Source organism: Mustelus asterias, unplaced genomic scaffold (assembly GCF_964213995.1).
Source record: "Mustelus asterias unplaced genomic scaffold, sMusAst1.hap1.1 HAP1_SCAFFOLD_87, whole genome shotgun sequence".
NCBI lineage: Eukaryota > Metazoa > Chordata > Chondrichthyes > Carcharhiniformes > Triakidae > Mustelus > Mustelus asterias.
In genome coordinates this window covers 496143-568231 of record NW_027590140.1, presented here as the reverse complement: position 1 = coordinate 568231, position 72089 = coordinate 496143, and the positions used below count along the sequence as shown (strand labels likewise).

The window sequence follows — 72089 nt, the reverse complement described above, 5'->3', positions numbered from 1 at the left end:
GATGAAAAAGGAAATGGAGAAAGAATAAGAACGAATGAGAAGAATTTTAAATTGTGTGCAAATATTAATAGTGGATGAAAGAACAAGTAAAAAAAAACACAAGAAAGATAACGGTTGGTGTTTGCGGTTCCGAGCCGTTGTTTCTTGCATTGTTTCACATCTATTCCCTAAAACGGCGAGTGCTCAGTGCAAGTTCTTGGTTCATACTGAGAAGGTGGTGATGAGCAGCCTTCTTCAACAACAGCAGCCCAGGTACTGAAGGTTCATCGGCAGAGTTAGCTCGGGTGTTACAACATTAGACCCCTGGGATTCTAAAGGGCCGGCAATGGATGTACAGACCGGAATGTCTTGGATAAGAAAGCGGATGTTGCCCATACACCCACTGCCCGTCTGAGTGATTCAGAGCATGGTAATGGAAGATAAATTCAAAGAGGGCCTGGCGTTTTGCTACAGTTCATCTAATGGGTTTCACACAACACAGCCAGCATTAGAGATCACCACAGAATATTCAGCCTCTGACGTGCTTCTACAACTAAGGGGCTCAGTTCAGCATATTGACGACGGAGAATACATTGTGCATAGTGTCTTAGAATCTTAGAAACCCTACAGTACAGAAAGAGGCCATTCGGCCCATCGAGTCTGCACCGACCACAATCCCACCCAGGCCCTACCCCCATATCCCTACATATTTTACCCACTAATCCCTCTAACCTACGCATCTCAGGACACTAAGGGGCAATTTTAGCGTGGGCAGTCAACCTAACCCACACAGCTTTGGACTGTGGGAGGAAACCGGAGGAAACCCACGCAGACACGAGGAGAATGTGCAAACTCCACACAGACAGTGACCCAAGCTGGGAATCGAACCCAGGTCCCTGGAGCTGTGAAGCAGCAGTGCTAACCACTGTGCTACCGTGCCGCCCGTGTCATTGAACATTAAGGGAAGGTGGCTGTGCTGCTTCGAAATGAGAATAATCAATGTCTTCATCGATACATTTTAGTGAATTGTTGATTAATGGAATGAGTCGATGGGTCAGGCAAACTAATATTTTATCCAGGACAACAGTTCTGCACATTAATACTGAGTTCCAGTATGTGCAGCCGATTTTCTCTGATAAATTCGCACTAGAATTATGTTATTTATTGGTCTGGATCATCTCTTTGACATTATTACTTTGAACCATGATCATATTTTAAAAGACTACTTATTACTGCATTTGACCACTTGAACCCATTAAACGTTATTTCATGTTGCAGTCATCACTGTGTTTGAATATCCGACGATGTTTCTAAGACTAGACTCTTTTTCCATCCAAATAATATCTGCAGCCTCTCTCTGTTTCATTTTTCTTTCCAATAATCCCATAACTGGTGTACAATTTACAGTTTTGGTCTTCCCCATGGAAGGGAGCCGATAGAGGATTCAATGAAGACTGAATAAATGTGTCGTGGATAAGTGTGTAGTGATTGTAATCCAGCTTGTGGTTTTTCTATTTATTAATAGCTGGCACACCATTTGCCAATCTCACAGCACCACGTGTGACACCAGGTAGTGAGTTAAGAGCTGGATTTAGATCGGGTGTTTTCAAATATCAAACTGCACTTTTAAAGAGCGGACAGTGGCAATGTGGTTACTCAGCTTCCGGGTTATGTGGGGAGCATTTCTGGCAGGTAACTGTTCGAAGGAACAATTTCATCTTTTCTTTAGCTTTGTTGTTTACATATTTGCACACTTTTAGTCTCATCTGTTGCTGTGTGATTTTTTTTAGACCTGACACATGGAAATTCTGTCGCGCAGCGACTCTCCACAGAAATGGGGACAGAAGGAGAAGCAGTGACATTCACCTTTACATATGATTCTACAGAGAGCAGCTATCATTTGTACTGTTACCGACAGCACCCAGCTACACAACCTGAGTTTATACGGTGGAAAGAATCCTGGGGTTCTGAAGATAAAACAAATGTTGCAAAAATGCGTTTCTCTACAGAGCTCGAGGGAATAACGTCAGCAGATTAACTATGTCGAGTCTGCAGCTGACTGACGCTACCGTCAATTTCTGCGCTTTTAGTCTCACAATGATAGAAAGCAGTGTTACCGCCATACAGAAACTCTATATAGGAGCTCCTGTCTGTGCGTGCCTGTGTATACTCGCTGGAGAATGCAACAATGAACAGTGCGGAGTCAGACACTCAAATACACATCAAGAAATCAAATTAACCTCGGACCAAACCGCCACTCAAACGCTACCAGGAGCGACAGCGAAAATAAGTTGCTCTTTTATTAGAGACAGGAGCTCCGGATGAAAATCCGGTCTGTTAATTACCACTAGCAATCTGATATTCTGGAAAAATTAAACATTCAAGCATTGGGAAGACGTGCTGAAGCACAGTACACATGTGGAGAGGGGCACTTTTTCTGTTTGCTTCAATGATCATTTCTTTTGAAATCTGTCGATTATCTTTGAACTGCCTCTTACCCAGCAGCACACTCTGGCCAAACACATATTCTGTAAACATAGATCGGGAAGGTGACGGGGGAGATGGCTAAAGGACAGGTCATTACTGCAGCCAAGCTTAATTGCAAAATATCCCTCACTCTCTCTTAAAAAAAGACCAAAAAGACTCCAAGATAAGGAGTAAACATTTTACAACTGTGGTGTGGAGAAATTCCTTCACCCAGAGAGTGAAGAATGTGTGGAATTCACGACCACGGAAAGTAGTTGAAACCAAAACGTTGTATTATTTCAAGAAGAAATTATATGTAGCTCTTGGGGCTAAAGGGATCAAGGCATATGGGAGGTGGGAGGGGGAGGCAGCATCAAGATATTGAATTCGATTTTCAGCCATGATCATAATAAACGGCAGATCAGGCTTGAAGGGCCAAATGGCCTACTTCTGTTTCTTTGTTTCTGTGATAATTGTGCTACATACTTGAATTTATGAGGTTCAGTATTATCAATGCACTGAAATCCGGAGTTGATTCTCATTTTCTTTTATTTTTCTTTTTCTTTTTAAGGATATTTTTGGAATGTCGCTTTGACGCTCGAGGTGTCATTTCAATTATCGCTGCCGTTTAGCACTCTTAGCGCCCTCTGGTGAGAACTAACTGGGTATCTCTATCTAGGATTTTCTATGGATTTTCTTTTTTCCCTATATTTGTGGCAGCGAAATACGCAGCGGTGTCGGACAGAAGCACAAAAGTGACGTTTAAATGAATAATTTCCTTTAATCGTTTACTCAATTACTAAAGCTGTGCACTGTTCTCCAGCTGAGATATCGCCAACAATCAGTGCAATTGCAACAGTATTTAACTTAATTTCTCTTGAACATCGTCAGCTTTGGAATAAAGGGCAACATCCAAATCACCCTTCCCAATTGATGGCTCCATCTTTAGATTAAATGTCTGTGTTTTGCGTGCAAGAACATACAAATCGCTCTGCACACCAGAAAGAAATAATTTCTCACTAATTACAATGTTTTATATTTCCTTTCTCTTCCCTGCAAATTGAATAGCATATTTTTCTATTCATGTCCCCAGTTGACGCGTCACATAAACTCCACATAACCCTTGGCAGGACTTTCTATCTCTCTCTACAGCTGACTATGTAACGTCACTTTGTATTATCCGAAAACTTCGATAAATTACACCTGCCCTCTCTGCATGTTAATAAAGTCCAGGTGAATAGCAGTGCTTCAGGGAGGCGGCTCACCAACACCTTTCCCGAGGATATCAAAGATGAAGAAATAAGCACTGGTCTTACCAGTGACGCTGGAATTAAGTGAAAAAATTAAATGCTTAACTGAACGTAATTCAATTGGATTCACGGTTACCACTGTTCCAATGGTAAAGCTATCAGAATTATTGAGAAAATGTGGTCAAACTCATTAATTTGTGCTAGTTTCCGCTCATCATAAGGCAACACTGGCAAATTACTGGGGGCGGGGTTTAGAATAGATTCTGTCAAATACCCAACTCCTTTAACAGCGCGGAAAGAGGCAGCACGGCTGCTCAGCATCTGGGGAGCATTCTTGGCTGGTAAATGGGAATAAATACATTTCATCTTTTCTCTGACTTATCAAGCATGGTTCAAATATTTCCATATTTCTGGCCTGACCAGTTTTTGTTTGATTATGTTTCTTTGTTTTTTCAGATGTGACTAATGGAGATTCTGTCACTCAGCGGTTCCCCTCAGATTATAAAACAGAAGGAGAAGCGGTGACATTGACCTGTACCTATGATGCCACAGCCACCAATTATTACTTACATTGGTATCGACAGCGCCCAGAGAAACAACCGGAATTTATAGTGATGAAAAGCTCTTTGGACACTGAGGATACAGCAAGTTTTGCTCCAATCCGATTCTCTGCTGAGCTCCAGATCGAGAATAAAGTCACCAGTTTAACCATCTCGGGCCTGCAGGTGACTGACGCTGGCGGCTATTACTGAGCTTTCAGTCACTCAGTGATAGAAAACATTATCGCCGCCGTACAAAAGCTCTAGACAGGAGCTGCTGTCTGCTGCGGATTGTTTACAATCGCGGGCAGATTCAGTCACAATGAACATCGGCGCTGTCAGCTGCTCAAACACAGCGAAGCGAAACCAGAATAACCTCGGATTAAACATTCACCCAATAGTTTCCAGGACCAACAGAGAGCCGACAGTTCAGTTCAACCCGTTCCCTTTCCCGAAACCGCACTCGCTCAGGGTGGGAACTCTGATCCTCACACTGAACGGCTGTGAACACAAATGTCAATTAACCAAAGCACATTATTAATAAATTACTAAAACGTGGCATTTGATTAGAAAAATACAATCACACAGTATCAGCAGGATCAGAGCCTCAGCTGCAAACGGGGGGTGGGGGGGGGGGGGGGAGCTGGTGGATGGACAGTGGAGCCTCCCTTTCTCCTCATTCTGTGGGACACTGGTGGATGACATTCTGACTAATCAGATTATTCTTGGATGTTGTCAGTCGCCGTCATTCAGAGTCCCATTTGGGAATACGCTCTGTTTAAACAAATAAGTTCAGGACACTCATTAGGATTTTGTGCGTGTGTGCAACAATTGATTAAATGTTTCAGGAATATTTGATCTCTTTATTACTTTTAGCTCCAATAGTCACCTTCGGTTTAGAATCATGCAATGATGATAGGGGCAGCACGGTGGCGCAGTGGTTAGCGCTGCTACTTCACAGCGCCAGGGACCTGGGTTCAATTGCCGGCTTGGGTCATTGTTTGCGTGGAGTCTGCACGCTCTCCCCGTGTCTGCGTGGCTTTCCTTCGGGTGCTCCGGTTTCTTCCCACAGTCCAAAGACGTGCTGCGTAGGTTCACTGCCCGTGCTAAATTCTCCCTCAGTGTACCCGAACAGGCGCCGAAGTGTGGCGACAAGGGGATTTTCACATTAAATTCATTGCAGTGTTAATGTAAGCCTATTTGTGACTAATAAAGTAACTTTACTTTTACTTACTGGTCAGGGTAATGTGTTTATTCCTCATTCTCTGTACTGCAACCTACAAATCCTCTTGCTCCTTCACCTTTAAACGCTTATTCAGTTCCTATTTCTAATACCTTACTCGTCAATTTATATGTGCCGTGCCATCTTCATGGTCTCCGGTCACCATGGTTTTATTGAATGAAACAGAAAGGATATTTACTGATTGTCGGGCGTCAATGTCAAAACACCGCAATAATGGTCACGTCGTCTGGTGGCGGTTTCGAGTGACGGCATGTTTTTTGAATTGGTAAAAATGTATTCACTGCCTTGAACTATTTGTATTCACTTCGAGCCATTTTAAAGCGGTGAGGAAATTTCCTAAATGAATGGATGTCTGGTCATAGAGACAGAGTACGTGACAAAGAGAACGAGAGATCAGAAAAGTGACCAAGAGAAAGATAACTAATCAGAAAAAAATTTCTGTAGCTCTCATTTATTGGTGGGTAATAATCAGCAGTTCTGGCAGAAAAGCCAATCCTGTTCCTGGAAAAACGACAGTTTCTCAATAAGTGAAGCCAGATTCCAAAGTGGGTCGGACTTTATGTCAGGCTGCAACATTCAACATAATTGGAGCATTTTGTTACTTTCTGTCGAATTCTAAAGCAGACAGCATTGTCTCTCTGCGAGGTCAGTATATTTTTAAATGGTCAGCGTGACATCCAGGTGTTACATTTAGTCCCTGAAGCATTCCGTATTTGTGTTACAGGAATGAATGACTATGAATCAGTGTCCAATAGAAACATAGAAAATAGGAGCATGAGAAGGCCTTTCAGCCCTTCGAGCCGACTCCATCCTCCTTATGTTCATGGTTGATCATCGAACTCAGTAATCTATTCCTTCTTGTCACCATTTAGCCACGAGAACTGCATTTATCTACTTCTTGATAAAATGCAATATTCTGCCCAGATTTGCTTTCTATAGTAGTGAATTCTATCGGCTTATCACTCTGTGAGTATATAAATTTCCCTCTAAAAGGGAAATAAAGAGATGTTCAGTGCTTATGTAGTGTTTTGAATATCTATAACGAATCAGTTGGACGAAATATCTCGTGTAAAAGTTTCTCTCGGGGCCTCGTCAGTGGATACCCTAGTCTGAGTGACAACAGAGTGTTGTTCAACATTACAGGCAGACCCGCAGAAGGCAGCAAAGGACAAATGGGGACTTCAGTTTGAGTAACGTCACGCAAACATGGTGGATGCCGATCTGCTGTCTGTGCGATTCTTGCCGGTCATTATTGTGTAATATTTGGTTTATAACATGCCGGATGTTAAAAGAATGCACAATTCACCAGTAGCAGAAAGGACTGTTTTGCTGAAATATTGATTTTATAATGGATCTGTCGGCTTAATTCGATTCTGTTGTTTTTCCGTTCTTGGCCCCTCCTGGGAACATCTGCGTGACAGTTTGATCCGAGGTTAATGCGGTTTCCTATCAGTTTGTGTTTGAGTGCCTGACGGCGACGCTGCTCATTGCGGCTGCATCTGTCCACGATTCAACACAGCAGAGAGGAGATCTCACTTATATTGCTGAGACAGTTTTTGTGCAGGAGGCAGATTGCTTTCTATCACTGTGCGTCCCAGAAAGCGCAGTAATACACGGCAGCGTCAGCAGCTGCAGATCCGAGATAGTCAAACTGGTGTTAATTCGAGTTCTGGAAATCAGTCGAGAAACGGATTTTAGCAAAATCTGCTTTAACTCCACCACCTCCTGCGTAGACCCTCAGTATATACTCGGGATGGGAGTCTGGATGTTTTCGGTACCAGAGTAAATAATAGTCACTCCATGCAGTATCTCAAAAACAGTACAAAATCACCGCTTCACCTTCCGTCTCAACATCTGAGGACAGCGGCTGTGACAGAATCTTCATGACTCAGATCTGGAAAAGATGTTCAAATAGATAAATATTGGACTGACGTGTGCTCAAATTTCAGATTCAACATAAGTTTTCTTTAATGAGAAAACAAACGAGATGTCCACAAATGCCTGTCAGAAATGCTTCCCACACAACCCAGATGTTGAGTATCCGCATTGTCTCTGTCCCCTCTGTAAAAGGGAGATCGGATATTTGAAGGCACCCGTTCTGGTCCCGACATTCAATACTCTGATGACTTGCCTCCGAATGCTCACACCGTCAGTTCCGTGTCTCGCCAGTGATACCGTGAAATTGGTTATTGCTTAGCTGACTGTCACTGAATGGAAGCTCCAAAATCTGTACTCCAGTCGGTGTCTTTATAGGACACATTTTTCTGCCATAGAAATGGGATGTGACTGAAACTTTCATTTGGTTATTATTCGGTGTGGCTTCTCGTTCTTAGTCGCAGTTTTCATGCAGCGATGATTTCAGAAGGAAGTTAAGGATTAAACATATTGATGTGGGTCTGGAGCGAGGCTGGATAAGGATGGCAGATTCCCTTCTTTCCACAACATTGTTAATTCAATTGGGAATTTATCCTAATCCCACGGTGCCAATGTCACCACTTATTCCAGCTTTAATTTCAGATGTTGATTTGATTAATTAAATTCAATTGCCCCTGCGACAGTGAACGGAGTCCAAATCATGTAGGCGGATTATTAATCATTTTCTCCTGGATTCCTGTTCCGTAAAATGTCAAAATTAATCCAGCAATTAATCCAGTTTTTTCTGGATTACTGCTCTGTAACATATCACTGTGTAATCCAACAAATAATCCAGTTCTCCTGGATTCCTGATCTGTAACATATCACTGTATAATCCAACAATTAATTCAGTTCTCCTGGATTCCTGATCTGTAACATATCCCAGTGTAATCCAACGATTAATCCAGTTCTCCTGGATCACTGTTCTGTGACATATCACTGTATAATTCAACACTGAATCCAGTTCTCCTCGAATTCTGCTCTGTAACATTTCACTGTGTAATCCAACAATGAATCCAGTCCTCCTCGAATTCTGCTCTGTAACGTCTATTCATTTATTTGATTTTACTATCCTAGAACAGCCCGTTAAATTATGCCTGTGTTACACAATTTGGCACTAGAAGAATACTTACAGAATGAGGAGTCTTAAATGTTCACGCAAACAAAGGATGCAAATATAACTCTATTTTCACGTTGATCTGATATACTGCGGGGGTTCAATGTACGTGCTCCATTTTTTTTAAATCTCAGATTTGTGTCTGTGTATATTGTGCGCGATAACTGCTCCCAATAATGGGACGCTTTGTTTGGGGAGCTTGTTGAAATGGGAGACTGGGAAAATGTGCATGTTCCATATCCTGCACTTTCCTGGAACACAGCTGAAGGAGGGACAGGTTCAGAGACACACAGAAAGGTGGCTGACACAGAGGGAGAGAGAGAGACCAAACGATCGAAGGAGACAAACAGACACAGAGAAGGTCAGAAGATCCGTGGATGCAGAAAAAGACAGACAGAGGGAGATAGAGAAACAGTCAGGTAAAGTAAGTGGGCTACAGCCAATACTGATTGGTGCCCAATTGCTGACAGCACTGAGAGACCAGCCAATTCTGTCCTTGGTGAGCGCCCATCAATTTCTCAATAAATGAAACTTATCTATGATATGAAATTACTTCTTCATGTCAGATTGGAAGTGTTGATATACTTTAAAAATTCTGCTCTTTTGTACAATTCTATAGTAGCAAGCAAGTTGTCCCGATGTTTCTTTACTAATCTTGTTGTCCAGTGATTCTGTGTTCAAATCGTCACTGTCTGTTCCCAACGTTCACTACCAGATATTTAATCAATCCTATATTTTGTTGCAAGAAACAATGGCAAAGATAAACTGTCCCAGGATCTTTCTGAATTTAGGGTTCAGCAAGGACACACAATAAGACTGGATTGCAGTTACTCGACAGCTGGTCGAATTCTGTTATGGTACATCCAGTCTGCCGGGGAAGGCTCAATGTATCTGTTGACGTTATACAGCACGGAAACGTACTTTTCAAGTTTTCTATAGAGATTTCCTGCTGGTGTGAGCAAGAAACACAAAATAGTTTCTTTAACTATCGCTGGGATGCTCTTCTCCGACAGCGCAGTGTACTTATGTGCCGTGCAGCCCACACTGCTGCAGAGATCGAGAGGATTCCGGACAATAACTGCAGACTGGAAGTTCCAGTTATTGATCAGCGGAGGGCGCGCTTCCTGAGGGTGGTCACAGAGCCATTAATAAAATATCAACACAGAACACAACACCGAACAAGAGGAGGAACAACAACTGAGGAATTATGTTAGTTGTTTCTAACTAACCTAACTAACACGTGAGTGGCATGTTGGCACAGCTGCCTCACAGTGCCAGGGACGCTGTTTCGATTCCCGGCTTGGGTCACTGTCTGAACATGGAACATAGAACATAGAACATTACAGCGCAGTGCAGGCCCTTCGGCCCTCGATGATGTGCCGACCAGTGAAACCAATCTAAAGCTCATCTCCCTACACCATTCCAACATCATCCATATGTTTATCCAATGACCATTTAAATGCCTTAATGTTGGCGAGTCCATTACTGCTGCAGGCAGGGCATTCCAAGCCCTTACCACTCTCTGAGTGAAGAACCTACCTCTGACATCTGCTCTATATCTGTCACCCCTCAATTTAAAGATATGTCGCCTCGTGCTAGCTATCACCATCCGAGGAAAAATGGTCTCACTATCCACCCTACCTAATCCTCTGATCACCTTGTATGCCTCTATTAAGTCACCACTTAACCTTCTTCTCTCTACCAAAAAAACCTCAAGTCCCTCAGCCTTTCCTCATAAGACCTTCCCACCATACCAGGCAACATCCTAGTAAATCTCCTCTGCATCCTTTCCAATGCATCCACATCATTCCTATAATGCGGTGACCAGAACTGGACACAATGCTCCAATGCGGCCGCACCAAAGTTTTGTACAGCTGCAACATGACCTCCTGGCTCTGAAACTCAATCCCTCTACCAATAAAAGCTAACACTCCGTACGCCTTCTTAACAACCCTATCAACATGGATGACAACTTTCAGGGATCTGCGCAGATGGACACCGAGATCTCTCTGTTCATCCATACTACCAAGTATCTTACCATTAGCGACGTACTCTGTAATCATGTTACTCCTTCCAAAGTGAATCACCGCACACTTTTCCGCATTGAACTCCATTTGCCACCTCTCAGCCCAGCACTGCAGCTTATCTATGTCCCTCTGTAACCTGCAACAAACTTTCGCACTGTCCACAACTCCACCGACTTTATTGTCATCCACAAATGTACTAACCCATCCTTCTACGCCCTCATCCAGGTCATTTATAAAAATGACAAACAGCAGTAGCCCCAAAACAGATCCTTGCGGTACACCGCTAGTAACTCAACTCCATGATGAACATTTCCCATGAACCACCACCCTCTGTCTTCTTACAGCTAGCCAATTCCTGGTCCAAACCGCTAAATCACTCTCAATCCCATGCCTCCATATCTTCCGCAATAGCTTACCGTGGGGTACCTTACCAAACGCTTTACTGAAATCCATAGACACCACATCAAGTGCTTTACCCTCATCCACCTCTTTGGTCACCTTCTCAAAGAACTCAATAACGTTTGTGAGGCACGACCTACCCTTCACAAAACCGTGCTGACTATCGCTATTCAAATTATTCCTCTCTAGATGATTATAAATCCTATCTCTTATAATCCTTTCCAAAACTTTGCCCACAACAGAAGTAAGGCTCACTGGTCTATAATTACCAGGGTTGTCTCTACTTCCCTTCTTGAACAACGGGACAACATTTGCTATCCTCCAGTCTTCTGGCACTATTCCTGTAGAAAATGATGACCGGCACGGTAGCACAGTGGTTAGCACTGCTGCTTCACAGCTCCAGGGTCCCGGGTTCGATTCCCAGCTCGGGTCACTGTCTGTGTGGAGTTTGCACATTCTCCTCGTGTCTGCGTGGGTTTCCTCCGGGTGCTCCGGTTTCCTCCCACAGTCCAAAGATGTGCGGGTTAGGTTGATTGGCCAGGTTAAAAAATTGCCCCTTAGAGTCCTGGGATGTGTAGGTTAGAGGGATTAGCGGGTAAAATATGTGGGGGACGGGCCTGGGTGGGATTGTGGTCGGTGCAGACTCGATGGGCCGAATGGCCTCCTTCTGCACTGTAGGGTTTCTATGATTCTATGAAAGATCAAAGCCAAAGGCTCTGCAATCTCCTCCCTAGCCTCCCAGAGAATCCTGAGATAAATCCCATCCGGCCCAGGGGACTTATCTATTTTCACACTTTCCAGAACTGCTAACACCTCCTCCTTATTAATGTCAATCCCGTCTAGTCCAATAGCCTGTATCTCAGTATTCTCCTCGACAACATTGTCTTTTTCCTGCGTGAATACTGTCGAAAAATATTCATTTAGCGCCTCTCCTACCTCTTCAGGCTCCACGCACAAGGTCCCACTACTGTCCTTGACTAGCCCTAATCTCACCCCAGTCATTCTTTTATTCCTGACATACCGATAGCAAGCTTTAGGGTTTTCCTTGACCCTACCTGCCAAAGACTTCTCATGTCCCCTCCTGGCTCTTCTTAACTCTCTCTTTAGGTCCTTCCTGGCTAACTTGTCACTCTCAAGCGCCCTAAATGAGGCACCACGTCTCATGTTTGCAGAAGTCTCCTTCTTCCTCTTCACAAGAGGACTGTGTGGAGTTTACACATTCTTCCCGTGTCTGCGTCGGTTTCTTCATTTGCTCGGTTTCCTCCTGCATTCTGAAAGATGTGCTGGATAGGTGCATTGACCCAAGCAGGCGCCGGAATATCGCGATGAAGGGAATTTCACAGTAACTTCACTGCAGTGCTAATATAAGCCTTACTTGTGACTGATAAATAATAATAAAAAATTACATCTGTACTCAAAACTAATTTCACAAATCAATGTGTGATGGTCTCACACCCATTTTATCTTTTCATGATATATCCACGTCTGTATTAATTAAAAGTTTAAGTGCAAGTTTATTTATGAGTTTCACAAGTAGGTTTACATTAACACTGCAATGATGTAACTGTGATAAACCTGAATTAATGTATAATCCTCCTTTCAACTCCACTCTCCGTTTTTGGGCATCAGTTGATATGGTCACAGTATGTTACTGGTTTAGACAAAGTTTGCAGAAAATGAGCACATTTCCCAAGTTGCAGGGAAGGACATTCCAGCATCTAGAAATTTTAAATAATTTTGCAGCATCAGAACGTTGGAAAAATTGTTAATTTTTCAATGCGGCAATATCCAACAGCCAGTTATCAGGAAACTGTATCAGAAAATTTAACTGTCTAACTCTAAACAAAGTACGAATTTTGATAAAGCATTTAAATGCAACTTTTTTGGGGATTATTTTCATTTATAACTTGACCTATTTTTTAACCTCTCTGTCTGACGCTGGTCATTTTAGACATTATTCCATTTATTTTTCCATAGTTCACGAATGTTTTGTCCTTTGCTCGTCATGATTACTGCATTTTTCCGCTGTTCCTTTTTCTGTTTGCTTTTTATTTCTCTGTGTTTATGTTTCCAAAGTTCTTCATTTCTGATCCGCTTTAGTTCTTTCTCTGTTAGATGCACTTGCTTTCTTGCACAATCCTCCAGCCCTTATTATTACCACGCCACTTGCAACGCCGATCCCCCAAACACAGTAGAGCTCAGTTGCCACTCGGTGTCGGTTTCTGTACGAGCTCTCGATACATTTGTTACACTGTGCCTCACGGCGCAGAGATAGGCGACAGTGTCTGTTAGCTGGGTCTCTCTCACAGTCAGGACACTGAGTTTGTTGTCTCCCCCGACTGTGGCAGTCATCCTCCCGTGTTGATTGGTTTCTCTTATGACCATCACCAGATGTTGAGGTGGTTGATTTGGGAACTGTCTGTACCAATGCACCATGTTCATCACCCTGGCGCTGGTACAATTCATGGTTACGATTCCCTCTTCACTAACTTCCATCCACTGAGGGAGCTGCAGCAACTCATGTTCAACAGTCACCGCAGTGCAGATCAGAGTGAAAAACAGCAAAAAGAATTTATAAACCCAAAGGACTATCATATCACTTGATTAAATTTTAATTAATCGTCAGCGATCCTGCTTCAACCTTTGTTGCAACAACCGACTCATGAGAGATAGAAACTGCACCACTGATACCTGCAAAAATAGAAATAAGAGCTTTAGCGTTGTCATTTTCACTTTACTAGAAACAATGTGATCAAGGTAATTAAATAATTGCAAATAAAGGAAACAATGTTAAAGGGAAGATCGCTGTGTCAGTATCGTCCGCGAACTGTGCAACTTGGGAACTTACCAGTTGAGAGACCTGCAGCTGTAAGAATAAGTAAAGAACCAAAGCCACAAAGTTCACAGAGCTGGTGTTGGATCTGAACTCAGTGAGTTAAAGTTCAATTGTTTTAGTTCAGAGTTCAGAAGATTTTGTGTATTATCCGTCCTCACGGCGATTGGTTCATTCCTGACAGAGCCAGCAGGAGACACCCAATCAGCTCACAGCTCCATTGTCCTATATTTAATCCAATCAGCTCGGAGTGACTTTGTTCTCCAATCCATGACGTCAGAGAGAGGAGCAGGAACCATTTAAATATTTTTTTCAGAACAATGAACTGGGCAGAAGATCTTCAGAGAATAGGGAACCGGAGCTGGAATGGACCATTTGATCCTTCATTGGTGCCAGCTACCGCCGTTTCGTAAGATCATTGTTGATTTAGCTCACAACCAGATTCCTGCACAATCTCATATCCCTTATTTCCCTGAATATCCATGCATCTATCAACTGCCCCGAATAAATTAAACGACCGAATAACTATCGTTCTCCATGGCGCAGAGAGTGCGTTAAAACGAATGTTGGTGCTCTTAAGGAGTTAATCTTTGAGATAGAACAATGATGGATATTGGTCAAAACTTTGATACCAAACCCAGAGTTTTCCATTGAGGGAGTCGTGTGTAAATGGCGCGGCGTCGTGGCATAGTAGTTAGCACTGATACAAAACAGCGCCAGGGGCAAGGGTTTGATTCCCGGCTTGGGTCACTGTCTGTGTGGAGTTTGCACATATTTTCCATGTCTTCATGGGTTTACTCCGGGTGCTCCCGTTTCCTCGCACAGTCCAAAGATGTGCGGGTTTGGTGGATTGGCCATGATAAATTGCCTCTTATTGTCAGGTGGTGGGGTAAATGCATGCAAATATGGGGATAGGGCCTGGATGTGGTTGTGGTTTGTGCAAATGGTCTCTTTCTGCACTGTGAAAACTTATATGAAGAGGAATTTCTCATCAATTAACACACGCTCAGCACCACAGAAAGAGAGCGTTCGCCACAACTGTTCCTTATAATGTTGCTTTGTTCATATTAAGAGTTCACAATCCAGGTCACAGACCTGATTCAATGATAGGAGGTGAGAGTGCCTTTGCTGATTTTTGTACGGGCTGACTGTGCCTCTGTAACAGTGTGAGGTTCAGCGCACAGTGATACCGACACAGTCAGAGATAGGGACACCGGTGATTTAAAGGAAATGCTTTCTTGCCTTGGTCTAAATCAGCAGAGAACCTGTCAGGGAAACCTGCAGACTTTTCTCGCTGCCATGTGCTGTATTTCTTCAGTAAATATCTCAGAGCTCCCCTGGATATTGAGTGTACCAGAAGAGAGTCCCGCCAGTGTATCTTGTTGTGTAATTGCAATTCAATATTACTGTATTTCCGTCCTGGACCGTTAATTCGGGCATTTCCTTCCTGGAAAACTGAATCTTGGCCATTAGTTCCTGTAACAACATATATAACGTGTGAGAAATCTGTGCGTGAATATAACCCATGAAGCACACACTTGAGATTTGAGCTCAGACTCACCGGGCAGCATGACCATTATTATCAGTAAAGCACACAGGGAACACATGGTTCCTGATTGGACAGTAAACAGCGACACTGTTTAAAATATGTTGTTGTTTCCAGTCTTATGTCACAGAGTCAACTCAGATCAGAGGCAACTGCAATTGTTGGGCGTTTCTTAGTTTTGTGATTGGCTAACCTCCCTGAGGTGACGTTAGCTTTGGACCAATCACTGTTTGCTGACGACGAAGGGCAGTTGGCTTTCTCCAATCAAATTGTAGCCCAGGCTGTGTGCGTCTTTCTCACCCTCTTGCTCTCAGTCATTCTGTCTCTTTCTCGGTTTAACTCGCTTTCTTTCGAACTCAATGTCGGTATATTTCTTGAGGCAAATCTTTTCAATCAAGGTGAAAAATGAAACAGATAATTTGAAATCTGTCTGATGCACAGTTATTTAGTGTCCAGTGTATGAGGATAATTAATAGATACCGTTCTAAGTACACCGGGATAAAGTAATCACCCAACTCCGCATGAAGAACATAAGAACATAAGAAATAGGAGCAGGAGTAGGCCATCTGGCCCTTCGAGCCTGCCCCGCCATTCAACAAGATCATGGCTGATCTGAAGCGAATCAGTTCCACTTACCCGCCTGCTCCCCATATTCCCTAATTCCCTTATCGATCAGAAAACTATCTACCCGTGATTTAAACATATTCAACGAGGAAGCCTCCACCACTTCAATGGGCAGAGAATTCCAGAGATTCACTACCCTCTGAGAGAAGAAGTTCCCCCTCAACTCTGTTCTGAACCGGCCCCCCTTATTTTGAGGCTGTGCCCTCTAGTTCTGGTTTCCCTTCTAAGTGGAAAGAATCTCTCCACCTCTACCCTATCCAGCCCCTTCATTATCTTATATGTCTCTATAAGATCACCCCTCATCCTTCTAAACTCCAACGAGTACAGACACAATCTGTTTAATCTCTCCTCATAAGCTACACCCCTCATCTCCGGTATCAACCTGGTGAACCTTCTCTGCACTCCCTCCAAGGCCAATATATCCTTTCGCAAATAAGGGGACCAAAACTGCACACAATACTCCAGTTGCGGCCTCACCAGTGCCTTGTACAGTTGCAGCAAGACCTCCCTGCTTATATATTCTATACCCCTCGCGATAAAGGCCAACATTCCATTCGCCTTCTTGATCACCTGCTGCACCTGCAGACTGAGTTTTTGCGATTCGTTGCAGACTGAGCTTTTGCGATTCGTTGAGATGCGGTTCCACTGGGGAAGCATTGATTTCAGTCAGTCATTATTTTGAACCCAGCAACTTCAACATGTGACAACTCTAATTCTGCCTTTGGATATTTGATCGCTTTTGAAAGGTGTGGTCTGCCTGACAGTTAACTGATCTGGAACATTTAAAGTATAGATTGATGACGTTGTTCACCTGGAAGATCGGCAGACTTGTGTGAATGGGATCGGGCAACGATTGGAATTGATCTGGTATAATATGAGTAAATATATGTCAAATTTCCCAACAGTGACAATCATTTACCTCAGTGAGCGAAAACATTCAGATGGGGCTGTATTGTCAGGTACTGTGGGCACATTTTCTCTGATTTTTAATCCCATGTGTTCTCCTGACAATTAACCATTGATTTTCGATCTGCGCCAGTTTTTGCATGAGGCCGGCGGGAACCTCATTCACTCCAGGTCTCAGTGCACAGTAATACACGGCGCTGTCTGTCGTCTTCAAATCGTCCATTGACAAGTGAAGAGTGTTTTGTTTCAGATTGAGATTCCCGCTGAAATGTTCAAATCGAGGAGCCGTCTCGATAAATACATAACTAGCAGCTCTGAGCAGATACTGAGGAGTTCGGAGTGTATACTGGCGATACCAGAACAGGTAATGTTGTGCAGCTGAACTCGGTACCGAGTAACTGCAGGGTATTGCTGAATCTTCACCCTCTTCTGCTTCAACTCCTGGTTCTGACTGGGATACTGAGTCTCCGTTACTCATGTCTGAAAATCGGCAACAGAAACGCAGCGCGTTAGAAGGAGTAACAACAACGGAATAAACGCCTCGAGGTGGAAATGGGGAATGAATATGGTGATTGAGGATTTCACGCAGAAGTTCAAAATGACAGACCTGCAATCAGGACAACAATCGGAGTCAGACAGAGTTTCACCCCATGCTTCGCGTCTGAACACCAGAAAAAGAGAGAGTGACCGCTGTCTGCATCAGACCTGCAATTGGAGGAGTTAAAACAGTCAAGGGGATGTGAGGAGGTCGAAGGTGACTCCCTCTCTCCGTCCATTTTTGCATCTTCAAACAGACGCTTCCTTGAGAAGAGGATCGTGATCTTTTATAAGTGATCAGAGAGCGCCCTCCCGTGGACAGCACAGCCGCATATCGGAAGCAGGTTCACACAAGGCCAACTGCAAAGACACATATAGAGATCAGAGAATCATAGAACCGCTACAGAAGGAAGCCATTCGGCCCAGCGAGTCTGTACCGGCTACAATTCCACCGAGGCCCTATTCCCGTAACCGCACAAATTTACCCTGCTAATCTCCGACGCTCGGGGTCAATTTAGCATGGCCAATCCACCTAATCCGCACATCTTTGGACAGTCGGAGGAAAGCACAGCACCCGAGGAAACACAGCAGACATGGGCAGAACAAATACACACACGGCCACGTGCAAAGACAAACACGAATAAAGATATATAACCATATAGATATATGCCCAGTGACATCAATTCTAACGTCCCTCATTATAAATCCAGAATTATTCTGCAGATTTCTGACACCTATTAGTTTGCGTTGCTTACCATGTAATTCATAAATAACTCCTCCTCTGTGTTCACTGGAAGCCTCGTATACTACACAGAATCAACACCAGCATAAACACATAGGCAAGTAAATGCAGTGATAGATTCCCAAACCAATCGACTCAAACATAGGCGCACGGAGAATCACGAAGGAAGGTAAAGAATCATTAGCACAGCCATTGACACACAAAAGAGGAATGAACCCATTGACAACCTCAAAAACCCACTGGCTCCAGAGTAAACTTCCTGAGCTGGAATTCCCTGGTGTCGTGTCAGTGAGGCAATATTGTTTCAGATATTCTTTGCGATGGAACAGAACATTTTAACAACAGGAACAGCCGGAAATCTATTTCTCATCAATGGTGATTATTGATTGACGACTCGATAGATTTTTCTCTCTGCTGTTGAAACTGGCACCAGTATCACTCATGTTTTTGATCAGGAAGTAATTCCATCTCCACCTAAACCATGTGCTACAAGAAGGCAATAAATCTTCATCCCCTGAGCCGGAATCGAACCGCTGCGATAAAAGCACCAAATCCTAACCACTACAACATCAGGGAGATTGCCTGCAAGGATTTTAATCTAACCTACCCATGATAATTTGGCGCTTTGTTTCTATTTCAGCATTTTTTTTGTATATCAGGGACAAGTCTGTCTGACAAGTGCCTCTTCAAATATACAAATTTACTGCTGGAATGCGAACAAGAATCATAGAAACCCTACAGTGCAGAAGGAGGTCATTCGGCCCATCGAGTCTGCACCGACCACAATCCCACCCAGGCCCTACCCCCACATATTTACCCGCTAATCCCTCTAACCGACGCATTTTAGGATTCTAAGGGGCAATTTTTAACCTGGCCAATCAACCTAACCCGCACATCTTTGGGAGGAAACCCACGCAGACACGAGAAGAACGTGCAAACTCCACACAGACAGTGACCCGAGCCGGGAATCGAACCCGGCACCCTGGAGCTGTGAAGCAGCAGTGCTAACCACTGCGCTACCGTGCCGCAGAACAGAAAACGCTGGAAAATCTCAACAGGTCTGAAAGCACCTGTGAAGAGAGAATAGAGCGAATGCTCAAAGTCTGGATGACCCTTCGTCAGAGCTGAAGACAAATAAGTTTGGACGAGGTTTATCCTGAAATGGCGAGGGATATGGTTGTGGTATGGGTGACAGTGGTGTCACATATAAAAAACAAACAAACAAAGGGAATGTAATTGGTTGTGATCATGGCTAAGAAGGCTGCCCATTAAGAGATCAGAATGTGTAAATGGCAGGAAAAAGGAAATGTAAGAGACGGCCCGAGTGGGGTGGAGGGAGAGGGGTCAACAAAATGGAAAGTGAGATTTTAAATAAAAAATGCAAAACATGGAAATTAAACAATAAGTATATATATAAAAGAAGATATAAAATAATAAAAATAATTAAATAAGATAAAATGAAATAAAACAAAATAAATGGAAATGGGGTGAAGATGGAAGAGAGGAGGCGCTCACAAGTTGTTGAACTCAATGTTAAGTCTGGTTTGCACTAAGCGCCGAATCGGGAGATAGGGCAATGTTCCTCCAGTTTGCATTGGAATGCCTCCTTATACCATCGTTTATTGCTACTTCCATCACATTACTGATGATCAAGAATAGATTGGTGGTAATTGGAGGTGTTGGATTTGACCTGATTTTTGTTAGCGGGACAATCTTGGACAAATTGTCGCATTGGCGGTTGATGCCAGTGTTGTAGTTTAGGAACAGCTTAGCTAAGGCTATGGCAAATTCTGAAGATCAATTCTTCAGCACCATTACCAGAATATTTTTCAGGGACAGAGCATTTTCTCTTTCCAATGTCTTCAAGTTTTTGTTTCTTGAAATCACATGGAACAGTGAAGGGCATCTGTTCCGTTCAGCGTCTACCCCCACTCTGGCTCTTTCTTTTCTCTCTCTGTAGATTGCCTCAGTCCCCTCCCTCTCTCAGTCCGACTATCCATTCCCCTCTTTTGATTTTGTTCCTTCTATTCTCTCCCTGTCTGGGTGGTACCAAATTTAATTGAATTGATTCCTGAAATGAGGCAGTTGTTGACCTGGGGTTTGATTGAAAGTGGGAGGAGACTCAATGGGACATGTGATCTAATCCAACTCCATTGTGTGTCTCTCTCTTTGCGTGTGTGTGTGTCTCTCTCTGTGTGTGTGTCTTTCTCGCTCTCTCTCTGTGCTTCTGTCTCTCTCTCGCTCTGTGCGTGTGTGTGTGTGTCTCTCTCTGTGTACGTCTCTCTCTCTCTCTCTCTCTCTCTGTGCGTATGTGTCTCTCTCTCGCTGTGCGTGTGTGTGTCTCTCTCTCTCTGTGCGTGTGTGTGTCTCTCTCTCTCTGTGCGTCTCTCTCTCTCTGTGCGTGTGTGTGACTCTCTGTGTGCGTGTGTGTGTGTCTCTCTCTGCGCGTGTGTGTATCGCTCTCTCTGTGCGTCTGTGTTACTCTCTCTATGCGTTTGTGTGTCTCTCTGTGCGTGTGTCTCTCTCTCTCTGTCTGTGTGCGTGTGTGTCTGTGTGTGTGTGTGTGTCGCTCTCTCTCTCTCTCTCTGTTCGTGGGTGTCTCTCTCTCTCTGTGCGTGTGTGTCACTCTCTCTCTCTCTCTCTCTCTCTGTCTCTCTCTCTCTCTCTGTGGTTCTCTCTGTGTGTGTATGTGTGTGTCTCTCTCTGTGCGTGTGTCTGTGTGTCTCTCTCTGTGCGTGTGTGTCTCTCTCTCTGTGTGCGTGTGTGTCTCTCTGTGCCTGTCTCTCTTTCTCTCTCTCTGTGCGTGTGTCTCTGTGTGTGTGTGTGTGTCTGTCTCTCTCTGTCTCTGTCTCACTTTCTCTGTCTCTCTCTCTCTGTGCGTGTGTGTCTGTGTGTGTGTGTGTCGCTCTCTCTCTCTCTCTGTTCGTCGGTCTCTCTCTCTCTCTGTGCGTGTGTGTCGCTCTCTCTCTCTGTCTCTCTGTGGTTCTCTCTGTGTGTGTATGTGTGTGTGTCTCTCTCTCTGTGCGTGTGTGTGTGTCTCTCTCTGTGCGTGTGTGTGTGTCTCTCTCTGTGCGTGTGTGTGTCTCTCTCTCTCTGCGTGTGTATCTGTGTGTGTCTGTGCGTGTGTGTGTCTGTCTCTCTCTGTGTCTCACTCTCACTTTCTCTGTCTCTCCCTCTGTGTGTGTGTGTCTCTCTCTCTCTCTGCGTCTCTCTCTCTCTCTGTGCGTGTGTCTCTCTTTCTCTCTCTGTGCGTATGTGTGTCTCTCTGTGCGTGTGTGTCTCTCTCTGTGTATGTGTGTATGTGTCTCTCTGTGCGTGTGTGTGTGTGTCTCTCTCTGTGCGTGTATCTCTCTCTCTCTCTCTCTCTGTCTGTGTGTGTGTGTCTCTCTCTCTCTCTGTTGGTTCATTGCCAATACCAGCTCTCACAGCAATGACTTCTGCTGGTGTCGTTGATGGGAAGTCTCAGACACTAAATTTAGGATAAACATGTTTATGAAGGAGAGGGATCAAATTCTCCCACTGTCCGATTTTCACTTAAACTACTATAAACGTTATGATCAGCTTTGGTCAAACATGTGATTACTAAAATTGAATACAGTGGTATGTATCATCATTCATTTTGATTCGAGGGACCAGCAGCGAGAATGTAAAGTGAGCAACTGGATAAAAGCAAATTACAGCGGATGCTGGAATCTGAAACCAAATGTGTCACACAAAACTTTGACAAAGAGTCATCTGGACCCGAAACGTCAGCCCTTTTCTCTCCGACGGATGCTGCCAGACCCAATGTGATTTTCCAGCATTTTCTCTTTTCTGTAAAGTGAGCAACTGACGGGCTTGTCGGACGAGATTAGTTGCTCAACCAGTAAATCGCAACTGCTTCAAATGCGCACGTTTCTGTACTGTAGTGGTTATTACGCTTGCCTTGCACGCGGAAAGTCCACGTTTTGAAACCAGGCAGAAACATTTCAAAATGGCTTTATTTCAAAATGATTCAAATTTCAGAATTATTCACGTTTATCATGAAACATTCATTGAACTATTGAGTTGTTTGCGGCATTTAAGGCGGGAATAATTCAATGTCGGAATATAGAAAGTCTGTGATTGTGACTCAGGCAGGATGGATTCACTGACACAAGGAATAAGGCCAAGGGCAACATTTGTTCCCGTTATTTGAAAACTTTGCTGCTTTTCTGGGCGAACTCCAGCTCTCCATTCCTCCATTTCACCGCTCAAACTTAGACTTTCTCCATTCCGCTTTGTTAATCTCACAGTTACGGATTTCTGAATGAAAACTGCTTGCAATCAGTCGAAGTCAAAGAGTTTAGTGTTCCATTCATGGAGACGTTTTCTTGCCATTTAGCCCGAGAACGTTATCCAGAAATGAGTGATATTTCTGTCAATGCAAATGGTTAAATCTGACCCATTAACACCCAGATCTTACCTTGTAACTCTATCGGCAGCGTTTTGCATCATGTCACTGTCTTTCACTCTCTGTGTTTGTTCTTGACCTGTTGCACATGTGACATTTCCAAAACGAAGCAAAAGTGCAAATCTCACACCACCGATTCTGGCAGTGCTGCTTTGGACCAGGACGTATTGCTGGTTTGTTTCTTTAAAAAATCATTAAATCTTAATATATCGAAGGCAGCCTGCGACCCTGAAAGTGCCGAATCCTTACCACGAAACCACCAACATTCCATCTGCCTGATTCTCCCAGAGACTGATTACAGAAATGTGCACAGTGCCAATTGTCCACAGTCATAGACTCCTTACAGTCTCTTAAGATTTGAAATTGTTTATATTTTCACATGAGCTTCCAGTGTGATGAAAGCAGAGCTGTGATAAGCTGATGTTGTTCAGTAGATTTACCGCAGTAAGGTTTATATCAGTTCGATGATAACATTGCTCTTTGAATGTGGTGAGCTACAGTGAAATTTAATGTAGTTGAAGATAGCCTTCTGACTTTTTTAAGGAGGAACAGCAAGGGCAATGTAAATATGAATTGGTGTGGGTAATTGACGGGATTGTGCAATGAGACTGATATTTCTCCCTGCTGTTCAAATTGGCGCAAGTATTGAGCGAGGATTTTCAAACGGTTGCTATGTGTTGGGTTCCGTGGTGTAATGGTGAGCATTCTGGACTCTGAATGCAGTAATCCGAGTTCAAATCTCGACGGAACCTTGCTTTAATTTCCAAATGCAGATGTTTGATTTGCTGAAGGGCGTTACTTTTAAATTTCTCACAAAGTACTAATCAAGAGGGCAATTTGTCAGCCAGTTTAACTGCTATTACAATGCACATTGCTGAGCTTCTGGTGCCAGGTGCCTGCAACATCAGCGTTTTTCATCTTTCAGCTGCTCTTTAACTCCTCTGTTGAAAAAAAACGAAGCAGCTGGTGTCACACAATAACAATTCCTGTAATGTATGCTTCCCATCATTCTGACCAGATATTTACAGAATTAACCTGGCTCATGTGATAACCACCGCACTATAGAAACACGGAGATGGCAAGAAGATCCGGTTTGCTGGAGAGCAACTAGAGTGGCTCCAGAAGCCCATCTTTTGCCCACAGCAATTGATATTACATTGCCTCTGCGTGTTCCTCCTGTCAAAATGAATAATGATACTTCCTACTGTAGTAAAGTTTCGTAATAACATGTTCGAGAAAAAGTATTCATGACGTTTAAAACAGATCAACTGAACACCTGAAATTTGTGGCATTTGATCACTTTCCCCCACAAATGCTATTGCCTCGGATTCAATGCCTCAGAACACTCACCAACGGTTCTGGCGGAAGTGATCGCTGTCAGATATGGTGCTGCAGGGGATGGAATTAATGGAGTGGGATAGGCTCACATGTCCCATGGAGTCTCCTCCACAATTGAAGGAGATTATGACGAATCCCAGGACTCAACACCAATTTCCAACCCTATCATGATGGCCCTTCATTCCCTTAGGTTCCAAAAATATCTCCATCTGGAACTTCAATATCCTCATTAACTGAGGATCCACAGACCTCTGGCGAAGCGCCATCCAGACTCGAAACGTTGGCTTTTTTCTCTCTCCATTGATGCTGAGATGTTCCAGTATTTTCTGTTTTTGTTCCAGATTTCAGCATCCGCAGTATTTTGCTTTTCCCGCCGACAATTTACATTCCGTTTGTTTTTTTTCTATCACAACTTTGTCAACTCTTACCAACGGCTCCCACCCTCACCCCCCGCATCTCCCACACTTAAAGTATAAATCTCGCCATCTTTTCCTGTCTTCAGCTTTGATGACTGACCATACAGATTTGAAATGTTAGCTCTATTCTCTCTCCAGAGATGCCGTCATGCCTGTTGAGATTTCCGAGCATTTTAAGTTTTTCTTTTAAGTTCCAGAATCTGCAGTAATTTGCTGTTGACTGAAGCAGTCATTCGTGTTCGATCGAAACATGAGGTTTTTTTTCCCCCCAAACCTTTCTCGAGTATTTGAAAAACGCTGAAATGTATCGGTCAGATTAAACTGTTCGCTTGCATCTTCCCTGGTGGTCTCGTGGTTAGGATTTGGCGCTTTCACCGCCGCGGCCCGGGTTCGATTCCCGGTCAGGGAATGTTTATTTTATTGCTGCCGACCAGCACATGACTGAGGAGGGGCTGAAATTACCTCCTGATCGAAAACAGGATTGATCATTGTGCCAGTTTGAACTACCTGAAGAAACAAAATAAACCCACTTGCACAATCCGGTCAATTGTCCCCGGCAACTTTTCATTACATTCCCCTTGCTGCTTCCTCCTGTCAAAATGAATAATAATGCATTCTACCCCACTAAATTTCACTGGAGCTCACCACATTGACAGATCATTCCTAACCTCTGCGTCTTCTGTAGCTTCTTGTGGGAATTCTGCTGAACAACATTAGCTGATCACAGCTCTGCCGTGATTTCAGAGATTTGTATCTCGTTGATCATCATTACTGTCTCCATTGCTTCATTCCAGGTCACTGTTGCTACAGACACAGTCACACAGTCATTCTACCTTCTGCAGCAAATGATAGACTCTTCCTTTGCTTCCAGATACTTTCACCTCCAGAAACTGATTACATGCGAAGTAACATGTTCTGTTTAGTTGACAGTTTATCATCAATTCTGGGCCTTGGAGGTGAATGGATTGACTCTGAACGACTTGACCACCCGGCCTCCACCATCGCCAGCTAAATGTTGCCTTATCCATCACTTCCTGTTTCATTTAATCATCCTCCCTTGCTTTCTATCACAGACCATCCCGTTTGTTCTTTTCACAGGCTGATTCATGACGTTACCATCAGAAAATGTTGGAAATACTCGGCAGTTAATGATTCGTGGCAAATGCGTGATTATTTCTGAAAGCTGAGTTACTGTGAAATTGAAAACATTTGGAAATGTTTCTGTAAAGGTGAAATACTGCTGATGCTAGAACCTGAAACACACAAAAAGAAGACTGGAAAATCTCAGCAGGTCTGGCAGCATCTGTGAAGAGAGAACAGAGCCAGTGTGTCGAATCAGGAAATCTGATGAAGGGTCATCCAGATTTGAAACGTTGGTTTCCCCACAGATGCCTTCAGTGCTGCTGAGAATTCCAGCATTTTCTATTCCTGTTAAATACGTTTCTGCCCAGGATTGAAACAGGAAACTTGCGTCTGTACGGCGGACGTAATAAGTACCAGAAACGCTGCGATGCAACGATGTAAGGAAACTGGCTCCACAAACACGTCAATTGCCCACAGCAATGTATATTTGCATTGTGTCTGCTGGTACATCCTGTTAAGATGTATAACGATACATTCTACTGCATGGAATTCGTGTGATAACATGCACGAGACCTTGTATTAAGTTGATCTTTCTCTACACCCTAGCTATGACTGTAACAGTACATTCTGCACTCTTTCGTTTCCTTCTCAATGAACGATATGCTTTGTGTGTGCAGTGCGCAAGAAAAATACTTTTCACTGTATGCTAATGCATGTGACAATAGTAAATCAAATCAAAGGTACTCCATGAATTTAATTAATTGAACATTTAACAGTGATGGGCTTCGATGATACGGCTCAAACAATGCTACTACCCTGAACTCAATGCCTGAGACTTCAATGCTGCCAGCAGAAGCCATTGGTACCGGATCTGGTATTGACAGTGAACAGAATCAATGAAGTAGAACTGGGTCACATGTCCCATTGAGCCACCTCCATGACTCAAACAAGGCAGATCCACAACCTCACCTCCAATTTCCCAGCTTATCCCAATAGGCCCTCATTCCCTGAGATTCCAACAATTGCTCCAACTCAACCTTCAATCTCCTCATCGATTGAGGATCCTCTGGGCGGCTGCAGAATTCTAAAGATACAGAAGCCTTTGGGAGAAGAAATGTCTCCTTACCTCCGTCATAAGTGGCTGACACCTGACCCAGAGAATGTCAGCCCAGAGTGCCTGACCGAGACACTTGTCGCCATCCTAACCCATTTACCCTCACACATCTACCATGGTTAATCCATCTGACCGACATCAACTGCACCGTGAGTGAGAGAGTGAAAGCAGAAATGCAACAATATGACAGTGGCAATTTTACTGAGCGCATTTTTTTCCAATAATTGGTGAAGAACAAATTAATGTTTTGGTGGATCCATATTCAGTTCACATTCAACAACGAACTACAATCAGGGAACTTTTAAGCTGTAAATTTCAATCATGTTCGACCCCGTTTCGAATCGAAGAGCCTATCCTGTACGATATGAAAATGATAAACCTTACACGGTTGAAACTCTGCTCATGACCAATGTGACCGGACTAGAATATCAAACCCTGCAGTTTGATTGCAATTTAGAACCTTGTTTTAGCGAATTATAATTCGACTGAAATCTTGAGCCATCATTGATCTAAAAAAAGATTCAGAAAATAAGATTTGTCCCAATTTTTATCCCTTTCTCTATGACTGCAGTTGTACAATATCATTCAAGACATGGCGAAGTGTAAATGTCCTATGGCTGTGAGATAATGCAATGCTTTAATATTTAACAAAACCAATTTGAAATTACTCAGTTGTTTTGAAAATATTTTGCCACTTTGCAAACGCAATAATCGCTATAATTCAGAAACAGCTAACGCATGGGAGTGTTTAGAATTTTATGTGTCCATAGATGCTGCCAAACCAGCAGAAAATGTCTACCATCTGCTGTTTATATTACAAAGACAGGTTTTATCACAATATAAAATACACAGCAAGTCGGTAATGATCAGTAGAATGAACTTTTGCAGATCGTTGCTTTTAAACCTACAAAATGCTGAGGTGGAAAGCAGATAGTTTGAAGTGATGAATATCTTCTGTGTGTTACCTCTAAGTTTCACAGGATCAGCAATGACGAGATTGGTCGGTTTTGAAAGTTGAAAGGTACACATGAAAAGCCTGTGGAACTATTTCACTTCAGTGTCGATTTATTGTTCCAGCTAACAACGATTAGTGTTTCACTGGCTGAAGGAGTCACTGGTGTTCTTTCTGGATATGATTTTTGTCAACAAACATTTCTTGTGTATTTAAAAAAATGCTGAAGTGGAAAGGTGGGCTGAACATGACACCGTTATCTTCCCTGTTGGTGCAATGGTTCGGAATCAGCGCTCACACCACCGCGGCCCGGGTTTGATTCCCGGCCAGGGAATGAAAGTGTATTGATCGAGTGTAGTACATGAATGAAGAGGACCTGGAATTACTTCCTCATTGAAAACAGGAGTGATAGTTGATCCTGTTTGAACTGGAGCGAGAAAAAATCGTTCATTTCCACAATCCCGTCAATTGCCCCCAGCAACTTATTGCATCTGCTGGTTCCTCCTGTCAAATGAATACGATACATTCGGCTGCATTACATCTGAGCTGGTCGGAAGTGGAACAGAACTGCATTCCTTGTACAAACACACCCAAATCAGCATCAACACTCATCAATTTCTCACATTTGAAACCTCATTGGAGTCCCACTACACAAACAATGCATCCAGAGACTCGTGCGGTATAGAATTCCACAGGTTCATCTCCCTCAGAGTAAAGATATTTCTCCAATTCGCAGATTTAAGTGGCTCCCTCGTATCCTGCAACCCTGAACATTTGTTCCAGAACTGTCCCCGCAGGCCCCCGGCAGCCATAGCAAACCACACCCCTGTGTCGAGTCTCTAAAGCCCTCTCATAATTGTGTAAGATTCAGTGAGATCCCCTCTCATTCTTTTTTTTAAATGATTTATTAGCCACAAGTAAGGCTTACATTAATATCGTAGTGAAGTTACTGTGCAATTTCCCTAGTCACCACAGTCCGGCGCCTGTTCGGATCAATGCACCTAACCAGCACGTCTTTCAGAATGTGGAAGGAAACCGGAGCACCCGGAGGAAATCCACGCAGACAGAGGGAGAACATGCAAACTCTACACAGACAGTGACCAGGCCAGGAATCGGACCCGGGTCCCTGGGCGCTCTGAGCTAGCAACGCTAACCACTAACCATATTTCCATTCTCCAGAGTTTCTCGCAGGCGATTTGGAATGAGACTCGCTCCCTCACTGAACACACTTCAGGCTGGTATGGACAGATTTCTGAATTAACCGGGAATGAAGAGGGTGAGCGGGAAAATGAAATTGAAACCCAGGATTAACCATGAGTTAAAGCAGTGGTTCCCAAACCTTTTTCACTGGGCTGCACTTTCGGAATAAAAATTTACTCAGGCCACACCGAATTTTTTATTGATAAGAAATCCATTCAAAAACGAAGAAAAAACAACTCCGAGCAGTGCTTGATTCGAAACATAGAACAAAACTACTTCATAATATGATCATGGGACATCCAGAAAGTATAAAACAATGCAGCTACGTAACAACATGATTCATTCCCAAAATATACTTATAGACGAGCCTCCTACATATGTAACCTTATGTAAGTATACAAACTCAATGAGAGGTGTGAGCTTGTTTTTGTCGGGTAATCTCATTTACTAATTTGAGACAAACAAACTCTCATCTCTTAATCAGCGCAAATGAGCCTTTCTCTTTTCTGGTCTTTGATATTTGTCAGAGCTGAAAATCCCTGTTCACAACAATATGTCGGGGAGAACTGTAGAAGAATAGCTAATGCTCTTGAAGAGATGCGTGGATACTGTTTCTGGTTGTATATCCAAAAAGAGTCCAGTGGCATACTCCCGTGTTTCATTTTCAAGGTGCGATCACTCGCAATGCAGGCATCCTTCTCCTCATCCAATGTCAGACCTGAACAGCTGGAATTCGCAAAGGGGTCTCTAACCCAGTCGAATTTTTCTGTAGACAACGGTGGGAAGTAATGATCAATCTTTTATACCAGTGTTGCAAGATGTTCCTGTATGAGGCCGGACAATTCATTGCTCATTTTAAAAGTTTTGATCAGTGGGAACATTTCGAGGTTATGTTGCATCGCTCTTCCGTGCCAGAGCTGAAGCTTTTTTTTGAATGCAGTTAGTTTGTCTGTACTTGTGAGGATATTGTCATCGCAGCCTTGCACACTGGCATTGAGCACATTCAACTGGGAAAAGATATCGGCCAAATATGCCAGCTTTGCACACCACTCATTGTCAATGTGGTCCAATGGGTTCCCTTCTTGTTCCAAAAATTCTCTTAATTCGTTCTTCAGTTCCAACACCCAATTTAAAACTTTTCCGCGGGGCATCCAGCGAACCTCCGAGTGCAGAATTAGGCACTGATATTTTGATTCCATGTTTTTGCAGAGTTGAGTAAATAACCGCGCCTTGAGTGGTTTTGCCTTGATGAAGTTCACAATGCGCACAGTCTGATCTAGAACCAACTTCAAATCAGCTACAAGAGTCTTGGTGATTAATGCCTCTCTGTGTAAAAAACAGTGAGTTGATATTCCATCTGGATTTTTCTGTTTTCTGCCACCAAGCCTCTCACATTCCCTGTCATACATGGCACTCCATCCGTACAAATTCCAATACAAGAATCCCATGAAATCTCAACTTTTTCCAAATACTCAGACAAGGTTTGGAAAATATCTTGTCCTCTGATATGTTTTTCAAGTTCCTTGCAAAATAGAAACTGTGTGATTATTTCGTCGTTGTGAATGAATCTGATATAGGCAAGCAACTGTGCTTTTCTACTAATGTCAGTCGATTCATCAACTTGAATGGCAAATTTAGAATTCTTCATACTTTCAGAAAGATGCTTCTCAATATTAGCTGACATATCAACTATTCTTCTGCGAATTGTATTATTAGACAAAGGAATTTCCATAACTTCTCGCTCAGCATCATCATCAAACAAAGTTTTCACAATCAAGCTGCAGGCAGGCTGAATCAAATTTTCAGCTATTGTATGTGGTTTTGTCTGTTGAGCAATCAATTCAGTCACTTGGTAAGATACAATCTGCATCTTATCTGAGACTGTCATTCGTTTTTCGAAATATGATCGTTGGCATTTCTCTGTTCCAAAAGCCTTTCAAAATATTGAACATCCTTGTTTGCCAGATTTCCATGTTTTGACAACAGATGTCTTTTCATCGTGCTTGGGACCATATTGGAATTGGAAAGCTTCTCACCACAGATCAAACACATAGGCCGAGGTACGTTTTCATCTCCAGTCCATGTGAAACCGAGACTCAGATAGCTATCCATATATTGTCGACAAACTTTCTTTTTTGGAGGTTTGCTTGGGCCTGCTACTGGTGTAGAATTAAACGACTGTTCTTCAGCACCCTGTTCGAACGGCGATTCTGGATCACAATGTGGACCCGGACCGTCCTCAGCATCACTTGATGCTCTTGCTCTCACTTTGGAAAAATATCTATCCATGTTCAAATGTTTCTTTGATTGTCCTTGAATCTTCCCGCCACACTTGCCATCCTCTCTCGCCGCACCAGTGTGGCGCACCGCACACCCTTTGGGAACCACTGAATGAATCCAATTCTCCTGATTTATGTCTCCCTATATCAGTGTGTAATGGAACCAACTCCTAAAACAGTGAACACACAAACACGGTGAGGGCGCTCCCTCTGGTGGTGATGTAAGGTAAATGGCCTCTGTTTGGGAGGTCAATGAATTTCAGATTACTGAAGAATCTTGTTGCAGGATTATGCTGCTGTATTTTTACTTGTTCCTATTATTCTTATTACAATGTAATTAAATTCAGAAGGGCCCATGCACGGAACTAATATGAATTTCAGTTTGAATTCTCATCAATTGCTTTATCTGTTTTGAATGTTCCAGGCCTTTCTGATAAACTATATTCGTGTTACACAATTTGAAGCCACAGCAATAGTGATAAGATTCAAACCCTCAGTAAAGTTCGGTCCACACATTGACAGGATGTAAATTTGACTCTTAGCTCACATTTACCTGACACACTGTCGGATTTCAGTGTTTCTCCTTCAATTTTAAACTTTTCTCAGAGTTGCCGTTACTATATTTTGTCTAACATATCAGCTATCCCGGAATGGGGCTTGGGAAACTTATTACGTCTTTCCTGCAACGTGGTGACGAGAACTGTACAGCAAATTCCAACCGTGACCTACCTAGCGTTTTATACAGCTCTATCATTGATATAATGTTGAATATTGTGATTGGGCCCTCTGATTGTTGAGAGTCGGCGGGATATTGAAATGTTCAGAATAATATAATAATTTAACCAGGCAATATTAAGTCAGAGAGGACAGTCAACCCTCATTGACTGTCTCTCTCCTGATGCATGCATTAGCAAATAAATTCATTTTCGTTCTTTAACGATATACTGTCTTTTGCAGTCTGTGTATTGAGTGAGGTTCAACAAGTACAGAGCACCTCAGGGGATGCCTGAGAAAAATCCTCTTACAATCTGGCGCTGCAACAGCAGGGTACTCACCGGTGACCGCTGGCAGGACGTGTTCCCAAAAGGAGGGTGAGTACTTTGTTTAAATACCACCAGTTAGGGTGCTCTGCGTCTGGCAGCCGTAAGCTGTAAGTTGAGTATCTCGGACTGGGGGAGAGGTGCAAAAGTGGTGTGTATGTAAAGAGCCCACACTTAACGTAGAGGGGCCAGGGACGGACTCTCGGATCTCCTATGGAGTGGAACGAAAAGCCGCGTAGTAGAATGGGAGTTTGCAGAGATGCTATGCTTAAACATAGGGTGCCGGGAATGGACTCTCGGACACTCCTATGCAGCGGAGCTGAAATTGCCATGTAGCTACAGAAGCATCAAGTGGCTAGACCGTGTGTACAGACGGCGGGTGGCTCGGGCGCAAGGAACTCACAGGGAGGGGTTCCAGAGGAAGGGACAAGGCCATGTGAGAGAACCGGCAGGGAGAGGTCCCAGGAGCACAGGTCTCCTGTGAGACACTTGTGTGAGAGAGAGAGAGACGGGTTAAATTGGTTGGTCTCAAGCATCCTGGAACAAAGCGGGGAGTAAAGAGTTAAAAGCAGCACGGACTTTCTGTGTTTGGCACAGAGAGAGAGAGGATGTAATTGTGCGATTCATGGTCATTTTCAAGAATAGGAATCCGACAGAGATTTGAGCTCTGCCATGTTGGGAAAGGAAAAGCAATTTCAAGATGGGTGTTTTGTTACGTCTGAAAAGTTGTAAGGAGAGTTAACTATTTTGGCACACAGTTGATTTGATTTTGTATTTGCCTGTGTTGGTTACGGAGGCAAATGCCTTCTGGAAATCCAGATACAGCACATCCACAGGTTCCCCGTTGTCCACTTTGCACGTAATGTTGTCAAAGAATTCTACCAAATTAGTCAAACATGACCTGCCCTTCATGAACCCATGCTGCAACTTACCAATGGGACAATTTCTATCCAGATGTCTCGCTATTTCTTCCTTGATGATAGATTCAAGCATTTTCCCTACTACAGAAGTTAAGCTAACCGGCCTATTGTTACCTGCCTTTTGTTTACCTCCTCCTTTAAGCAGTGGCATCACATTTGCTCTTTTCCAACCTGCGGAAACCACCCCAGAATCCACCGAATTTTGGTTAATTACCACCAGTGCATTTGCTATTCCTCCCACCATCTCCTTTAGTCCCCTGGGCTGCATTCCATCAGGGCCAGGAGACTTGTCTACCTTTAGCCCCCATTAGCTTGACAAACAGTATCTCTTTCGTGATAATGTTAGTTTCTATGTCCTCACCTGCCATAGCCTTCATGTCATCAATTTTTGACATGCTTTTTGTGTCTTCCACTGTGAAGACCGACACAAAACACCTGTTCAAATCCTCAGCCATTTCCTCATTTCCTCATTTCCCGGTCTGACCAATTGACATGTAGATTAAAATCCCTCATGATAATTGCTGTACCAGTTTTATATGCTGTTTATATGTTGTTTATTTCTCGCCCCACCGTGATGTTATAATTTGATGGCCTATAGAGTGCGCCTATCAGTGACCTTTTTCTCCTTTCTATTTCTAATTTCCACCCAAATGGATTCAACCTTTTTTCCATGGAACCTATATCATCTCTCATTACCGCCCTGATGTCATCCTTAAATATCAGAGCCACACTACCTCTGTTAACTTCCTGTCTGCCCCTCCAAGCAGCCTGATACCCCTGGATATTCAATTCTCAGTCATGTCCATCCAGCAATCATGTCTCCTCTCTATTAACTTTTTTCCCCTGATTTCCGATGTAGCTGGATGTCCCTGTACAGAGTTTGAAGAGCAGCAGTCGAGTATTTAAAGTCCAATGTTATGTTCTGTCCTTCCAGAAACCTGAATTCTGATCGATCTTCAAACACTGAATCTTTAGCAATTGTCCCTGTCCTAGTCCTGCTTCTAGTTTCTATGTTTCCATGTACTAAACATCCAAAAGCAAGAAGAAAATTCAGAGGTTTTGAGGGAGAGCATTTCAGAGATGAAATACTCAATAGCAAATGCCTTCTGGAAATCCAGATACACCACATCCACAGGTTCCCCGTTGTCCACTGTGCACGTAATGTTCTCAAATAATTCTACCAAATTAGTCAAACATGACCTGCCCTTCATGAACCCATGCTGCAACTTACCAATGGGACAATTTCTATCCAGATATCTCGCTAATTCTTCCTTGATGATAGATTCAAGCATTTTCCCGACTACAGAAGTTAAGCTAACCGGCCTACTGTTACCTGCCTTTTGTCTACCTCCTCTTTTAGACACTGGCATCACAATTGCTCTTTTCCAATCTGCGGAAACCACCCCAGAATCCACCGAATTTTGGTAAATTACCACTAGTGCATTTGCTATTCCTCCCACCATCTCCTTTAGTCCCCTGGGCTGCATTCCATCAGGGCCAGGAGACTTAAGACCATAAGACCATAAGACATAGGAGCGGAAGTAAGGCCATTCGGCCCATCGAGTCCACTCCACCATTCAATCATGGTTGATTTCAACTCCATTTACCCGCTCTCTCCCCATAGCCCTTAATTCCTCGAGAAATCAAGAATTTATCAATTTCTGTCTTGAAGACGCTCAACGTCTCGGCCTCCACAGCCCTCTGTGGCAATGAATTCCACAGACCCACCACTCTCTGGCTGAAGAAATTTCTCCTCATCTCTGTTCTAAAGTGACTCCCTTTTATTCTAAGGCTGTGCCCCCGCGTCCTAGTCTCCCCTGTTAATGGAAACAACTTCCCTACGTCCATCCTATCTAAGCCGTTCATTATCTTGTAAGTTTCTATCAGATCTCCCCTCAACCTCCTAAACTCCAATGAATATAATCCCACGATCCTCAGACGTTCATCGTATGTCAGGCCTACCATTCCTGGGATCATCCGTGTGAATCTCCGCTGGACCCGCTCCAGTGCCAGTATGTCCTTCCTGAGGTGTGGGGCCCAAAATTGCTCACAGTACTCCAAATGGGGCCTAACCAGTGCTTTATAAAGCCTCAGAAGTACATCCCTGCTTTTGTATTCCAAGCCTCTTGAGATAAATGACAACATTACATTTGCTTTCTTAATTACGGACTCAACCTGCAAGTTTACCTTTAGAGAATCCTGGACTAGGACTCCCAAGTCCCTTTGCACTTTAGCATTATGAATTTTGTCACCGTTTAGAAAATAGTCCATGCCTCTATTCTTTTTTCCAAAGTGTACGACCTCGCACTTACCCACGTTGAATTTCATCAGCCACTTCTTGGACCACTCTCCTAAACTGTCTAAATCTTTCTGCAGCCTCCCCACCTCCTCAATACTACCTGCCCCTCCACCTATCTTTGTATCATCGGCAAACTTGGCCAGAATGCTCCCAGTCCCGTCATCTAGATCGTTAATATATAAAGAGAACAGCTGTGGCCCCAACACTGAACCCTGCGGGACACCACTTGTCACCGGTTGCCATTCTGAGAAAGAACCTTTTATCCCAACTCTCTGCCTTCTGTCTGACAGCCAATCGTCAATCCATGTTAGTACCTTGCCTCGAATACCATGGGCCCTTATTTTACTCAGCAGTCTCCCGTGAGGCACCTTGTCAAAGGCCTTTTGGAAGTCAAGATAGATAACATCCATTGGCTCTCCTTGGTCTAACCTATTTGTCATCTCTTCAAAGAACTCTAACAGGTTTGTCAGGCACGACCTCCCCTTACTAAATCCATGCTGACTTGTCTTAATCCGACCCTGCACTTCCAAGAATTTAGAAATCTCATCCTTAACGATGGATTCTAGAATTTTGCCAACAACTGAGGTTAGGCTAATTGGCCTATAATTTTCCATCTTTTTTCTTGTTCCCTTCTTGAACAGTGGGGTTACAACAGCGATTTTCCAATCCTCTGGGACTTTCCCTGACTCCAGTGACTTTTGAAAGATCATAACTAACGCCTCCACTATTTCTTCAGCTATCTCCTTTAGAACTCTAGGATGTAGCCCATCTGGGCCCGGAGATTTATCAATTTTCAGACCTTTTAGTTTCTCTAGCACTTTCTCCTTTGTGATGGCAACCATCTTCAACTCTGCCCCCTGACTTTCCTGAATTGTTGGGATATTACTCATGTCTTCTACTGTGAAGACTGACGCAAAGTACTTATTAAGTTCCTCAGCTATTTCCTTGTCTCCCATCACTAGATTACCAGCGTCATTTTGGAGCGGCCCAATGTCTACTTTTGCCTCCCGTTTGTTTTTAATGTATTTAAAGAAACTTGTCTACCTTTCGCCCCCATTAGCTTGACCAACACTATCTCTTTCGTGATAATGTTAGTTTCTATGTCCTCACCTGCCATAGCCTTCTTGTCATCAATTTTTGACATGTTTTTTGTGTCTACCACTGTGAAGACCGACACTAAACACCTGTTCAAATCCTCAGCCATTTCCTCATTTCATGGTCTGACCAATTGACATGTAGATTAAAATCCCTCATGATAATTGCTGTACCAGTTTTATATGCTGTTTATATGTTGTTTATTTCTCGCCCCACCGTGATGTTATAATTTGATGGCCTATAGAGTACGCCTATCCGTGACCTTTTTCTCCTTTCTATTTCTAATTTCCACCCAAATGGATTCAACCTTTTTTCCATGGAACCTATATCATCTCTCATTACCGCTCTGATGTCATCCTTAAATATCAGAGCCACACTACCTCTGTTAATTTCCTGTCTGTCCCTCCAAGCAGCCTGATACCCCTGGATATTCAATTCTCAGTCATGTCCATCCAGCAATCATGTCTCCTCTCTATTAACTTTTTTCCCTTGATTTCCGATGTAGTTGGAACCTTCTCTCCACATGCTAACCTGCTGCTTTCTTTCTGTTAGCCGTTATATTTCCCGTAGTTTTACTCCTCCCTTCCCCCCTAAGTTGTTAGTTTGAAGTCCTTGTGACCACCGAATTTATCCATTTCGCTAGAAAACTTGTCCCAGATCAGTTCAGGTGAAGACAGTCCCAACGGTACAGATCCCTCCTGTTCCAATACTGATGCCAATACCTCATGAATTGGAACCTCTCAGCAAAGACTAAAGCTGGGTTGTTAACTAAGCATCAATGCATTTTTAATATAGTTGCAAGTTAAAAACCAACTGCGGCTCAGCTGTTCTTGAGTGTTGTGTTTTGTTTTGATTTTTTTATGATTCGGTGACACTCGTTGTTGAGACTGAATTGTTGTTTCTGTTTATCAGTGTGAGCGCGCCCTCTGCTGATCATTAACTGGAACTCCCAGTCTGGGGTCTCTGTGCGCGGTTCGCTAAATCTCTGTGGGCTCCATGACACAGAAATACACCACGGTGTCAGAAAGAAGAGCTCGAGTGACATTTAAAGGAAAAGTGTTGTTCCCTTTGTGTAAATTAGCCGACAATCTATCTGGGAAATGTGGAGTCATATCGGTATTGCCAAGCTACATGTCTTCATCAAAAATCTCAGAGCTTGCCGGGGATACTGGATGTACCTGTACAGAGTTTGAAGAGCAGCAGTCGAGTATTTAAAGTCCAATGTTATGTTCTGTCCTTCCAGAAACCTGAATTCTGATCGATCTTCAAACACTGAATCTTTAGCAATTGTCCCTGTCCTATTCCTGCTTCTAGTTTCTATGTTTCCATGTACTAAACATCCAAAAGCAAGAAGAAAATTCAGAGGTTTTGAGGGAGAGCATTTCAGAGATGAAATACTCAATAGCGAGACATAATCGCTAGACATTAATATCAAAGATGCTCAGTAGAGCAGGATTGTGGATACGCTGAGATCTCAGGTAGTTATAGGAAGTAACAGCGAGGGAAGGGGTGAGACAGTGAAGGTGATTGACAATTCAAAGGATCAGGATATTAAAACGCAGACGTTGCCAGACTGGGAGCCAATGCACATCAGCGAGTAGGGGCTTGATATGGGCTTGCATAAAGGCAGTGGGACCAAATGTTTCGGATAATCTTCCGCTGCACAGTGAGCCCCTTGGATTGATTCAGGAACCAGAGAGCATTGTGTGTGACGGGGACTGATTGGAATGGTGACTATATTGACACGTTTCACCCACCAGTGGGTATAGAACAAACACCAATAGCTTTGGAAGATTTGTAACCTGGAGCTGGCAAAGGGAATTGTCAGCAAGTATTCAGATTAGATGGGGCAGTAGCTGGTGTTTGGAGTTTGCGCGGTGATATCTCTCCATGTTTTTATCGCTCACAGCCAACATGTTGGTGATTATAATCGTATCCCGTGGACGTTACGGAATCTCCCGGTGCATCACCTACTACCTGGAGCCGATAGCGATGAGCAATTTCCCGATCATCATCATTGCCGTCACCCTCAACCATGTCGGCCGCATCTACTTTTCTAACAATGTTCTGTCCACCACTCTGACGAGTGCAGTGGGCATCATACTGGTCTTTGCAACACAGGATGGGTCAGTTTGGCTGACGGTAGCTTTCACTATCGACTGTTCTGTGATCATCTGCTTCCAGAGCCTGAAGACCAGATGCTTCATTATACTCCATTGTGTCAGGCAATGAGGCAGCACAGTCCTGCTCTGTAATGGAAACCCATATGTGAACGTAACGGATTAATAATTGAATAAAGTCAGCAACATGTTCCCGCTGACTGTTTCGTCAATTGCTTCTGCCACTTAATATGAAAAGGCAGATGTAGAGGTGTCTTTACACAAATGGGATTTATACAGTAAATGGCAGAACCCTTAAGAATATTGATAGGCAGAGGGTTCTGGGTGCACAGGTACACAGGTCACTGAAAGTGGCAACGCAGGTGGAGAATGTAGTCAAGAAGGCATAAAGCATGATTGTCTTCATTGTCCGGGCCATTGAGTTTAAAAATTGGCAAGTCATATTGCAGCTTTATAGGACCTTAGTTAGGCCGCACTTGGAATATAGTATTCAATTCTGGTCGCCACGATGCCAGAAGGATATGGGGGCTTTGAAGAGGGTGCAGAAAAGATTTACCAGGAAGTTGCCTGATATGAAGGGCATTAGCTATGAGGACAAGTTGGAAAAACTTGGTTTAATCTCACTAGAACGACGGATGTTGAGGAGCGAACTGGTAGAAGTCGACAAGATTATGAGGAGCATGGACAGAGTGGATAGTCAGAAGCTTTCTCCCAGGGTGGAAGAGTCAATTAGTAGCGGGCATCGGTTTAAAGCGCGAGGGGCAAAGTGTAAAGGAGATGTACGAGGCAAGTTTTTTACACAGAGGGTTGTGGGTGCCTGGAACTTGCTACCGGGAGGTAGTGGAAGCAGATACGATCGTGACTTTTTAGGGGCTCATCAAATACATGAATAGGATGGGAATAGAGGGATATAGTCCCCGGAAGGGTAGGGGGTTTTAGTTCATTCGGGCAGCATGGTCGGTGCAGGCTTGGATGGCCGAAGGGCCTGTTCCTGTGCTGTAATTTTCTTTGTTCTTTGTTTTTTGGGACACTGGATAGCGCAGCGGCACCTTCAATGAAGTGTCGTCGGGTTGATCAAAATCCAAACAGGATTGATTACAAAGCCCTATCGGTTGAAAGGGGCGTCGTGAGTGAGGGAGCGTTCGGATTGGAAAATCGAGTGATAAGGTTATGCCGTGGAGCTCAGCATGTAGCAACTTCTAAGTCATTTAATTTGTCATTCAAGATTTATTTAAAATTTCACAGAGAACATTTTACAATAAGATACAGTTTAAAGTTGACCCCAGGTGAATACACAAACTGAGCGTCACAGTGAGAACATAACATTGTCGCCTAAACTGACAATTGTCTATAACTGTAATTAACTAAAGAAAGAAACAACACTTTGCACTGTATGCTAATACTTGTGACAACAATAAATCAAATCAAATCAAGAAATCAGGGCCTCCACATAAAAGGCGGTGAATAATTCTCAATAAGAAATAACCACTAACTTACACATTAATTTGAACAATGGTGAAACTCCAAAATACAATTATATTGTCGAAACGATTATCTCATTCATTTTAAACAGAAACAAAAACGAAATCCAGCTTATATTCTATCTCAGTTATGGATTCGAATCTGTTCACTGAAGGCACATTAACTTTGAGGATCACAATGATAACGTATTTTTATTCCACAGCACCACACTGTGAGCGGACAGATGGGCGAAAACCACAAGATTTCCTAAATTCAATCACCCGCCTGCAAAAGAGAAATAAAATAATTCAACAACCATTTTATGTGTTTGAGACATGTATCTAAAGGCTCTTCTAAATTGAGACTTCTGGATATTTTTCAAACCTCTCCTATCTGATTCAGATGTGGGTGGATTGAATCATCTCACCTTCACCAGAGTGACGGCAGCGCTGTAGGACATGCTCAGGAAGAACAGGACTATGAATGTCGAAGCAGTTGTCCAGATATTGCTGTTATCATCCTGGTCTTCAATCCAGGTGGATTCTGCGGAATCTACGGGGAGAGGGAATACTTTCAGATTTTTTTTCTCGTCATGGATATTATTTTGGTTATTCATTTTCCCTTCTTAAGGTATTATTTTGTTCTCTGATATACTTTTCAAAGCCTATGTGTTATTAACTTAACCGCTTAATAAAATTGTCAATGCATATATTATTAAATTAATCTCTCTCAGTAATATAATCTACAATTATATAGGACGTTGGTGGGTCCGCACCTGGAGTATTGTGTGCAGCTTTGGTGTTCTTATCTGACGAACAATGTCCTTGCTAGAGAGAGAGTAAAGCGAAATTTTACAAGGCTGATTGCTGGGATGCAGTTCTGTCATATGAGGAGAAATTAAGTCGGTTAAGATTATATTCACCGGAGTTTAGAAGAATGAGAGGGGATCTCATAGCAACTTATCAAATTCTAACAGAGTTAGACAGGGTAGATTCAGAAAGGATGGTGGATAAGTCCAGAACCAGCTGTCATGGCTTGAGGATAAGAGGTAAACCTTTTTGAACTGAGGTGAGGAGAAATTTCTTCACCCAGAAGATGGTGAATGTATGGAATTCACTACCACAGAAAATAGTTGAGGACAAAACAATGTATGAATTCAAGCCCTTAGGGCTAAATGGACCAAGGTATATGGGGTGGGGCGAGAATCAGGATATTGAATTGGTTGATCAGCCATTTTCAAAATGAATGGCGGAGCAGCTCGAAGGCGTACTCCCGTTTCTAGTTTCTGTGTTACAAATTCCGCACCCGTCCTTCCAATATGTTCCTCATACTGGATTTGAACATATGTATTTGAACATATATTTTATTATTTAATCTTAGGCGATCGTTTAGTCTTGTTTAATTTTGTACCAACTATCAGTAACTAATATTATGAAGATCAAACGACTGAAGATAACTGACGCGGACTGAGCAACTTGGGTCTACATTCTCTTTAGTTTAGAAGAATGAGAGGCGATAACATTGAGACAAAATAATCCGAATGGGTTTCACAAGTTGGACACTGAGCTGCTGTTACCTCTGGATGGGGAATTTAAAATAACGGGCGTTTGAATAGGTGTGCTCTCGTTTAGGGCTGAGATGAGGAGACATTCCTTCACTTAGGGATATGACTCTTCTGAGTGGCCTGCCCGAGAGGACTGTGGATGCCCCATCATTGAATATTTTTAAGGCTGGGGCAGATATAGTTTTGGTTTATCGGGTAATAAAGGATATGAGAAGTAAGTGGGAACTGGAGTAAGAGGCAATATCAGACATCAGCTATTTGAATATTGAAGTAACGCACATTGGACATCTGGTCAAGTCGTAGAATTATGGAATTACTACAGTGCTGAAGAGGCCATTCGGTCCATCGAGTCTTCACCGACATTGGACCCTATCTCCAAAACTGCACAATAGTCCCATGGCTAATCCACATACCCTACACATCTTGGGACGCCAATGGGCAATTTGGCATGGCCAATCTAATTAACCTGTACATTTTTGGACTGTGGGATTAAACGGGAGCTCCTGGAGGAAACCCATGCAGGCGCGCAAACTCCGCACAGGCAGTCACCCAAGAATCGAATTCAACTTGGGTCCCTGGAGCTGTGAGGCAGCAATGCTAACGATTGAGCCACCAAGCTGCCCTGATACTATTTATTTTGCTCTTCGAATCGTCCTGGATGATTTTAGAGATAACTTCAGACAGTTATTCATTGAGGTACTGTAAATGATGATCGATAACAGATGGAAAGAATTATACTCTTTGTTTGTTTGGATTTGGCAGTTAATTTATTCACGTCAGTTTCGAAAGGAGAACATGGTTTTAGGCTTTGATACAGCAGCACGGACCCCTTAGTAAAAACAACTGAATTTTAATTTTCCTGAAAGCCTTCCATTTTTGTTTGTGCTTTAGCCTCTGTATATGTGCACATGGGGATGTACTGATCTGTTTTAATCTTTGTTTGTGTGCCCCTGTGTGTGAGAATGTGTTACGTTACCGTGGTGTCGATATAAATATATTTGAAAGAGATATGTTGAAGTTTTTTGTCTTGTAGTCAGAGGACAATGGCACAAACATCAAACGCAAATGGAGCAATAATTGATACTTCACGAGAAAACAGTACATGTTGGTTGACAAGTGGACTGTGATTAGTGGAGACATTCCATGATGAATGTACCAGTTAAACGTTGACTGACAGTTAACTGCCAAGCTTTGTTTAAGTTCAGAGCAGACACATTCACAGTAATTGGTAAAGTTATTGCCCTGAGAAAGGAATCAGATCTTGGCTGTCTCCTATTTTGTTCAGATGATACAAACACAATGTCTGTACGTGTTATTTATCTCTGCAAAGAATAGGGTGCTGTGCTTTAATGCATGCAGCTTCTCGCACAGTTAGATGCATTGCATTCGCCACTCTCTCCCTAAGAATTATAAATTGCTGTTCCCCTGATAGTTGTTATTCCTGTGAAGAGCCTGGGGAATGCAAGATGAAAAGCTTAAACATATTTCTTTTTTCAGCGATATTCAATTTCTGTTCTAACACATATAAAAGTTAAAGTATGTTTATATGGAAATTAAGGCTATCATGTGGATATATTGACCATCATGAATGTGTGTATTTTCGTGTTTATCCATCTCTATGAATTAATGTGTGTGTTAATGTGCCTGCTTCTGTGTGTACCCCTTTTCACTGTGAGGGAGTGAATATTTATTGGTGTGTTTATGTGATGGGTCAGAGAATCCTTTGACCTGTGTTTATGGAAGGATGTTAGAGTTTGTTAATGCATGTGTATGAGTGGTCACCCGTGTCAATGTTTATGATAGTCTTAATTGGAATGCTTTAGTTTTAATTTGCGAGGGGGCATGGGTTATTAATGTTTATGTTTGTATTTTCTTCTGGTCTGTGCTGTGTTTGTGGAGATGTATATGTGCGTGTTTATCTCTGTTTCTGTGTGTCTGACAGTACGTGAACATCATTATTATTGCTCCAAGTTTTACTAAATAAACCGAACCGGAACTGTCCCTGTCAGACGATATTAATGGAATATTCGCCTCTTTCTGGGAATTCATGTGGTGTAATGTGAGCTGCAATGTGACAACAAGCTGAATGAAAGAAGCATTTCAATCAGCAGTCCTCAGAACATCAGGGATAGAACGGGGAAAAGCCAGAAGAATTCAAACACCAGTGAAGTTTTGGGCTGTTAGTAACTAATACATCATACCATGAGAGACTTTGAACCAATATAAACTGAGTCCTTAGAAATAGGGAGCGGTGCCTTTCCACTCTGTCTCCTTGGCGAGGCGGAGTATAATGGGTTAACCATCGCCTTTTCCCTTCTCTCTGTTGGCACAGTGAGTTTAATGGGTTAGCAATTGCTCTTTTCCCCCTCTGTCGGGTAGGTGAGTGGGGACAGTGAGTTAAAAACTCAATTTTCTCGCCTCTCTATCAGGCGAGTTGATGGAGGATTGATTGAACAGCCGAGTGCCCTATCTGCGACTGGGGATGAGAGTTTCCGTTGTTATTCTTGTGTCGCTCTGACTCCAGTCCCCACTGGGTGCGATTCTGCAACGAAGAAATGATCAAAACTTTGATGGGATTGACGAGTCGTCTATATTTAAAAGTGAATCATTTGTTGCTCGGAATTAGAACGTTTTCGCATCAACCAGTAACTGGATGAAATTTGCTGAACTTACTCAGGGTAATCACTGAATTAATTAGCGCCAATCCACCTTAATTCTGTACTCTATCTCAATTTGGAGCGCTGGATCTCTAAGATTGAGGTTTATTTTTCATGGCTTTTTTTATTAGTGTCACAGTAGGCTTACGGTAACACTGTGATAAATTTACTGTGTAAATTCCCTAGTCGCTACATACCGTTGCCTGTTCGGGTACACTGGGGAAGAACCTAGCGTGGCCAATGCATCTAAAAAGCACGTCTTTCAAACTATGGGAGGAAACCGAAACAGTCAGAGGAAACCCACGAAGACACGGGGAGAATGTGTAAACTCCACACAGATAGTCACCCAAGCCAGGAATCCAACCTAGGTCCTTGGTGTTGTGAAGTAGTAATGCTAACCACTGTGCCACAGGGAGGCAAGACACTGGTAAGTATCTGCTGCCGGAGGAGCATTTATGCCCATAGCAAACAGAGGAATCAAAATGAATTAGCAGGTTGGATGTTTAACTCATAAGCAGATGAAAAAAGCTTTATTATTTTTCTTGCAGCTCGAAATATAACCAATAAATTCTCATTGACATGAACTAACGGGGTCCACCAGTACAGGAGAAATGTTCACAAAACTGGGTTTACCGCTGGATTTGTCAACTGTTTTGTTGATGATCTTCAAGGGGATGGCTTCATGTCCCACCACGCAGGAGTAAGAAGTGCCGCTGGCCCACTCCTCCGCTGCAATGGATAACAGGCTGTACATGAAGAAGGAGCCATTCCCGTTCTCCGCCACCACCTCAGTGTTCCTGTAGTTCCTGGGATTCACGGGCTTGTCATTGACGGTCCACTTGACGAAGACTTCTCGGGGGGAGAAACCTCTCACTAAGCAGCTGAGGGAGACGAATTTCTGAGCGGATATGTGTTCTGCCGAGGGCAGGAGGACAGAGACGGACGGTTCCCGCGGATTTGGATCTGCAGAAAATTGCAATAAATGTCAATAAACTGGAGAATTCTCCAGACAATGAAACCACTGGTTAGATATCAGAAAATTGTGCTTCGCTTTCGAATTTAAATGTTTCCATTTTTGACTTCCAGCTTGGAGGAAAGGGGAACACAATCGCTTTCTCAAATAACACGGGGCTAGAATGGAAAGTTTCAGAAAGCTTACAACACAGAAACAGGCTATTCGGCCCAACTGTTCTGCGTTGGGTTTTGTGCACCACACCAGGCGACTCCCTACTTATTCGATCATAAACCAATACCATTCTCTTCAGATCACTTTTCATTCATCAACGTCCCACGCAAAAATATCTACAGGCCCAGAGCGTTTAGTTAGCAGAGTTACCACTCAGAGGAGTGGTAATGCACTGAATACTAAGTATTGACCATTATACTTACACTGGAAATAGACACAGTAACGAATTTATTGCTTCAATCTCTCAGCTCACCTCTTTCCTTGTGGATGGATTTTCTTAAAGGAGTCGGCAGATCCTGATGGCTCACCACGCAGTCAAACACAGCCCCACTCAGCCAGGCTTGTGTCGAGATGTTTAAGTTGCTGACCATGCTGTCAGGATCCTCTTCATGCTTTTCTGCAATCTCTGATTTCAAATAATTCCTGTCTCGGATCCAGGACACGTTGACTCCGGAAGGAGAATTGAAAATGATACAGGTTAAGGTCACAGTCGCCTCGAGTAAGACCTGTTCTATTGGTGGTGGTTGTATTGTCACTGTGGAATCCGGGCAGTGGGAAGGACCTGTGAATGAAAAATGAAAACCAACTCAAGTTCTCCTTCAGAAGCAGGACAGCAGTATTCAGCCTAAAGGAGACGAAGTCGCCTTCGAGTTATCAAACTCTAACTATCGCCTTTCAACTTCTATGGTGAATGGAAAACTAGGTTGCTCTGTGAAATTATTCTCTTTATTAAAGTATTGTAGCAGCGGGATCATTCTGATGAATCAGCATTGCAGCATTCCCACACAAATAGACCATCCTGAACTCAGGAAAAATTAATGGCCGTTGGTTTATAAGTAGGGTGGATGCACTTTCCAACATTTTACCCCTACGCTGTGACCTGTGAAACAGTCCGACACCTACTGTTTCTCCAAATTTTACCAGCTGTGTCAGGAGAAGCTGACATCAAGTCCGCCTCGGTCACTATATTACTTCAAAATAGAAGGGCGCATTGTTTCAAGGAGAGGCAGTGGCATGGTGGTGTTATCAATGGGTTTGTAACCTAGGGCAAAAGTCTGGGGTTATAGATTCGAATCTCACCACCACAAATGGTCAAATTTGATTTTATTAAAAAACGATATTTAAAAGTCTAACGATCATTATGAAGCCATTGCTGTAAATGGTTCACGAATGCCCTTTTAAAGTGTAAATCTGCTGTCTTTATCTTGCTCTGGCATGCATGTGACTCCAGATCCACAGCAACGTCGTCGACTCTTAAGTGCTGTCAGGGATGGGCCATGGAGAACATCTCATGACAGAATAAAAATAATTGCTGATGTGATGAAATTCTGAATGAGGCGCTATCCGACTGCAGCAAACTACATGACAGCTCTATGCTTCGCACGAACTTCAATAAATCTCTAATTCCGATTAACAGCGGAATGATTTGTTTTCCCTCGGTTTGCATCCCTTACCCAGAGATCCGGTGATGTTCTGACTCTGAGTGAGTCCTTGATGAGTGACCTGACAGGTATAGACCGTTTTGCTGGACCATTCCCCAGCGGAGACTGTCAGCCGACTGCTCGCCGAGAAGTTTCCGTTCACTTCACAGGCAGGAGAGGTGGCAATTCCTGAATCCATGGGCTGCCCATTCTTCAGCCACTCCACCGTCACTGACTTTGGCTGGAAATCGATGATTGAACAGACGATGGTTGCAAATTTCCTGCTTGTGATTTCTTCACTGGAACTCACGGTGAGGATAACGGTTGGGGGGATGTCGCCTTCAACAAACACACGTTTAGACGTTACTTGAAGGTTCAACTGACAACAATTAAAATTAATGCTTTTATTTTAGCACCGGAGCTGCCAATTTGGGAATTATATCCATGGTTTGGTTGAATTGGTAGGGAAATAGCGAATGGAATTCAACCGTCAAAAGTGCCACGCAATGAATTTGGGAGGGCAAACAAAGCAAGGGAATAGTCGATAAAATGGAAGATTTCGAGGGATTGAGGAAATGCAAGACCATGGAGTGCATGTCCACAGGTCCTTGTAGATGGTAGGGCAGCTGGAAAAGTTGATCAAGAAAGCATATCGGATTAGTTCCTCTGTTATGTGAGATATTGAATGCAAAAACAGTGATGCAATGATGGAGCTGTATAAAACGCTAGGTAGGCTACGTTTGGAGTTTGCTGTTCAGTTCTGGTCAACACGTTGCAGGAATGACGTAATGGCTCTAGAGAGAGATGACGCTGACAAGAATGGTGCCAGGGACTGAAAATTCCCGCCATGAGGCGAGATTGGATAGGCAGGGGTTTTTCTCCTTAGAAAAAGAGGAGGCTGAGGCGTGACATAATTGTGGTTCACAAAATTAGAAGGGACGTAGGCAGAAATAATTCATTCCCCAAGTCGAGGGCTCAATTACCAGGAAGCATGGTCATTTTAAAGGTCATTACGTCTGCATCTCAGGTGCTTTAACCTGCACGGCTACGGCGCAAGGGCTGGAAAATGGGCTCCAAATGTCTGGCTAGTTTATTTGTTCTCCCTTTTGGCCAGCACAGACATGATGGGCTCAATGGCCTCATTCTGCACAGTAACAGTCCTGTTGTTCTTTGGTTCTGAACAACTTTTCAGTCAGTAGACACTTACCTGGATTTTGAATAATTCATTTTTTTTCAGAATGCTACAGATCAGTTATAACTAAAGCCTTATACAGTTCAATCACAGAGTTCCTGTCTTGCCCAAGTTCCACAACACTTACATTGCATTTCAATGCTCTTGACGGAGTCGCTGTGTCGAACCTCACAGTCGATTTTGCTGCACTCTCCCTCTGACTGGGTGATGGTTAACTGGCTGCTCAGGGTATAGGTTCCCTTCGTGTTTCTCACTGATGGATAAGTCTTAAATCCAGTGGCGATCAGCTGCCCATTTTTCTTCCAGGTCAGTTTGGAGACATCTGGAGAATAGTCCATCGCCAAACAGCCGTAGGTGATGGAGCCAGCGGAGTTGTGTTGCTGACAGGAAGAGACGAGGCTGTAGAGAGTGGGCGGAGACGGTGTCGCTGGGAAAGAATAGTCGATTAAACAAGTTAGACTATTACCTGCGTTTATTAATTAATCAAACATATTTATACAAGTATGTTTCTATATTAGGTATAGCTCTTGGGGCTAAAGGGATCAATGGAAATGGGTAGTAGACGGGGTCAGGATATTGATGAGCTGTGATCAAAGTGAATGGTAGAGCAGGGTCAAAGGGCCGAATGGCCTACTTCTGCTTCTATTTTCTATGTTTCTACATCACGATTTGTCTAGAATTATGAACTTAACTTAATATTTCCCGATTAAGACCTACATACACCTTTCAGCTTCTGTTACTCCTATCATTTGAGAATCGCCATCTTTGTAGAAACTCACATCAATGTCTCGACCTCTATCAGATTGGAAAGACAAAAACATTTTGATGTCATTGTAATGACATACCATTCATTAGATTAACAGAGAAGTGTAAAGAGTTTCTCCATTACTTCAGGCACTAGCTATTTCTCAAACAACAGCACTTTGTGATGAAGAAGTTGTCTCTTCATTCATATCAGCCACTCGTCTGATGAAAGAGCTCCAAAAGCTCACGATTCCAAATAAGCCTGTTGTACTTTAACCTGGTGTTGTGAGACTCCTTACTGTGCCCACACCAACCTAGCGTCGGCATATCCACATTGTAGTTTTGGATATTGCCTGTGTACAAACTAACTGATGCCCCTTCCTCTCTCCAGCTCACTGCCTCACACTCCACAAAACGAAGATTAGTGACTTTGCTTCAAAACTACCTTCGGAATGAATACTTACTGAATGACCAGGAAACTCTAAATGTGATTACAAATTCAAATAATTGCAACATTGACTAATTGAAGGGTCATACATTAATAGCAAGAGTTGGCCATTCGGGCCCTGAAGTCTCTTCCATTATTCACTGAGATTACAGATGATCTGGTTGTGGTGCTCACTCTATTTTGCACATCCTCACTCCGCACGTCGATCATCCACTCTCTGCCCATTTTCCCCGACTCTCTGCCCTTTCCCCTGGCTCTCTGCTATTCCCTGTGGCTCTTTTCCCCTTTCACCCGGCTCTCCGCACTTCCACCTGGCTCTCTACACTTCCCTCCAGCTCTGTGCCCTCTCCCCCGGCTATCTGCCCTTTCCCTCAGCTCCCTACACTTTCCCCCGGCTCTCTGCCCGGAGTCCCTGCTCCCTATCCACTTTCCCCTTTCCCCTGGCTCTCTGACCGTTCCCCCGGCTCTCTGCCCTTTCCCCCTGACTCTCTGCCTTTCCCCCTGACTCTCTGCCCTTTCCCCTGGGCTCTCTTGCACTATTCCTCGGCTCCCTGTCGTTTCCCCGGCGTCCCTGCCCTTATTCCTGGCTCTCTCCCCTTTCCCTGGTCTCTCTGCCCTTTCCCCCATCTCTCTGCCCTTTCCCCGTCTCTCTGCCCTTTCCCCTGGTTCTTTGCCTTTCACCTAGCTCCCTGCCCTTTCTCCTGGCTCTCTACCCTTTCTCCTGGCTCTATGCCCTTCCCCCGGCTCTCAGCCCTGTTGCCCGGCTGTGTGCCCTTTCCCCAGGCTCTCTGTCCTCCCCCCTCCCCCCCCCCTGCTCTCTGCCCTTTACCACGCTTCCTGTTCTCCCCGGCTCTTTGCCATTGTCCTTGGCCCTGAGCCCCCAGGGATTCCCCCCAGCTCTCTGCATTCGCAGGGCAGCTCCCACATTTGAACACCAAACTGCCGCTGGAGATCTTTCCTCTCTCTCGTTGCAGACCTCCCCACACAGATTTAGTGAGGGTGAGTGAGAGAATGTGAGTGCGTGAGGGTGAGTGATTGAAGGAGTGAGAGTGGATGAGTGATGGTATGTGAGTGACGGAAGGTGGATAAGTGAGGGTGAGTGAATGAAATTCTTTGAGTGAGGATGAGTAATTGAGGGTGAGTGAGTAAGTGTGGGCGAGGGTGAGAGGGCGTGAGTACATGAGGGTGTGTGAGGGGGGGGTGAGTGAATGTGGGTGAGTGAGTGTCGGTGAGCGAGAATGAATGAATGAGAGTGAGTGAGTGAGGATACGTGAAGGTTAGCGAAGGTGGGTGAGTGAGAGCGAGTGAATGAGGGTGAGGGAGTGAATATGACTTAGTAAGTGAGGGTGAGAGAGTGAGTGAGTCAGAGTGTATTATTAGGGGTGGTGTGTGAGAGTGTGTGAGGGAGAATGAATGCGGATGGGTGGGTGAGTGAGGATGAGTGAGTGAAGGTGTTTGAGTGAGGATGAGTGATTGAGCATCTGTGAGTTAGGGTGGGTGAAGTTGAGTGATGGTGTGTACGTGAGGGTGTGTGAGTGAATGTAGGTGCGTGAGTCTGAGTGAGTTTGAATGGGTGAGGTGGTGTAAGTGAAAGAGAGAGGAAGATTGAGCTTGAGTGTGTGGAGGTGAGTCTGGGTGAGTGAGGGTCGGTAAGTGGCGAGAGTGAGTGAGGGTGAGTGAGAGTGAGTGAGACTGGCTGAGTGAGGGTGGGTAAGTGCGATGAGTGAGTGAGACTGGGTGAGTGAGGGTGGGTAAGTAGGGTGAGTGAATGAGGGTGAGTATGAGTGTTGGTGAGTGACTGAGGGTCTGAGTGAGTGACTGAGGGTTAGTGAGTGAGGTTGAGTGTGTGATGGTGTGTGAGTGTGGGTGGCTGAGTGACAGTGCGTGAATGAGGGTGTGAGAGTGAGTGAATGAAAGTGAGTGAATGTGAGGCAGTAAGTGAGGGTGTGAGGATGAGTGACTCAGGATGTGTGATTGAGGTTGAATGAGTGAGGTTGAGTGAGGGTGTGTGAGTGAGTGAGGGTGTGTGAATGAGTGTGGGTGAGTGAGCGAGGATGGGTGAGAGTGAGTGAGCGAATGTTTGTGAGTGATTGTGAGTGAGTGAGGGTGTGAGGTTGAGTGACTCAGGGTGAATGAGGATCAGTGAGTTTCTGAGTGTGAGTGTGTGAGGGTGAGTATGTAAGGTTGAGTGTGTGAGGTTGAGTGTGTGAGGCTCAGTGTGTGAGTGTGAGTGTGTGATGGTGAGTATGTAAGGTTGAGTGTGTGAGGTTGAGTGTGTGAGGCTCAGTGTGTGAGGGTGAGTGTGTGAGGGTGAGTGTGTGAGGTTGGATGAGTGAGCAAGGGAGAGTGCGTGGGGATGAGTGAGCAGGGATGAGTGAGCGAGAGTTTGTCAGCGAGGGAAGGTGGGTAAGTGAGGGTGAGTGAGTGAAGTTCTTTGAGTGAGGATGAGTGATTCAGGGTGAGTGAAGAAGTGGGCCACCTCCTCCTCTTCCTCCTTTTCCCGATTGTCTACATTGATCAGCTTTCTGGGAACAAAAGGGTTGTAAGGGAAAAAATCGGACCTCTCAGGGACAAAAGTGGGGACTTATGCTTGGAGCCCAAAGAGGTAGGGGAGATCCTAAATGAATACTTTGCGTCGGTATTCACTAAGGAGAGGGATGTGTTGACTGGGAGTGTCTCGGAGGGGAGTGTTGAACCGTTGGAGAAAATCTCCATTACAAAGGAGGAAGTGTTAGGTTTGTTAGAGAATATAAAGACTGACAAATCCCCAGGGCCTGATGGAATCTATCCAAGGCTGCTCAGGGAGACGAGAGGTGAAATCGTTGGGCCTCTGACGCAAATCTTTGTCTCGTCACTGGACACAGGTGAGGTCCCAGAGGATTGGAGGATAGCCAATGTGGTCCCGTTATTTAAGAAGGGTAGGAAGGATAACCCGGGTAATTATAGGCCGGTGAGCTTGACGTCCGTGGTGGGGAAGTTGTTGGAGAAGATTCTTAAAGATAGGATGTATGCGCATTTAGAAAGGAATAAACTCATTAACGATAGTCAACATGGTTTTGTGAGGGGGAGGTCATGCCTCACGAACCTGGTGGTGTTTTTTGAAGAAGTGACCAAAATGGTTGACGAAGGAAGGGCCGTGGATGTTGTCTATATGGATTTTAGTAAAGCATTTGACAAAGTCCCTCATGGTAGGCTAGTGAAAAAGGTTGGATCCCATGGGATAAAGGGGGAGGTGGCTAGATGGGTGGAGAACTGGCTTGGTCATAGAAGACAGAGGGTGGTAGTGGAAGGGTCTTTTTCCGGCTGGAGGCCTGTGACTAGTGGTGTTCCGCAGGGCTCTGTATTGGGACCTCTGCTGTTTGTGATTTATATAAATGATCTGGAAGAAGGAGTAACTGGGGTGATCAGTAAGTTTGCGGACGACACAAAACTGGCAGGACTTGCAGATAGTGAGGAACATTGTCAGAGGCTACAGAAGGATATAGATAGGCTGGAAATTTGGGCAAGGAAATGGCAGATGGAGTTCAATCCTGATAAATGCGAAGTGATGCATTTTGGTGGGAATAATGTAGGGAGGAGCTACACGATAAATGGAAGAACCATAAAGGGTGTAGAGACGCAGAGGGACCTGGGTGTGCAAGTCCACAGATCTTTGAAGGTGACGTCACAGGTGGAGAAGGTGGTGAAGAAGGCATATGGCATGCTTGCCTTTATAGGACGGGGCATAGAGTATAAAAGTTGGGGTCTGATGTTGCAGATGTATAGAACGTTGGTTCGGCCGCATTTGGAATACTGCGTCCAGTTCTGGTCGCCACACTACCAGAAGGACGTGGAGGCTTTGGAGAGAGTACAGAGGAGGTTTACCAGGATGTAAACTGGGGTTGTTCTCCTTGGAAAGACGGAGGATGAGGGGAGACTTAATAGAGGTGTATAAAATTATGAAAGGCATAGATAGGGTGAACGGTGGGAAGCTTTTCCCCGGGTCGGTGGTGACGTTCACGAGGGGTCATAGGTTCAAGGTGAAGGGGGGGAGGTTTAACACAGATATCAGAAGGACATATTTCACACAGACGGTCGTGGGGGCCTGGAATGTGTTGCCGGGCAAGGTGGTGGAGGCGGACACACTGGGAACGTTTAAGACTTATCTAGACAGCTATATGAACGGAGTGGGAATGGAGGGATACAAAAGAGTGGTCTAGTTTGGACCAGGGAGCGGCGCGGGCTAATTGTTCCTGGTTTCTCGTTTCAAGGCTTCATTCTACGATCATCTTGCTGGTGCCAGTACAGAGTGAGACTGCGGATAGTTGGGAACCTGTCTCGGGGGCAGGGAATTCATATGGTGTTCGTGGAAGTGGAAATGACTAGGGTTGGGAAGCATTTTCCGATCGGGGCCATTGTGATCTCCTGGACTCGTTTCGATCGCCTCAGGGGGTCGGAGAGGAATTTCCCAGATTTTTTTTTCCCCATATTGGCCCTGGGGTTTTTCACTCTGGGTTTTCGCCTCTCCCTGGAGATCACATGGTCTGGAATGGGGGGGTGGGGGTAAGTTAATAGGTTGTAATGAACAAAGCATCGTAGCTGTGAGGGACAGCTCGGTGGATAGGATATTGGTATGTAGATAGGCTGGAAAATTGGGCGGGGATCCTGGATTCAGGATTCAATCCTGGACCGGGGAGCGGCGCGGGCTTGGAGGGCCGAAGGGCCTGTTCCTGTGCTGTATTGTTCTTTGTTCTTTGTTCTTTGTTCTGTAACAGGGCTGTGTAAAGTCAGGCAGCAGTATAGATCACCGGGCAGCTGGTTAATGTCGGTGTCTTTCTTTAAGAAACACGTATCAGTTAATGAATAGACAGACTGAGGGAGCTGGAAGGGAAGCTTACAGCGTAACCAGAATGGGTCGCACAGGAATCAAACACCAAGTTTACACCAGTATTGGGGAGCTAGGCGGCCTTGGTCTCAGCCAAGTCCCTTCTTACTTATTGTGTCTTTGTGTCCGGTGTAACACATGGAAATCTCTACTTCTGACCTCATGTTGGATGGAATATCTTTGATGAAGCAGTAGAAGATTGTTGGCTCCAGAACAATCCTCTGCCGAACTTTTGCAGTGAAATCTGAACTTAGATGTTTGACCTCCAACAACCAATATCATCTTGCTTTGTGCTAAGCATGACGGGTGGGGGGGGGGGGGGGCGGGCTGTGGCACGGTGATTAGCACTGCTGCCTCACAGTTTGATTCCCGACTTGGCTCACTGTCTGTGTGGAGTTTGCAAGTTCACCCCGTGTCTGCTTGGGTTTCCTTCGGGTGCTCCTGTTTCCTCCCACAGTCCAAAGATGTGCGGGTTCGGTGGATTGGCCGTGCTAAATTGCCCCTTAGTGTCAGAGGGACTAGTTAGGGTAAATACATGTGGTTATGGGGATAGGGCTTTGGTGGGATTGCTGTTGGTGCAGAATCGATGGGCTGAATGGCCCCCTTCTGCACTGTAGGACCCTATGCTTCCATTTATGATGTCAAGGACAAACACTCTGACTATGTGAGATGGAAAGTGTGTGAGGGTGTTTGGATGTGTGAGAGAGAGAGAGGGGGTGAATGTGTGTGTGAGGGTGCCTGTGTGTGATAGACTACGTTTGCACGTGTGTGAGACAGTGGGCTCTGTCTGCAAGAGGGGAGAGTGTGCGTGAGAGAAAGGGTGTGTGAGATAATGTGTGTGTGAGAGAGAATGCGTGTTTGAAGAGTTATTCTTTGTGTGTGAGAGTGTGTCTCTTCTTGAAAGTGTGTGTGGGCAGTCTGTGTGAGGGAGTACTTCGGTGTGTGATTGAGTGTGTGTTTATGTGAAAAGGAGTGTGTCTATATGAGATACAAGGTGTCTATGAAAGAGAGTGTGTGTGCTTGAGGGAGGGTGTGTGTGTGGGAGAGAGTGTTGTGCTCATGTGAAAGACAGTGTGTGTGAGAGGGAGTGCCTATTGGAAAGCAAAATAATATGTTCATCAGTGTCTGAAAGTGTACATGGGATTGTGTGTGAGTGAGAAAGATATGTGCAATGTGTGTGGGTGATAGAAGCAATGTGTTTGAGTGTGTGTGTGTGTGTGTGTGTATCTCTGTGTGTGTGTATGTATGTGTGTGTGCGTGTGTGAGACAGAGAGAGAGAATTTTTGTGTGAGAGAGAGACGTTGTGTGTGGTTTATGTGTGTGAGAGTGTGTCAGACACATGATTGTTTTGCACGTGTGTGAGACAGTGGTCTGTGTGTACAAGAAGAGAGAGTGTGCGTGAGAGAAAGGATATGTGAGATAGAGAATGCGTGTGTGCGAGAGAGAGTGTGTGTTTGAAGAGTTATTTTTTATGTGTGTGAGAGTACTTCTCTGTTCTTCAAAGTATATGTGTGTGCGTGTGTGTTTGCGTGGAGGGGCGGGGAGAGTGTGTGTGAGTGAAAAAAACTGTGAAAATTAGACAGAATGGATGCGTGAGTGTGTGTGAGTGAAATAACGGTTGCGAGAACATGTGTCTGTGATAGGTGGAGTGTTTAAGAGAGATACATTGTGTATACATATGTGTTCATATGTGAGAGACGGAGAGACTGTGTGCGTGTGAGAGAGGGGGTGTTTGTGAGATACAGAGTTTGAGAGCGAGATTGTGCGTGTGTGAGACAATGTGTAAGGGAGTGAGCGGGTGAAAGAGAGAGAAAAATGCGCCTGTGTGAGAGAATGCGTGTGCAAGTATTCGTGTGAGAGAGAGAGCGAGCATGCAAATGAGTGTGAGATGGAGTGAGAGCACGGAAGAAGGAATGTGAGAGGGATAGTGCATGTGTGTGTATGTGAGGGAAAATGTGTGTGCGAGACTGTGCTTATGTGAGAGACTGGGTCTGTGCGGAAGAGTGTGTGTTAGAGTGCGTGCGTGGGTCTATATTTGTGAGAGAGTGTTTGTGAGAGAGCCAGTGTGTGAGAGCAAGAATGTACAGATGTGAGATAGTGTGTGCAAGAGACATAGAAATATATGCGTGTGTGTGTGCGTGAGAGAGAGAGAAAGAGATGTGTGTGTGCAAGAGGAATTGTGAGAGCGTGTGTGAATAAATGTGAGACAGCTTGAGCGTGTGTGACAGAGTGTGGGAGAGAGAATGCATGTGAGAGTGCGTGTGCGAGAGTGTGAGACTGTGCTTATGTGAGAGTGTGTGGCTGTGTGCCAGAGAGAATGTGTGTCGGGGGTGTGCGTGTGAGTGCTTTTGTGTATGGTGGTATGAGAGACTGATTGAGAGACCGAGAGTATGTATGTATTTGTATTTGAGAGAGTTTATGTGAGAGCATGTGTATGGGTGTGTGAGAGAGATCGGATGAGAGAGAAAGTAAGTGTGAATATGTATGTGGACATGTGTGAGAGACTATGAGAATGTGTATGTGTGCATTTATATGTATGAGAGTGTGTGATGTGCGCAAGTCTCTATCTGGCTGATTCAGTCTGGAAAAACACCCTCACTTCACATACACACTCACCCACTCACACAGTAAATGGGAGTGACAAGTGAGCACAATACGGACCTCAGGCCAAGGGTTGGAAAAACATTTAAATCTTTCACAAGTCAGTCACAATTGAATAATCAGACAGAAGGCAGAGAGTTGGGATAAAAGGTTCTTTCTCAGAATGGCAACCGGTGACAAGTGGTGTCCCGCAGGGTTCAGTGTTGGGGCCACAGCTGTTCTCTTTATATATTAACGATCTAGATGACGGGACTGGGAGCATTCTGGCCAAGTTTGCCGATGATACAAAGATAGGTGGAGGGGCAGGTAGTATTGAGGAGGTGGGGAGGCTGCAGAAAGATTTAGACAGTTTAGGAGAGTGGTCCAAGAAGTGGCTGATGAAATTCAACGTGGGCAAGTGCGAGGTCGTACACTTTGGAAAAAAGAATAGAGGCATGGACTATTTTCTAAACGGTGACAAAATTCATAATGCTAAAGTGCAAAGGGACTTGGGAGTCCTAGTCCAGGATTCTCTAAAGGTAAACTTGCAGGTTGAGTCCGTAATTAAGAAAGCAAATGTAATGTTGTCATTTATCTCAAGAGGCTTGGAATACAAAAGCAGGGATGTACTTCTGAGGCTTTATAAAGCACTGGTTAGGCCCCATTTGGAGTACTGTGAGCAATTTTGGGCCCCACACCTCAGGAAGGACATACTGGCACTGGAGCGGGTCCAGCGGAGATTCACACGGATGATCCCAGGAATGGTAGGCCTGACATACGATGAACGTCTGAGGATCGTGGGATTATATTCATTGGAGTTTAGGAGGTTGAGGGGAGATCTGATAGAAACTTACAAGATAATGAACGGCTTAGACAGGATGGACGTAGGGAAGTTGTTTCCATTAACAGGGGAGACTAGGACGCGGGGGCACAGCCTTAGAATAAAAGGGAGTCACTTTAGAACAGAGATGAGGAGAAATTTCTTCAGCCAGAGAGTGGTGGGTCTGTGGAATTCATTGCCACAGAGGGCTGTGGAGGCCGAGACGTTGAGCGTCTTCAAGACAGAAATTGATAAATTCTTGATTTCTCGAGGAATTAAGGGCTATGGGGAGAGAGCGGGTAAATGGAGTTGAAATCAACCATGATTGAATGGTGGAGTGGACTCGATGGGCCGAATGGCCTTACTTCCGCTCCTATGTCTTATGGTCTTATGGTCTTAATTTCCTCTTTCCTCAATGAGCGAAACATTGCAAAAACTCAAGAAATTTGACACAATCCAGGACAAAGCCACCCACAAGATTATCCGCCCCCTCATTCACCCTATTCACTCTCTCTATCACTAACAAGCAGTGACAGCAGTGTGTATTATATACAAGATGCACTGCAGCAACTCACCAAGACTCCATAGAAAACACTGTCCAAACCCGCTGCCTTTACATCCTAACAAGCCAAGGGCAGCAGCCACACATGAACACTATCACCTGCAAGCTCCCCTGCAAGACACACACCATCTTGACTTGAAACAATACCTCAGTTCCTTCACAGTCGCTGGGTCAAAATCCTGGAACATCCTGCCTAACCGCACGGCGGATGCCTGCAGCATATGCACTGCAGTTATTCAAGGATACTTAATATCAATTATTTCCCAAGGAACAATTATGTAGGGACATATTTAAAATTCTTGCTTTGCAAGCGACTCTAAATTGCCTTTAGAAATTAAGAATAACATGCAAACGAATTTGACCCTGCAACTGTTCTCCTAAACAGGTCAGGGACTGCTCTAGTATAGAGTACAATATAGTAAATCTCCCTTTGTTCATCCAAAGTTCCCAAAGCCGGTATATCACTGGTTAAAAATCAACCGAATCTCTTTCTACAGTCTGACGTTTCTGCTCTCTCTAACGGTCACAATGTGCTTTAGGGATCTCATTTCTGAGACGCCGAGTCAAACATCAAATCAAACTGTCACGTTTCTCACAGATACAAGTTTATTGAAGAAATAAATCAATTTTCACTCCCTGAAATATAGGGGAAGGAACCAAAAGGTTGATAACCAGTCAGGCAGATTCTTGGTGCCAACACAGTGACCACGCGCACAGAAACAGAACAGACACAAATGGTGCAACAATCCAGTGCCCAGCAGATAAATCTGTTCAATCTGTCAATTACATTCAAATTGTTGGATTCTAATTGATCAAATGGCCAACTTACCACAACAGAAAATGAATAACCTATTTTAAATTAAACTGATATTCATTTCAGAACTCCTTTCAACTGTTAATTATTTCTCTGTCTCACTTCTCGAAAACTATGTAAAAATGTAATTTTGCTGAACATGAGCAATCAAAAGTAACAGGTTCAGGACAGTTCAATGTCCCTAACAGAGATGCAGTGACCCAGTCAGAATTAAACAAATCGGGAAACATTTACATTGAAAATCATTATCTGATTCGAGTTAATTACTTAATTAAATATAGTGAACAAAATAATCAAGGCAAAACACTTTACCAAGCTGAGCATAGCTGAGTAAAGAAATGTTTTGTTTCTGAATTCATTTTCGATACAATTAAATATTCTCTAAATCTAATTGTATTTTGCACGCCTGTACAGTATCCAAGTTCTTTTGTTTTAAATTAATCAGCATCAATATTATATTTTAAGTTGTTGTTAATTGTCAGTTAATTCTCCTGTCAGCTGATTTGTACTCCAATAAAATGAGTTTTCAATCATTCAAAACGTGCTTCTGCCTTTAACATTGTTAAATAATTAGGTTACAATTAAATCTTAGACAATGTTAAACAATAATTTGAAATTACTGAATCGAAACATTCAGACATCTGTCATTCATTTACTTAAATCTAATCACATTGTAATATTTTACTTTTCACGTTTACTACCAATGTCTTATTGGAACAGAGAAACGTGTTAAAAATCCACCAAACCCACATTTAAGTAAACAAATGGATTATTAGTATAGACAAAAATATAAAACAAAGACACATGTAAACCAATTATTCAATAAGTGCATCGCTCTTACCTGCAGTCACCGTCACCATGGTACCTTGTCCCCAGGAGGCGAAGTCGTCACAGTGCCACATTCCCTGGACTGTGTCGTACAATAACCGTCCCTGCACAAAATAGACACAAAACCACCATTATTTTAAATATTCACAAACCAGAGGAAAAACAGTAAATTAATGTTCATTAAATTATCATTGCATTTCTGGATACCATTCTCCATTCATAAATGACCCTAATGTTTTATATTTCACAGAGGAACACGTGAACATGTTATTGAAAACTCCAACTGATAATTGAGTAATTATCACATATTTTCCACGTTCATTCTCATCATGTTGTCAGTGCTCGACATAAATAATACTGTACTGCGATTAAAGTTGGAATTTACAAGTGACTCTGATCCAGCCTCAATCAATTGGTACTGAGGGGTTATTGTATTGACAGTAACTGCTGTGCCACCCAGTTATCACAGTGAGACACAGCATGACAAATACTGCGGCAGACTGTTAACTGTATCATGCAGATGGTTAATTCCACTGCTATTTCAAAAGCCTGTTTCCATCTCGTTTAAGAGTGAGTCAGTGAGATATTTCAATTTTTACTGGTCATGATATTGGTAAAGGGGATTAGAAACTTTTACATTCTCTGTGCACACTCAGCATGTAAATTAATAACAATAAATTTGAAGTATTTTATATCTTTAAAAAAAACAATGCTGCTTCTACCTATTATTTTGTTCAACCCCCATTTTGTTTGGCATTCGGCAGTGGCATTGATCACAAATTTAAGCAAAGTTCTTCTCTGAGGTATTTGTATGAGGATGTCGCTCTGCTAAGCATTGTGACCCCCCCATAGTATCACAGTGACATACACCCGCACAAAAACTGCACTCACTCTTCAGTAATGCCGCTCAATATTCACTTCAAATGGACCATTAGTTCTGCTCTAATTTAAAATGTAGGCAACTGTTTATATAACACAATCTATCAGAAATATTAAAACGATTAATATATCCAGCGCTGTAATTGCTGAAACTACAATAAATATAAAGTCAGTGAAAATCTCACCCTGTTATATCTGTGAGTTTGTTAAATTTTACTGTTAAATGCTTTCTTTGTTACTTTTTTAACACGATTATGGTTTGGTTCTGACCACTGTCGGTTATATCACATTTAAAACAGATATTTACCTTCAGGTTATGAGTTAAGTTGCTGAATTCCCTCTCGAGCTGTTCTTGTCCGGGTCCAGCCCTGGTTCCTCTCGCTGTGCCATCTTGCACAGTAATAGATGGCGGTGTCTTCGATTTTAAGGTTCGTCATGGCCAAAGCGGAGATACTGTTTGAAAGGTCTTTGGACGGAGTAAATCGATTCTGAATCCCTGGGGCGTAGTGGGTGGTGTTAGATGAATCCTTGTAGAGAGTCAGCCACTCCAGCCCCTGTCCGGGAACCTGCCGGATCCAGCCCATCCAGTCGCTGCTAAGATCGAAGCCGCTGGTTTTACAGGTCAGTTTCAGGGAGCCTCCGGGAAGCCCGGTCTCTGCCTCTGGCTGAGTCAACACAACCTGCGTCTGGACACCTGTAAAAATAGATCAAAAACCCCGAGGATTAATCCTGGTGTAATGATTGCTGATTCTGCAATATTCCAGAGATAGACTAACACTGAGACAGTAGCAGTCAGACTTGCACAATAAAAATAAAACTACTCACCGGATAAGAAAGTCAGCAAGAAACTGAGAGAAATCGCCGACCTCATCCTTCTGGTGATTTGGGGGAAATGGTTGTGTCAGGAACTCAACTCCCGGACTGTTGGATTCCGGTCCAAGTGAGCGGCATTTAAATACCCGGCAGAAGGGGGCGGCTTTCCAGGCGTCGCCTGTTGATTCCCTGCTGGAGGCGGCGACTGGTTCCACGTCCCACCTTCCACACTCCCAACAGAATGGAGTCCCAGATTTACAATAGGTTAATATTAAAATGGACATTTTATCTGTGTCGGGATATTTGTTTGGCTGAATATGTTCATTGTATTGTCTCCATTATTTCTGATGGTGATATTGCAGTTCATCATTTCTTTATTTTAAAAAAACTAATTCCATTGTAAATATGGTGATTTTATTACCTCGCCCCCAAGAAGAACACAAATCTAAAAATGCTGAAATAACATTTTTGGAAAATAAGGAGACCGTCAGTCTATTTTGCAATAATTCCGAATCTCTGTCACATTACAATAATAAAGCATCATTTATCAGAAGAATTTTTACCGATTTCTGTAACTAAATGAGGGGATATGAACAAAGTGATTCTATTTACAGTGCGGAAGGGTATCACTGGATAATTTGGGTTTGGAGATGAGAAGAAACTCTCACACAATACAATGTTTCTCCTTATATTTGTCAAACTACCTCAATCTCGAAGACAGCCCTTTGAAAATAATAAGAATCACGCCCTCTTAATCATTAAATAATGAGTTGACAGAGAAACATAAAATTAAATCGACTTATGACACAGAAGTTAATGAACGAATGAGCACGGAGATCATTAAAGTTCTCTTTCAGCATGCAAATCGTGGCAGCTCACTCTATTGGCCACCGGCTGTCGAACATCCGCTGGTGTTGGGAACACAGGACATCAGGACTTTGCGGCACATTGCACAATATCACAAGAATACATGTTTTATCTTCCATTGAATCAGGTTATGACCTGATCATTTCTCCACTCATTGGCAGCAATGAGAGGAACTCTTCAATAATGGAAATCAGATTATGCTGTACAATGGAATACGGTGCAAATCAGGTACAAGAGACACTGCTGTTTAAATGATATACAGAACTTTCAGAATATTCCAGCAATCCCCGCTTTTCATGTCAGTTTTATAATGTTCTTTTAATACTATTTCGATGCATTTTTGCCATTGTTCTGATCTCAATTGACCGGGGAATTGGGACCATCGACATCTCTCTCTCGCATTTCATGAAGTGTTTAATAAACAGACTTTAATTATTGGAATGACATTTACTTGGAAGATTTACAAACGAAAAATCATCTGGTCAATTTATTGTTTTGCGATACTATTTACTCACATAATGAACAGGACAGTGAATAAAAACATTTGAATAGAATGAATACGATTTAAAATGTGCCTTTCATGTGGGAATGAAACATTTATTCTTTAAATGGCTGAAACCCATTTTGTCCGTCAGGTTTTGCTAATCTGTCCCACACAGTATTTGGCAGCAATCCAGCCTGCTGCAAATGCTCAAAGTTATTGACAGGAAGCATCTGGGGGTGTTTGTGCAGTAGATCAAAAATCTGTTTCCTCAGTACTGATCATCTGGCTGCAAGCCAAATTAAAACCCTTCACGTTGTCAATGAGGCCTATTTATAAACAACTCTACCCAGCAACAGTACTGAAGGCACTTTCATGTTTTTAAGTTGTAAATCTAAATGAATTGTTCCCATCTCTCAAGAAAGGAAAGTGATGCAGCTTCTCTGGCACCCTGTTAGCAACAATGATGATTTTTCCAACACATGAAGATATTGTGATGGATGGATAGAAAGAATCACAGGCAAACTCAGAGATGACTCAGAGAGACGATACATGAACATGTATGTTTATATTTTCTTTCCCTTTATCTTTCCATGAGATGTTTGGTTGGAAAGGCCAGCACTTTTTGCATGTCCCAAATTCCCTTGAACTGACTGGTTTTCTCGGCCACTTCTGAACATATTAAGGAGTCAGCTATTTTGCTGTCCGTCTGGAGTCACATCCTTGTGAGACCAGGTAGATGTGGCAGATTTCCTCCATTGGGGAATCAGAGAGGTTCCAATGGTCGCCATTAATATCCATTCCAGATTTATTAATTGAATTCAAATTCCACCAGCTGCAATGCTCCGATTTAAATCCCTGTCCTCACATCATTGTCCTGGGCCCCTGGATCACTGGGCCACTTAAATTAATATTATGTCACAATCTACGCAAACAATAAATGTATTAATGTGTTGATTCAGGAATGAATGACATTTGAATGAATGATGTTTGGATGAATGACAGTTTGATGCCTGAATATTTTGATTGAGGAATCAATGAATGGATTGATGGATGCATTGCTCGATGGCATTGAAAAATGCTGTTCTACATTCCCATATTTGTGCTTGATTATTTCATAAATTGAATCAGCTCCTTTATTCCATTTGTGTCAGTCTAATACCTTCAATTCTTCCAGAGTCTCTGGGTGAAATTCATCCCGAGTTTATTGGGAGTTAGCAAGCTGATCCTCGCGAAGCGAAGGACGAGATAATCCTGCAGCTCGGATGGTTCATTTCTCTGCTGATGCTGAATCTTCATATCCAAGATAAAAAGAGTGAATATGATTAGTTTGAGGAGGGAAGATTATAATATTTGAAACATGTGGTTCTTTCACGTGCAACAAATCACTCAACATGCCCTCACCCAAATTAGTGAAGGTAAGAGGGTGAAAAGTAAATAAGGTACCAACAGAAATATTGTGAGACTCACTGGACAACTCCAAGTGTTACATTACTTCCCAAAACACTGTAATAATGAATCGGGATTGAAAGATTCAGTAACTTCTCATAAGGTACAGGTAGTTTCATTTATACCATCACTTTGAAAATCATCACACACCCCAGCTATGTATCAGAACTTTCTGTGTGATGATGAGGTGATTACTTGCCAATGAAGAACAGAGGCTGCTGGGTCGCTGTACATTATCATCGGTCTGAATTAATTCCATTCCCCACTGAACTCCAGGACAGATTTTATTCCTTGGTGACAAAAAGGTCAATATGATGCCAATAAATGTTGATATCAATACATCCTACGAAGCAAATTACAATTGTATGTTGTATAGAATGAAATACTGAAAACAAACAGAAAATGCTGGAAAATCGCAGCAGGTCTGACAGCTTCTGTGGAGACAGAATAGAGACAACCTTTCGTGTCTGGATGGCGCTTCGGCAGAGTATTCCTGATGCGTTGGATAGATCATCATTGTTTCTAACAAGGTGTCAGAGAAGCTGCATCACTTTCCTGTGAGATGGGACTAGTTTAAGTAGTTACTGTTTTAATGATATACACTATTTCGAGCCAGACACAAGTTACATCAATTCAAATATCGCTCCCAAATATCATATTCAACTTTTGCATCCTAACTAACCTAATCAACGCCTCAATCACTAACTATACCCTAACAAAAACTTCCTAATCCCTATCCAACCTTATCATTTCCCAATTTCATCATCCACTTCAATTTCCTCCAAATAAAAATGGGTCATCCTGAGACAAAATGTTGGCTCTATTCTCTCTCCCCAGATGCTGTCAGACCTGTTGAGATTTTCCAGAATTTATTGTTTTTATTTCAGTTTCCAGAATCCGTAGTATTTTGCTTTTATCAAAATGCTGAATATAATTGGTGAAATAATTGTTTATCTGTATGAATTGATTATAATTGGTGAAGTGGAACAACCCCGCCTGGAAATTCCCCTCCAAGACACTCATCAACCCCACTTGAACATATATTACCGTTCTTATTCTGTCGCTGGGTCGGAATCCATGAGCACCCTCCCTAACAGCACTATGGGAATACCTCCTCTGCACGTTTTGCAGCGGTTCAACAAGGCGGCTCACCACCAACTTACCGAATGCAATTAGCAATGGGGAACAAATGTTGGCCTGGACAGTGTCGCCCACCTCCCATAAAGTAATGTTAAATATACTAATCATAGAATCATAGAAACCCTACAGTGCAGAAGGAGGCCATTCGGCCCATCGAGTCTGCACCGACCACAATCCCACCCAGGCCCTACCCCCACATATTTACCCGCTAATCCCTCTAACCTACACATCCCAGGACGCTAAGGGGCAATTTTTAACCTGGCCAATCAACCTAACCCGCACATCTTTGGACTGTGGGAGGAAACCGGAGCACCCGGAGGAAACCCACGCAGACACGAGGAGAATGTGCAAACTCCACACAGACAGTGACCCGAGCCGGGAATCGAACCCGGGCCCCTGGAGCTGTGAAGCAGCAGTGCTAACCACTGTGCTACCGTGCCGCCCGTGCTACCGTGCCGCCCAATCTTTATGAATGAATGAGAACTGGTGAATGCATTTATAAAATTGTGAATGGACGGTCGTTGGTGAAAATAATTACTATTTTTCTGAACATTTATGACATTCTCCTTATTTGCTGGAAGATTTAAGGTTTGAAGTTTATTCATTAATGTCACGAGTAGGCTTACATTAACACTGTAATGAAGTTACTGTGAAAAGCCCCGAGTCGCCACGTTGCGGCGTCTGTTCGGGTACACTGAGGCAGAATTGAGCCTGGCCAGCGCACCCTACTTGCATGCCTTTTCGGACTGTGGGAGGAAACTGGAGCACCCAGAGGAAATCCACGCATACATGGGAAGAATGTGCAGACTCCGCACAGACACTGACCCTAGCCAGGAACCAAACCTGTGGCCCTGGCAATGTGAGGCAACAGAGCTAACCACTGTGCCACCCTGGCACCCACCATTCCACAAGAGATGTATGATTCAAATTCATCACACATTTTGCAAAGTAAGTCAATGGAAGAGAATGCTCCAGCCACAGACATATCTCAGTCATAGCATCAAGGGAAAGATATTTGCTGGGGCCACACTTGGAAAACACCATCTGCTTCCAGATCGGGTGTTCCTGATGTGCAGTGTAGTGACTGTGTTAGAACATTTACTCCAGCCAACAACTTCTCCATGTTCCATATGTGTCCATATCTTTAACGTACTTTGGTCAATTTTGCGAAGACATTCAACACCGTCAGCACGGCAAAGACTACAGGATTTTGGTGATAACTGGCTCTACACCAAAGTTCCTAATATCCATTCAAAGTACAAAAACGATAACACGCAATGACAAATGGTAGCTTCATGGGCAGCACTTGTGGCAGAACTAACCTTTCAAAAATTGTCCTCCTCAATCATCAGAGGAGGTGACATATGTAAAGGAAGCCAATCTGAATTGGATGTGTTTATTGTGCGTCCAACATGTAGTGTAAATGGAAGAATGCAAGTGATCATTTTGAAATTAATTTCTATTAAACATGATATATTTCAAAAAACACACGCACACCAAGATGCTCAATTTTTGTTCCGCCAGGATCACTCGGTTCCAGAAATGATTTAAAATGAGTCCAAATATAGACACAAATTTTAAATTAAAAGGTGAATAGAGAGTGCGTGCCCTTGACATCGACACAGCAATTGACCGTTTGTAGCATCAAGGAACCCGAGCGAAACTGCAGTTAATGGGAATCAGGGGGGTAAACAGTCCACTGGCTGGAGCACAAACTAAGATGGTTGTGGTTGTTAATGGTTAATCATCTCAGTCACAGGGCTCTGCAGGAATTCTTCAGCTTAGTGACCTAGCCCCAAGATTCAGCCATCATCAAAGTTTACATGTGGGATGTTCACTGATGATTGAACAAAGTTCAGCACCAGTTCCGATTCCTCAGGTACTGACACAGCCTGTGTCCATATGAAGCAAGATTTAGAAAACATTCAGTGTTGGGCTAATGAGTGGCAAGTAACACTAATGCCACACAAGTGGCAGGCAATGACCCTCTCCAACAAGGGAGATTCCAACCATCTCCCCTTGACACTAAGTAGCATTACTATCGCAGAATCACTCACTATCAACATCCTGGGCATTAAACTTCGTGAAAATCTGAACTGGAACAGGCAGTTAAATAATGTGGCTGCAACAGCAGGTCTGATGCCAGGAGTTCTGCAGCGATCAGCTCACCACCTGAATTCCCAAACCTCATCCATCATCTACAAGGGAAAAGTCAGGAGTATGAACAAAGAACAAAGAACAGTCCAGCACATGACAGGCCCTTCTGCCCACCAAGTCTGTTCCAACACAGATGATTGAATATTCTCTACCTGCCTAACTTGTGCCACTCAAAAAGCTCAATGCCATTCTGGAAAAAGTAGCTGTCTCGAAGAACACCCCACCCACCAACCTCCCAAAGCTTGCCACCACATTCTCAAAGGAAATTAGGGTTTGGTAACAAAAGTTGACTTCACATAAGTGGCGCCAAAATCTCATGAAATAATTTTAAACATATCATATCCCTGCTTATATTCAACTCGCCTCTGACCCTGTCTGTATTGCACCAGGCTCTACCTGGATCACATTCCATGAGGTCCTATCTAAGTTTTTTTCCTGAACTCGGCTCAATTTGAGGTGTTCATATACGAGGCACAGGCCCTGTTAATATTATAATTTCTAAGTTATAGCTGCACTGAGCCAGTTCTCTTCTAATCTGACAAGGGGCCGTGTCTTAATTCTTACTGCCTCAGGACATTTAGCACTGTATACTAAACTGGAAATACTGTCTTCATGCATTACACATGGTGCTTTCACATTTATTATGCTAATAGTTCATTAGATTTTAATAGTTTGGGTCTTGTTTAAGTTAATGCTTCACCAGTCCATGTATTTGATTATTTAAGACTGTCATGTCTCAGTTTCATTGTACGTTGCAATACGTCCTAATTGCTGCATTGTCCGAATCACAGTGTGTATCAGTCTAGGTCCTGCATCAACAATTACCACGAATAAAATGGGCTCTGTCTCAGTTTATATCATTCTAGGTACTGTATCAGTAATTATCACTAACACACTGGACTCTGTCTCGGTTTAAACCTGTCTCAGTAATGTATCAGTAGTCATTACTAATGCACTTGGCTCCATCTCAGTTCATACAAGTCTCGCTCCAGTATCATTAATTACTCGGCTCTGTCTCAATTCATATCACACAAGCTCCTATATCCAGTGGAACTGCGCTAGACACTGTCTCCGTTTGCTTTTCCTTGACAATGTCATAAGTATTTTTTTAATGTGTCTATCATGGGATGTGGGTGTTATTGGAAATACCAGTATTTGATATTTGACCATCCCCACATGGCACTCGGCACTAACTCATTTCTATTTTATTGGATCAGGCCCCTGTTTATATTAAAATACAGTCTGGCTCTGTTACTCTGCTAGACCAGAACTCAGTTTATATTGCACTGGACACTCTCTCTGGATATTTAATATTTGATACTGACCCTGTATATATTTCACTAGACTGTGTCAGTGTTATTCCTGCACTTAACTATGTCTCTGTTTGAGTTATGTCTGTATTACTACACGGTTCTGCGAGAAGAAGAGATAACATATTGGGATAAAAACATTGCTATCAGGCAGGATCCAGAAACGGGCAGTATTGGATCGACAGTATTTGGTTGGTGCAGTCTTGGAGGGCCGACGGGCCTTTTCCTGTGCTGTAATTTTCTTTCTTTTTTGTTCTTTGGTGACAGTGCATGCTGCACAGGGCTTGGTATCCGTTTTCAATGCAGTCAGCAGAAGTAGACTTCAGATATCTCTTCTTCTTTTCCAGTGCCCAAAACCTCATAAAGTTTGCACATGCAGAAGGATGCAGAGAATTGTGTTCTCCCAACGACTTTCATCATTACTGGCATTGACCAGTGCAGTAAAAACTGAGACCATGTCCAATGCAATATAAACGTGGACACGATCAATTGCAGAAATAAGATTGCATCTAATTTGATACAAGCAGAGACAGATCTAAATTAATGTAAACGGAGACAACGTCTCGCTTAATATAAACAGAAACATGGTGATGTATAATATAAACAGGGACAGCGTCTAATTTAGTATAAACAGATAAAACATCCAGTTTAATATGAGTAGAGACAGGCAATATAAAATTCTACGTGCAATATAAAAAGAGTTAGGGTCTAGTGAAAAATAAACAAAGGCATGGCCTCATAATATAAGCTGACACAGGGTAAATTTACTGTAATATAAAGAGACTGCTTCAATCCCCATGAAATTTGTAGAGAGGGCCGACTGTCCCATCAAAAACCTACAGGACAGGAGTAACATGGGGTTAACTGCAGAATGCAAAGTTCCCTCTGCATTGGAAAATTAAACACTCCCAAGGCAGAAATAGCATGAGTTAGATACAAGTGAATCTCCCTCTACACTATCCAAATCAAACATTCCCAGAACAGTATACTGTCTGGAAATAGAATGAAGCTCCCTCTATAAAGTCTGCTCAAACAAAATGAAGGCAGAAAGAGTATGGACTCTCTTCTAGGTAAAACCTCTTCTGCACTCTTCCTTTAGAGATTCGGGACGCAGGTTTACATTCGTGCTAGTTACAGGGGAAAGACCGCCTACACAGTTCCATAAAACACACCCAGGTCAGGTACAGCAGAGATTAGATACGGATTTAATCTTCCTTGACAAAGTCACATCAAACATTCAAAAGGCGGGTACAGTGAGTTTAGATGCAGAGTAAATATTCCTCGACACTGTCCAGTCAAATACTCCATGGACAGGGACAGCACCGGCTAAATCTAAGGAAAGATCCTTCGATACTGCCACATCGAATCCTTATCACTAGGTACAGCCGAGGTCAGATACAGAAGAAAATGTCTCAAGCGTTTCAAGATCATAGCACGCTCAAGAGATCTTTTAGAGTAAATCTCACTCACGGATTCCAATTCATTGAATTACATTCTTTTAGAAGCCTATAACTCCGGCTGAGACAATACATTGGGCAGACATTGACTTAGTGCTGTGGAGTGAAGACGATGAACCATCGTCGAGAGACAAGATACAAAACCAGAAAGGAGAAAGACAGAGAAAGAGATGAAACACAGGAAATTTCTACGAACACATTTGCAGTGTCATTATATTTCGGGATGAGAGGAATTATTTCCTAATTCTGAACATAGATATCATCATGATGTTTTTCTTCACATAACTGACGAATAAATAATGTTGAAAAACAATCATTACTGGGATCCGTTGATTGATTTGCATGGTTGTCTCTATTTCTGTGCTGTGTTCGTGGGGAAATATTTGTTGTGTTTTTGTCAGTCAACAATCTAATTTGGAATTTCTATTTTTGTATTTATTTACATAAACACCTCACTGGTTACAATGAAATGTTCATGACAGCAAAACCAGATAAACCGTTACTTATTGATCAGTTTCAACTCAAAATAGCGGTTTATTTTAAGAATATTAACAGTTGGTTCAAAATGAATAGAAACTTTTTGAACATTCATTACACCAGTTGTATTTAATTAAAAGAAAATGATACATTCCATTTCAGAATTAGTTCTGAAAGTTCTGATGTCACAATTAATAAAGCATATGTGAACAGGCAGATATTAATTTGATTGAGGATTTAATCTGTTTAAACTAGCCAAGTTAAAAAAAAAGAAACAGATCTGATGTCTGAAGTATTCCTGTCACAAATAGTGATCACACTCACACTCAGGGAAGAATAAAAAATCCAGTGTGGTTATCAATGAGAGATACAATTAGCTTTGCTGCCTCACAGCGACAGGGAAGCGGGTTCGATTCCAACCTCGGGTGACTGTGTGTGGTTTTCACATTCTACCCATATCCATGTGAGTTTCCTCCGAGTGCACCAGTTTCCTTTCACAGTCCAAGGATGTGCAGGTTAGGTGGATTGGCTATGATAAATTGCCCCTTAGCGTCCAATGATGTGCAACTTAGAATCATAGAATCCCGACAGTGCAGAAGGAGATCATTCGGTTCATCAAGTCTGCACCAGCTATCCAGCAAAGCATCCTTCCCAGGCCCACGGTGGATTGTCTGTGCTAAATTTCCTGTTAGTGTCCAATGATGTGTAGGTTTGGGGGATTGGCCTGTGAATATGTGTTGTTGTCGGGATAGGGTGAAGGCTGGGCCCAGGTAGGATGCTGTGCTGGAGAACCACTGCAGACTTTCTGGACCGTATGGCCTCCTTTTGAACTGTAGGGATTCTATGATTTTATGCTGCTATTATCAGGCACAACTTACATTTTGGTGTAACTTGCATTTCTAGAACACTTTACCTGACCTCATGTCGTCCCAACGTTCTTAAAGCTCACTGATGTACATTTGCTGAATTTAGTCACTGCTGTAATGTTGGAAATATAGCAGGTAATAGGGCCGATCGTCGAGGGGGATCTGCACACTGAGGTAATATGAGCTGAGGTTAGAAATAGGAAAGGAGCGGTCACGTTGTTAGGAGTTTACTATAGGCCCCCAAATAGTAATAGAGATGTGGAGGAAGAAATTGCTAAGCAGATTATGGATATGTGTGGGGGTCACAGGGTAGTTGTCATGGGGGACTTCAACTTTCCGAATGTTGATTGGAACCTTTGTAGGTCAAATAGTTCGGATGGGGCAGTTTTTGTGCAGTGTGTGCAGGAGGGTTTCCTGACACAATATGTGGATAGGCCGACAAGAGGTGAGGCCAAATTGGATTTGGTACTGGGAAATGTACCGGGCCAAGTGTTAGATTTGGTTGTGGGAGAGCACTTTGGAGATAGTGACCACAATTCGGTTTCTTTTGTTATTGCAATGGAGAGGGATAGGGTCGTATGGCAGGGCAAGGTTTACAATTGGGGGGAGAGGTAATTATGATGCGATTAGGCAAGAATTAGG

General features: G+C 43.3%; 1 non-coding gene and 1 gene segment (V, D, J or C); one reads left to right on the top strand and one right to left on the bottom strand.

Moving 5' to 3' along the window:
• The first annotated feature begins 24645 nt into the window (after positions 1-24645).
• Positions 24646-24717, top strand: trnae-uuc (transfer RNA glutamic acid (anticodon UUC)). The gene has a single exon. It is a non-coding gene; the product is annotated as a tRNA-Glu (tRNA).
• Positions 24718-39625: 14908 nt separating this feature from the next.
• On the bottom strand, positions 39626-61344 carry LOC144484033 (Ig heavy chain C region, membrane-bound form-like). The segment is given in 9 exon segments: positions 39626-40156; positions 40299-40423; positions 44726-45055; positions 45532-45840; positions 46733-47038; positions 48019-48318; positions 59565-59655; positions 60748-61124; positions 61256-61344. Coding segments are annotated over 9 exon segments (1896 nt in total).
• Between the last annotated feature and the right edge of the window lie 10745 nt (positions 61345-72089).